A 71,848-nucleotide genomic window follows, 5' to 3' on the forward strand; every position below is an offset into this window, starting at 1 on the left:
AATGCAGATTCTGATGAAGAAATCTGGGTGGACCTGAGACTACATTTCTAACAAGTGCCCAGGTGAAGTGGGGGCTGCTGGGCCTGGGGGCCCAGGAGTGAGGAACCTTCTAGAACTTTCCAGAGCTAATGTCCCACAAGAGGCAAGATAAAGTTAAGGCCAAGGTCTGCTGAGGCCTGGACTTAAGAGTTTGTACCCCAGCTCTCAACCTGGTGACCTTGGCCAGGCCCCTTTGCACCCTTAAACCGTCCCTCCTGGAAACAGGGACTGAGGCCCGTGGCTGCTGCAACAGTTACAGAAACAATTCACACAGAGGTTCACCCCGTGCTTGGCTGGTGAGGCTTCCAGATACCAGTTCCTACCTTGATTTTGGGATTCCCCACCCTGGCAGCCTCTTTAGGGCCCCAGGGCCCCGGGGTGCCGAGAAAGGCACCTTCCACCCCAGAGCCAGGTCCCCAGGGCTTCCAGCAGGCTGCCCCTCCAACCAGCAGGGCGTCGGGAGGGTCCCTCTTTCCTCCAGCCCCTCTGAGGGCCTCCCTGCCCTCGGCATCACTGTCCTGGGCAAGAGGCCATGAGCTGCAGGAACAGGACGTGGAGGAGAAAATCTTCTGTTGTGTAAACACGGGCCCAGGTTTGAGGTGGATGAACTCAACCCGAGCCAGTGCTGCGGTCGGCGGCTTTTAGGGCAGGGCAGAGAGCTTCCACAGCCAGGCGTCCGTCCGGAGACGGCGTCCGACACCGCAGGAAAGGGAATGGGGGTGTGCTTCTGACGCAGCACCCACACAGGAGGAGGCTCAGAGCACAACGCCAGCAGCTCGACGCACACGGCTCACCTGGCCCTCCGGGGAGCCCAGGCCTCTGCAGGGTGCCTTGCGGAGGGCAGCACGTCAGCTTTCCCAACAGCTGTGTGTACCTGCCCCACACATCCTATAGGATGGGGAGTGCAGACACGGCTAACAAGGCCTGAGTAGAACAGGTGCTCAATAACAGGATCGTGAAGGACGTGGTCTGCACAGTGTCCAGTAACATCACTGAGCGCCTTCTGCCTACACTGGTGCTGGCACAGTCCACACCGCAGGTCAGCTCTACTTAAGAAGACATGGTAGAGTGAGGCTGTGCAAGCTTCCCAGGTGGCACTAGTGGTGAAGGACCTGCCTGCCAATGCAGGAGACATTAAGTGATGCGGGTTGCATCCCAGGGTGGGGAAGATCCCCTGAAAGAGGGCATGGCAACCCACTCCAGTATTCTTGCCTGGAGAATCCCATGGACAGAGGAGCTTGGTGAGCTACAGTCCACGGGGTCGCAGAGTCGGACACAACTAAATCAACTGAGCACACGCATGTTCAAGGGCACAGAGCGCCTTGCTCCTGACGAGCAGGAAGCTGCAGACTTCCGCCCGGCTCCCAGCCTCTCCACGCCCCCCCTGGGGTGTCGGCAACGCTGGGGACCATCCTTTGCTCTACAGGTAGTGGCTGTGCTCAGGCAAGGCCACCAGACCAGATCAGCCGGGCTGGGCAGAGACCGGCCCAGCAGGAGAGTTGCGGCTCTGAGGAAGGGGGCTGCCCAGCCCCAATGCCCCCGATGCCAACACAGTGACAGCCTCCGGGGAGCCCTGTGTGCTGAAAGGCCTGGACTCCTGAGAACAGAGGTGCCCTCGAGGGGCCACATTGGAGAAGTGCTGCTCTTGGCTGTGGCCTCTGTTTTCCACTGACTGTTCGCTTCCCAAGCATTTTCCACCCACACCCCCTCAAAGTATGATATTTCTGTCAAATGAACCAAACACTTCCCCCAGTTAACAGTTCAGAATGAGGGGCCCCCACCCCCAGCTGCAGCCCGGGGCTTTCCAGGGTGCAGGACCCTGATGTCGGGCAGACACTGGGCTGCCTCCCAGCCTGCCTCCCACAAGATGCGGGTGCCTGCTTCCCATCAACAAGAGTGCGGTCAGGGGGGCTGGAGCCATGGGAACCAGCTGCTGGAGGCACCCCAGCCCCATGTGACAGCCCCACAGGCCCCGCTGGGCAGATCTCACCAAGATCTCACCTTGGCTTCCTGGCATGCTCTCCTTGGAGCACCCCCGTGGTGGTCCCCAGCTGGGGCTTTCGGTCTGACACTGGGCACTCCTACAGCACCATGCAGGTGTGTGGTTGATGTTTTGAGTAACAGATGACAGAACTGACCTTCCAACAGTGGGCGTGTCTAGGAAATTTAACGCGTGTGTAGATTTGAGTAATCGCCACAATCCGGATCCAAACTCCCAATGGAACCCCCCTGCAGCCACACTCCACCTCCTCCAAAGCTGCATGCACTGACCTTCCCCCTAGTTCCATCGTGCTTACTTTCGTCACACATGGAAGGATACAGCAGGTAACCTCCAAATCTGGATTTTTTCACTCAGCAGAACAACTCTGCAAGGTATCCTCATTGCTTTGTGGGTTGGCCTTGTCAGTTGAAAGAAAAACACAACGTGGGGGTTTAAGTTTTACTTGGGGCAAGATGAGGACTATAGCCTGGGAGACAGCATTTCAGATAGCTCTAAGGATCTTCTCTGAGGAGCTTCTCTGAAGAGCTGGGGGGAAGTTCAGCATGTATGATTTTGGTGAAAGAGGGGTACATGCAATCAAGCACACATTTTTGCAGAATGTTGCTGCTAGTCACAAGGAGCAGTTGTCATCATTCATAATTTAGTGCTTTTCTAAACATTAGCAGATGCGAGAATTGAGCTCATAAATCTTGTCCTGAAAATATCTAACTATCTGAAGGGCCTGTTCCGCCAGTTTTTCCCAGAGCACAGAGTGCCTTACTCCACACTGAACTTCTTTCAGCGGGTGTTGAAGGTCCGTAGCGGCAGCATCTTATGACTTAATCCTTATAGAAGCAGACGCAAGGGACAGCTTTTAGTTGGCAGCATCATCGTTCCTCACTGCCCAGTGGTGTTCATGGTGTGGATGGATCAGTTTGTTATCTCTTTACACAATGAAGAAAATTTGAGTTGTTTTGAATTTTTGTTAGTTATGAGTACAACTCTGTAAATGTTCATGTAGGCTTGAGGGTGACCATAAGTTTTCATTTCCCCATGTAGATTGAGTGGAATGGCCATGTTAAACCCTAAGAAACCACCGCACATGTTCAGAGTGGGGGTCCGTCCTGCAGCCCAGCGGAGATGTGAGTGATGCAGACACAACCTCCTCTGTACTGAGTGTTGCCATCATCTCTCACTTCAGTCATTTAGATGCACGATGGAACCTCTCGGGGTTTTAATCTGCATTCCCAACTCTATGTCCCCTCAGTGACCCATCCACTCATGTATTATTGGGTTATCTTCTCACTGTTGAGTTTTGAGTGCTATTTGTTGGATATAAACCCTTTGTTGGATTCGTAATTTGAAAATATTTTCTGCCACTCTACAGCTTGTCTTTTCATTCTCTTAACATACCAAAAGTTTTTCATTTCAATAAAGCCCAATCTATCCATTTTTTAAAAGGATTGTGCTTTTGGTGTCGTGTTTGTTCAAAAGGCTAGCCTTTCTCCACTGAATTGCCTTTGAATTTCTGCCAAAAATCACTTGGCCTTGACTGTTTGGGTCTATTTCCAGACTATCTATTCTGTTCTGTTCTGTTGATCCACACATCTATCTTTGCCAATCGCCTACTGTCTTAGTTGCAAAATTGGATAGTATGGTACCCTCAGCTTTATTATTCTTTTTCAAAAATCATTTTGGCTACTCATCCATTAAAAAGAATGAAATAATGCCATTTGCAGCAATATGGATGGACCTAAAGATTGTCATACTGGGTGAAGTAAGTCAGACAAAGGAGAAATATCATATGAGATCCTTTATATGTGGACTCTAAAAAGAAAGGATACAAATGAACTTATTTATAAAATAGAAACAGACTCACAGACTTAGAGAAGGAATGTGTGGTTGCCAGGAGGAAGGATGGAGGGGAGGGATGGTCAGGGAGTCTGGGATGGACAGGTGCACACTGCTGTGTTTAAAATGGACCACCACGTGGCAGCCCGGATGGGGGAGGGGTTTGGAGAAGAGTGGACACACGTATGTGTGTGGTTGAGTCCCTTTGCTGTCAACCTGCAACTATCACACCTTTAATCTGCTAAACTCCAATATGAAATAAAAAGTTTAAAACAGAAAGCAAAAAGAAATCATTTAGGCTATTCTAGTTTTCCTGTTCCCATGTAAGTTTTTTAATTTATGTATATTATATACTTATATATGCTCACACACAAAATACATCTGGGATTTATATTGGAATTGCATTAAATGTGTAGGTTAACCTGGGAAGAACAGATAAGCTCACTACATTGAGTTTTCCAATTGATGAATACAGTATGTCTCTTCATTTATTTAGTCCTTTGATTGATTTCAATGGCATCTTGGGTTTTCAATATGCTTGTCCTACACATATTTTGTTAAATTTACAACTAAATAGTTCATGTTTTGCTGCTTTTACAAATGGTATTCTTATTTTTATTTCAGTTGCTGTTATTGATTTCTACTCTAGGATTGATTTTTATATATTGATTTTGTATCTTACAAACTTGCTAAACTCACATGTCAGTTCTATGAGATTGTTTTTCTGTGTATTTCTTGGGGTTTTATGTGTAGACAGTCATGTTCTCTATGAATACGAAGAGCTTTATTTTTTCTTTCTCGGTCTGCGTGCTGGTTCCTGCCCTGACTAGAGCTTCCAGTACAGTGTTTAACAGGAGACAGGAGAGTGGACATCCTTATCTTCTTCTCCAAGGGAATCTTGGGGTAAAAGCAATAGCTTCACCATTAAGTGTAAAGTTAGTGATAGGACTGTTTTCTTTTTTTATCTGACCTTTGTCAGGGTGAGGAAATCCCCTACTGACCCTGGCTTATTGGGAGTTTGTCATGGAAGAATGCTAAATGTTTTTAAATGCTTTTTTATGTATCAGCTGATAAGATTTTTGTGTAGTTCTTCTTCTTTAAGCTGTTAATATTATGAATTATGTTGATTGATTTTTGACTATTGAACCATCCTAGAATTCCAGGAATAAACTTCATTTGGTTGTGATATATCTATATCTAAATATGGATTCATTCACTAATATTTTGTTAAGGATTTTTGGACATATATTCATATGGGATTTTGATCTGTAGTTTTCTAGTACTGTCTTTGTCTGGATTTGAGTATCAGTGTAACGTTGGCTTCATGAAAGAAGTTGAGTGATTTTTTTCTTCTATTTTCTGAAAGTTATTTTTGTAGAATAGAAGCTATTTTTTCTTTAAATTTTTGGTAGAATTTGCCAATGAAATCATCTGGGTCCAGAGTTCAGAGCATTCCCTTTACTATCCATTTAATGTTTGCAAGTATTGACACCCCTCTTTTGTTTCTGATATCAGAATTGTGCATTCTCTCTTTTTTGTCTCTGCCTTTGTTCTTGTCAGAATTGCAAGAATTCTGATCAATTCATCATTTCAAAGGACCAGCTTATGGGATTATTTGTTCTTCTAAATTGTTTCTATGTTTTCAATATTATTTTTGCTCCTATATTAACTCTTTACATTTATTTTGGTCTTTTTTTAGTTTGTTAGATTTGAAGCTTAACAATAATCTTTTGTCTTGAAAATAGAAAATCTTTTTCTATTATAAACATTCAGTGTTCTACTTTCCCCTCTAATCCTTGAGAGCAACCCACACATTTTGATATATTATATTCTCATTTACATAGTTTTCTAATATTTCCTAATTTCTTGATATTTTATAATTTCTCTTGAGACTTCTCTTTGATCAAAGGATTACTTGGGATTGCTTTGTTTGATTTTAAAGTATTTAGAGATTTTCATGTTGTCCTTTTTTTTATTGACTTCTAGTTTAATTCTTTTAGGGTCAGAGAACAATATAATTTCAATTCTGTTCAATGTCTTAAGGTTTGTTTTTTGACTCAGAGTACAATCTATCTTGGTTGATGCTTCATGTGCACTTGAATATAATGTGTCTGCTATTGTTCAGTTATGCTACATAAATATCAATTCTACACTGTTGGTTGATGCTGCTGTTCAGATCTTCTGTATCTTTGCAGATTTTTGTCCACTAGTTATTCCAATTATTGAAAGGATAGTACTGAAGTCTTCAATTACAACTGTCAATTTGTATATTTCTCTTTCAGTTCTGTCATTTTTACTTAATGTATTTTGAAACTCTGTAGTTAGGTGCACACTCATTTAGGACTGTTGTGTCCTCTTGGTGAATTGTCTGTTTTATTATTGCATAATGTTCCTCTTTGCCTCTGGAAATTTTCTTAGCTCTGAAATCTACTTTGTCTCATGTTGGTATGTGCTATGTTGTGCTAAGTCACTTCAGTCGTGCCCGACTCTTTGTGACCCCGTGGAGTGTAGCGCTCCAGGCTCCTCTGTCCATAGGATTATCCAGGCAAGAATGCTGGAGTGGGTTGCCACTCCCTTCTCCAAGGGATCTTCCCAACCCAGGGATTGAACCCAGGTCTCCTGCACTGGCTGGCAGCTTCCTTGCCGCTAACGCCACCTGGGAAGTCATAGCCACCGTTTAACTAATGTTTATATTGTATACGTTTCTATCCCGTTACTTTTCACCTCTATGTATCATTTATTTGAAGAGAGTTTCCTGTAGATGACACATAGTTAGGTCCTGTTTTTCAGTCTTTCTAACAATCTGCCTTTTAACTGATATGCTTAGATTATTAACATTTAGTGTAACTATTATGTTTGGACTTAGAACTACCAGTTTCTAAGGTGTCTTCTGTTTCCTGTGTTTTGCATTCTTCTGCTTCCCCTGTCCTGCGTTCTTGTGAGCTATCTGAACTTTTTATAACTCCATTTTAACTTACCTGGTGAGTGTTTGCTATGTCTCTTTGACTAATGTTATTAGTATTTACTCCGGGGTCACTTTGTACATGCTTTTCACAGTCCTCTTAGAATCGGTATTTTGCCGTTTTGAATGTGAAATGGAAATCCCGCCTCATGTCTGCTCCTTTGCTCTCTCTTCTCTAGGTTGTATTTCACTTGGGTGCACTGGAAACCCCATGAGGTGCTGTTGTGTTTTGCTTTCATGAGGTGCATCTTGAAGAACTGCAGAGGGGAGGAATAACCCAGTGTTTGGCTCAGGCCCTCGCCGTCTCTGCTGCTCTTCCTCATGAACTGAGCTCCGCTCTCCTCCAGGGGCTGCTTCCCTTCCATCCAGAGCACTTCCTTCAGCAATTCTTCTGAAGTAGTTCTAACGGCAAAGTTCTCTTACTTTTGTTTGATTGAAATATGCCTGTACTTTTACTTTCATTCCTGAAGAACACAGAATTCTGTGTTGACAGTATTTTCCTTTTAGCACTTGAAGAGTTTAAAATGTGTATTAAAAAGCAGAACTATCAGTTTCTAATTTCAGATCTTCTGTATCTTTGCAGATTTTTTATTCACTAGTTATTCCAATTATTGAAAGGGTAGTACTGAAGTCTTCTATTACAACTGTAGATCTGTGTATTTCTCTTTCAGTTGTTATTTTTACTTCATGTATTTTGAAACTCTGTAGTTAGGTGCACACACAACTAGGATTGTTATGTCTTCTTGGTGAAATGGCTCTTTGCTGACAAAGGTCCGTACAATCAAAGCTATGGTTTTTCCAGATGTCATGTATGGATGTGAGACTTGGACCATAAAGAAGGCTGAGCACCAAAGAATTGATTCTTTTGAACTGTGGTGCTGGAGCAGACTCTTGAGTCCCTTGAGCAGCAAGGAGATCCAACTAGTCAATCCTAAAGGAAATCAGTCCTGAGTACTGATTCAATACTGATACAAACTCCAATACTTTGGCCACCTGATGCAAAGAACTGACTCATTGGAAAAGACTCTGATGTTGGGTAAGATTGAGGGCAGGAGGAGAAGGGGGTGACAGAGGGTGAGATGATTTGATGGCATCATTCACTCAATGGACATGAGTTTGAGTGAGTTCCGGGACATAGTGAAGGACAAGGAAGCCTGGCATGCTGCAGTCCATGGGGCCACAAAGAGTCAGACATGACTTAGAAACTGAACAACCTGAAGAATTTTATGCTGCTTCCTCCTTTTCCTCAAAGCTCCTGATAAAAAACCCACTGTTATTCCAATTCCTTTTCCCTGCAGGTGATGTGCTGCGCCAAGTTGCTTCAGTCGTGTCCAGCTTTTGGCATCTGGTCCCACCACTCCATGGCAAATCGATGGGGAAACAATGGAAACAGTGACAGACTTGATTTTCTTGGGCTCCAAGATCACTGCAGTTGGTGACTGCAGCCATGAAATTAAAAGACGCTTGCTCCTTGGAACAAAATCTATGACCAACCCAGACAACTTATTAAAATGCAGAGACATTACTTTGCTGACAAAGGTCCGTATAATCAAAGCTATAGTTTCTCCAGTGGTCATGTACAGATATGAGAGTTGGACCATAAAGAAAGCTGAGCACCAAAGAATTGATGCTTTTGAACTGTGGTGTTGGAGAATACTCTTGAGAGTCCCTTGGATTGCAATGAGATCAAACCAGTCCATCCTAAAGGAAATCAACCCTAAATATTCATTGGAAGGACTGATGTTGAAGCTGAAACTCCAATACTTTGGCCACCTAATGCGAAGAACTGACCCATTTGAGAAGACCCTGATGCTGGGAAAGATTGAAGGCAGGAGGAGAAGGGGACAACAGATGATGAGATGGTTGGATGGCATCACTGACTCAATGGACATGGGTTTGAGTAAACTCCAGGAGTTGTGATGGACAGGGAGGTCTGGCATGCTGCAGTCCATGGGGTCACAAAGAGTCAGACACGACTGAGCAACTGAATTGAACTGAACTTGCTAAGATCATTCAAAATTAAGAATATAAAATTACCAAAGGGCCTTAGAAGAGCCTGTGCAATAAGGGGCTGGGAAGTTTAAACTTCACTGGCTTCATGATAAATCTGCTTTGTTAGGCTTTGAATATCTCAAATGCTTGGCTCTACCCCAAAACTGCTAAGCCAGCTTTGAGGTGTATGGTCACCAGCCTCATGTGTTGCTTTAAACATTTTCTGGCTGGTTCTGATGCACATGTAGGAACAAGAACCTCATATGTGAAACAAGCAGGATCCACCCCACTTGGAATATGGCACCTAGGAATACAGTCCTCTAAATGCAGGCTTCCAGCTGAAACAAGTATAGGTGTATGTGTGTGTGCAAGACCCAAAAACACTCAGACATGCACATTCTGGCTGCACAGAGGCTGCAGTGATGCAGAGATGGGCAGAGACAACATTCTCTTGGGTCAGAATCTTAGCAGTCTCGAAGGTGGAACTCAGTCCTGAGCTGATAAGGCTCTGGGGGCCAGTCCCAGCCAGAGGTCCTGGGTGCCCATCCTTCTGGGGAACAGGCGGTAGAGGCACCCTGCCGGAAGGAGAGCCCAGGTCGACTCAGCACATAAACCTGTAATTAGAAACTGGTGGATTAACAATTTTGCCTCTAACTAATTTTATGACCTCAGGTAAATCAGTGTATCACCCTGAGCCTCAGTTTCTGTAAATGTGAACTGGGAATAATAAAAATATTTTGCCTCTGGGTTTGTTCCAGGATAAAATAAAATTGCGGACCTGAGGATCTAAAAATCACTATTTGGATGCAAACAAGGAAAGATTATAAATGATGCTTTTCTCAACTATTGCCTGGAATTTTTATAATCTTGAAGTGAAAAAGGTCTTTCTTAGCATACCAACTGAGAATTCACAAATGAAAATATGACAGATCTGTTGACAGTGACCTTTGTTGAAAGAGAAAGAATAAAAAAGGGAAGCTATTCACTGTTTGCAACTTAGATGGTGTGGTAGCCAACCTCAGGGATGGCCTCAAGGACCCACCGGATCTCCCCTGAGTAGCCCCTGCCCACACTGGAAGGGTTGGCCTAGGTAACGGGGATGACAGCAGAAAGGATACAGGGAGAATTCCAAGGCGCATCCTCCGTGTGCCCAGGAAATGCCTGGGGTACTCGGAGTCCACCCAACAGCAACTACACCCAAGCCTGAGGTCCGAGTCCCGCCGCAGAGCCTGGAGGTCCTCCTGGTAGGAACGCCCAGTGCAGCGACCCCCTGCCGCAGGTGGTCACCTCTGTGGGTAGAGGCCAGGCTGGGTGGGGCGGCGGGGAGCAGGTCCAGCCTGGAGGGCTTGGACCCTTGGACAGAGATCCCTCCTCTTGAGGCAATGCTGAGGCCTCAGGTCCCAGGGGCCCCTCCCACCCGCTGCTCAGAGAAAGCGCGGGCAGACCCCTTGGGGCTCTGGCCTCCCCTCTCACCTGTGCGGGTGGGGGGTCTCTCCATTCCTGCCCACCTGCTTCTAGCTTCACACCGAGCCCGGGCCCCTGCCACCCCAGATCGGACCTGACGAGGCCGGACGAGGCTCCTCCGCCCCTGGAGGCCATACAAGGTGGACACTCTGGCTTCACACCCAGGGCAGGAGCCCAAGGCTCTAGAGATTGCAAGAGGGCAAGCCTCAGCGGGAGAGAAGGCAGTGCTGCAAGCCCCCCGGTGAGGTGTTCCGGGGGGTGTAGACAGAGGAGGGGCCGGGGAGGCACGGGGGGTGGGGGGTGCGGGGGCCACCGCCCTTGGGGAGCTGCGAGGAAAAGGCTGCTGGCCCCCTCTCCTCCGGAGGCTTGAGGTCAGACCCGAGCCCCTGCCTGACCCACAGCGTCTGAGTCCCCCGCGGGTCTCCATGCTGGACTTGGAGGAAGATGGACCAGAAAGCCTGTCTCCATCTCCCCATCCACCTCGCAAACCCATCTCTTTCAAGCTCCCGTGGAGGACCCCGCTCCGAACCCCACAAAGCCTTCTCTGGCAGGAGCCACGCAGCCCTCAGCCCCGCCTCCCTCTGTCTTTGGTGGGCTCCCGGCTCGCTGTGCTTTTACCCTGGAGGCCAGTGGCTCTGACCCCTTCCACCTACTTAGGCAGGACTGAGCATCCACCAGCACAGCCCACCCTTCGGGCTGCAAACTCCACGAGGGCTGAGAGCGCGTCTGTCTCTTGTGGTTTTATCTCTGACGCTGTGCAGAACACTTGACGAAGGAGGCTCTCGACATGCTCCCAAGTGAACTGACCTGCCCACTCGTCTGTCTTGTGTCCGCGACCCCTGCACTCTCCCTGGAGAAGGGATGCGTGCGCCCCAAGCTGCATCAAGGTGCCTCCCCAACCCGGACACCCAGGTGCAGTCCCTTACAAAGCATCCCGCCGCCTGGGGGTCTGAAGCACAGTGCTCCCCAACCTGCCATCAGGATCTAACTGTAGCGGGATTGTGGGGGACGCACGTGCCCCCCGACTGCTGCGCCGCCTGTGGGGCTCACCCAACACTGTTGGGGAGGACGTCGATTTCCTCCCTGCATGAGCAGCAGCGCTCACACAGGCTCAGTGTTCACTGACTCAGGGGAAGGGCTCGGGGACCCTGCTCCAGGCAGGATGCCCACGGCCCCCTGCAGAGCCAAGTCCATGCTTCTGGGTTCTGGGCAGGAAAGACTAAAGTCATGGTTGAAACTGGAGTTGCTTGTGGCTTAGAACCAGCAGAAAGGCCACAGTCTCTCTCTTGTGTGGCCTCGGTTCCCACCTCTGTGGCCTGGAGCCTGTGGGGGGGGGGGCGCCCCTCACGCCCCAGGACCGTGTGCCTCAGGGGGGCCAGCCTGGCGTCCTAGGCCATTGCTCTGATGAATAGTCCTGCCCCACAGTCGCTTGTTGTGCCTGAAATTCCTCCCAACCCAAGCCTCCTGGTCCTGGATGAGGCTGACTTGGACCACACATCCTCAAGCACCTTAGCACAGCAGAGGTGCTAAGCCGGTGCTCCCACTTGAGTGCACAAGCTCCATGTTTTTAATTCTCCTGAGATTCTTTGGACTGTTTTCTAGTTTTGTCAAATAATATTGCTAATATCCAGGACTGTGGGTGAGAAATCATAAGATAACAGGATAATAAATCCATCCTCCAGGGAGAAAGGGAACTTCAGGAAGACAAAGAACACCCCCAGGGCACTCTCACCCCAGGACACTTGATTCTAGATGATGGTTCTTGCTCCCTGTGACCTGACCGAACCTGCCTTTGAGGACAATAGGAAACTAGCAGGCCATAAAAATGCACAAGTTCAGCCCCAAGCCCTTCCTGCTCCTAAAAATACAGCCAATTCCTGCAGCAGCTATTTTGGACAACAAACTGCTTCCTCAACATGAAAAGGCCCCGTGGCCATAAACAGGATTTCAGACCCAGACTCCGTCAGAGGGGTCAGGGCCCAGGTCCACTCCATCCCCTGGGAGCCGTGGTTTTCCGGGGCCAGGGGCGGGGGAGGAGCGGTATCTCTGTTTTTCTTAGTTGTATTTTGTTTTTAAATATAAACTAACTCAGAAAAGGTGGGGCTTGGAGAAGGATGTGGAGCGGGGCTAGGAGGACTTGGCGAGACTCTAGGATCTGAGCGCCTGTTTGGACGCATAGCCGCTCCATCAGCAAACACCGTCAGCTTTGCCCTAGGAAGCCGGCCTGGTCTGTTCGATCCAGAAACCCTCTGACTTCAACACAGGGACTCGGGACCCCAAGCAGGTCAACATCACGGTACTCTTCCCAGGGGATTTCCCAAGACCTTCCTGTTTTTCCACAGACATGACCCCTGATGAGAGGCTTGACTGAGCAAAGGTTGGGCCTGTTTCTCTTCACCGTGACATCCCTCTTTTGATGTTGCTCCAGGGCCCCTGGCTCCTGGCAGGCCTTCTCCTGGCTCCTGAGAGAGGCAGACACGGAGGGACGTGAGTCCATCCACAGGCAACCCAGGCCGTCCATGTGGTACAGGCTAAGGTGGGGGGTCACCCTTGCTTCCCAGCTTCCCCGTGGGTCCTGCCCCCTGAAAAACGGGCTTCACTTTTCCGTTCCTTTCTCGCCATCAGTAGAGCAAAACTGCGACCTTGACCCCAGACCTCCTCATGCACGCAGAGCGCTACAGCCCCCTCCCCCCGAGAGCGGCAGTGTCTGCTCTCCTATGCAGACCTGGGCCCCCTTCCGTCTCCAAAACAAGTCCCGGCCTCCCCTCACGAGCCCTGCCCTCTCTTCCTCCAGGAAGCCTGGGCAGACCTGGTTTATTCCAAGAACTCCTCTGGGTCCTCCTGCTTATGACCAACGCTTGGGGGTTGAGTTCTGTCTGCTTAGAGAAATGTTAGATCACGAGGCTGCAGCTCTCCAGCGGTTTAGAATGAGTTCAATTTTCACTTTGCTGTGCTTAGCCTAAGGCAGTAACCTCCCCCACCCACAAAGAGAAAAGTAAGTAGAAAGATGTCCATTAGAACTGTAACAGTAGTGACCCTTTAAAAAGAAAAAACATTCTAAATGTCACACAGGAGTTTGGCAATGCCAATTATCATTGTAAAAATATTAGGACTCAAAACTGGGTTTTCCAGAGACAAAAGCAAACAGGTAGTTCAATCTAAAAAACCTGAAATGAAGATAGATTTGGCCCTACACACTTGGCCAGGCGATCAAAATTTACATCACAGGTGGAAGCTCTCGTTAACTGGGTGTGATAAGAAGGGTGCTTCTCTGTGACTTTCTTCCCTAGAACTCATGACCCCAGTATAACCATGAGGAAAACATCAGACACATTTACAAACATTCTACAAAAACCCTCAAGCAGAACTCCTCAGGACTACCCAAGTCATTGAAAAAAAAAGACTGAGAGCTGCCCCAACTCAGAGGAGCTGAGGGAGCCGTGACTGTGCACCATGGCCCCTGGATGAGATTGGGGAAGAAAGAAAGAACTTGAAGGGGAAAAAGGTGAAATCCCAGTAAAGTCAGGAGTAGAGTTCATGTGCCAGGCAGTTTCCTTAGAGTTGACAAATGCTTTCTGGTCATCGTCTAATATGTTGAGAAAAGGAGGCTGAGGGAAGGGTGTAGGAAAACTTATACTATCTTTGCAACTGTTCTGTATATCTAAAATTATTCCAAAATGACTATTATTTTAGTGGTGTTGGCCTTATCAAGAGCAATACTAGATACCTAAGATAATACCTAAAAGTTATGTGAACGAATCATTTCCACCAAGAACTTCATGCCAAGCTATGGTTTTTCCAGTAGTCATGTACAAATGTGAGATTCGGACCATAAAGAAGGCTGCACGCCAAAGAATTGATGCTTTCGAACTATGGTGTTGGAGAAGACTCTTGAGAGTCCTTTGAACAACAGGAGATCAAACCAGTCAATCCTAAAGGAAATCAACCCTGAATATTCATTGGAAGAAATGATGCTGAAGCTGAAACTCCAATACTTGGGCACCTGATGGGAAGAACTGGCTCATTGGAAAAGACCCTGATGCTGGGAAAGGTTGAAGGTGGGAGGAGAAGGGGATGACAGAGGATGAGATGGTTGGATGGCATCACCGACTCAATGGACATGAATTTGAACTCCTGGAGAAAGAAATGGCAACCCACCCCAATATTCTTGTCTGGGAAACCCCATAGACAGAAGCCTGGTGGGCTATAGTCCACGGGGTCATGAAGAACTGGACACGACTAAAGTGGCTGGGCACAGCTGAGCACGGCACATCCTACCACAGAGACCTGTTTCATGAGTTGATTTTAAAGTAGTGGCCGTTGTTTATTTTTTATTTAAGGTGCATTTCATGCAGTAGAAAAAAATTCCCGAATCCCTGACCATAAACCTGGCCACCTAAGTGGCCCCCTCTTCTTCACCCAAAATGCCACCCTACCCCGCCCCTTCCTGCGGCACCGGGACGTGCCTTCCCTGCAGGACCGGTTCCGGCGGGCATTCCCAGCAGGGCCTGTCGCTGCTGCAGCCGCACTCCCGGTTCCTGAACAAGCTCAGCTGCCGGAAAACACGCGGGCTTCTGTCTGCGTGCTGAGGATGGCCACACGGGACAAGCCCTGTCCCGGGTCTGCCTTTCCCTTCAGCCCCCGCGGCCGCCCCAGCTCGTCTTTTCCGCAGAGCCCTGGCGGGAACGGGCCACTGTGTCCCCATCCTGCCTGTCCCCTGCTCTGTTTCGAATCGGCTCTCCTCAGGCGTAAGCCCTTGGCTCCCCTGGGCAGGCCTCAGGCCTGACCCTTGTCCCAACACCTGCAATCGGCGCTCGGTCCTGGGCCTGCAGCTCTGGCCCCCAGCCACGTGGCCTCAGCTCCGGGCCCTGCCCCCCATCCTCCTCCCCAGACCATCTCCCTTCACCCTCAGCACCCCAACCCCGCATCTTGTCCACTGAGGAGCCCACATTTCGCATAGAGCTCAGGCCCTCCCCACCCAGACCAGACCCTCCCGGGCACCTGTGTGTTCACACTGAGCTTGCCACCCACTGCTCCCAACCCCCTTCTGTGGGGTGCTGACCACACCTCCCCTCTGCATCACCCACACCCTCCCAAACCCCCACACCCGCCCTTGGCCTCCAGGACACGTTCACTTGTCTACTTTCTGTCTTCCCTCTGGGATGCCAGCCCCAGGTGGATTCAAAACATTTTCAGCTTCATTCATGGTGTGTCCCCAGTGCTGGGGAGTAACACCTGGAGAGAGACCACCCAGCGAGGGCCCAGTGAACACCTAGTAAGGGCCCTTGAGCACCCAGCCAGGGCCCATGAACACCCAGCTAGGTCCCATGAGCACCCAGCCAGGGTCCAGTGAGCACCCAGAGAGGGTCCATGAGTACCCAGTGAGGGCCCTTGAGCACCTATGGAGGGCCCATGAGCACCCAGTGAGGGCTCACAAGCACCCAGCAAGGGCCCTTGAGCACACAGTGAGGGGCCATGAGCACCCAGACAGGGTCCAGTGAGCACCCAACGAGGTCCCATAAGCACCCAGCCAGGGTCCAATGAGCACCCAGCGAGGGACCATGAGCACCCAATGAGGGCCCATGAGCATCCATCCAGGGCCCAGTGAGCACCCAGAGAGGGTCCATGAGCGCCCAACAAGGGCCTTGAGTACCCATGGAGGGCCCACGAGCACCCAGCAAGGGTCCACAAGCACCCAGCGAGGGCCCATAAGCACCCAGCGAGGGCCCATAAGCACCCAGCCAGGGTCCAATGAGCCCCCAGAGAGGGTCCACGAGTACCCAGCGAGAGCCCTTGAGCACCCATGGAGGGCCCATGAGCACCCAGCGAGGGCCCATGAGCACCCAGCCAGGGTCCAGTGAGCACCCAGCAAGGGCCCATGAGCACCCAGCGAGGGCCCATGAGCACCCAGCCAGGTCCCAGTGAGCACCCAGTGAGGGCCCAGTGAGCACCCAGGGAGGGATCATGAGCACCCAGCCAAGGCCCAGTGAGGGCCCATGAGCAACCAGCCAGGGTCCAGTGAGCACCCAGCGAGGGAACATGAGCACCCAGTGAGGGCCCATGAGCACCCAGCCAGGTCCCAGTGAGTGCTCATGTGAGTCAGGGGCGGGAGGGGAGAGAAAAGCCCTCTTTTTTTCTCAGAAGTGTTTGAGGTCCCATGACCCCCCGCCTTAGTACTGTAGGTCCTGTCATCTGTTTTCATTTTTCTTAGAATCCACATCCCTGCCATCTTGACAAAGGACTTCTAGGTACATTTTTCTCTCTCTTTTTGCAGTTACCGCACTCTGACAACACGCGTGAGAACACACAGGTCTCCTCGGGAAGGAGGAAGCGACACCATGTCAGAACAGCGGGTCCTGTTTTCCTATTAAAGGCCCGTCTTGCCTCTTCTGTCTTGGTGGTTTGGTCAGTCTGCCCCATGCTGACCGCAAGGGGAAGCCCTCTCAGAGATATGGAGCCCATCTCCCTTCCCTTTTAGAAAGCAAAGCCATCTGCTGCTGCATGTGGCAGGGTCATGGTGTAACGGGGGGATTTGCTGCTTACCCAGCAAAGCCTCGGGGTAGGGAGTCCACCTCCATCCCCAAGCTGCAGCAGCCATAACGAGCAGCAGAGGTGCCTCCTGGGAGCGGACCCCCACTAGTCAGCTCAGGCTGTGGGTCGGTGTGCCGTTCTTTAAGAGTAAAACAGCGGGGCTCATGAGAAGTGCCTAGAAGTCAGGTGTGTCGTTTAGGAAACAAACTATGAAAAGGGAAGCTCTCTGAGAACCACAGCCCCTCAACGCCCTGCCAAGGCTGGAGGGTCCCTGTGGCCTGGGCCCAGCAGGGCGGGAGTCTGTCTGGCAGCAGCAGCGGGTGGGGGCCCCTGCAGGTTTAGTGTGAAGGTTGGCTCCAGACTCCCAAGCTCCCGGCAGGACGATGGCGCCCTGCCAGATGCAGACTGGATGGGTCAGGTGTGGGCCCGAGAGGCATCTGGGTTTAACTTAGGGAGTGTGCGGTCAAGGACACTCCCCTGGGACAGGGAGAGGGCCCTGGTTGGGCGGGAGCGGGGGGACACCTCGGTGGGAGCTGCTGGGACCCAGGTCCACCACTCCAGCCCCCGCCAAGTTGGACTCTCTCCTGCAAATTCATACCCAATTGAGACCAAGCTTCTTAAAACTTCCTGCCCAGATTTTCCCAAGTGCCTCAGTGTAAGTCAGAATATCTGGGTGTTTTTTAAACGTTAGCATCTTCCTCTGAGTATCAGGGTGCAGCTGAGATGCAGTGGGATTGTATCCAGCTACTCGGCTGCAGGAGGCCTTCCCTGGGCTTGTGTGAGAGGGCGGGCCAGGCCAGCAGCTGTTGGACGAGAAGGAAGCACTGCAATAAACACACCCAGATTCCAGAATGTTCCGTGACATCATCTGCACAATCCTGGGTGTGCAGTGATCAGCCGGCTCAGCTTGACCAGGGGCAGTGGGTGTGACAGTGACAGCACGGTCCTAGTGCTGAGAGGAGGGGCTCAGATGACACCCCCTCTCCTGGGATTCACCGCGGAGCCAGGTGGAGCTGGAGGGCAGGGGCTCGCGTGGAGGTGGGGGACTGCCGGACCCCGAGGGCACCTCACAGACGCGGACGTCCCTCCCTGAGCTCTGCTGCCACGTTCGGAAATGCTGTGAGCAAAGCACAGGCCGGTGAAAGAAGGGAGACGGATGGACAGCAGAACCTGGGTGGCACCAGCACCCCTCAGCCAGCACAGCCCCAGAGTCAGAAACGGACAGCTTGCCAAAATGCACCTCATATCTGCCACTGGACAATTTGTTCCTGATCAGACTCGAATTGTAAAATTAGAAATGCCTGGATTCTTTTTTTTTTTATTGAGGTATAGTTTAAAAGCTGGCTTAAAACGTAACATTTGAAAAACTAAGATCATGGCATCCGGTCCCACCACTTCACACAAATAGATGGGGAAACAATGGAAACAGTGGTCAGACTTAATTTTCTTGGGCTCCAAAATCACTTCAGATGGTGACTGCAGCCATGAACTTAAAAGACACTTGCTCCTTGGAACAAAAGCTATGACCAACTGAGACAGGATATTAAAAAGCAGAGACATTACTTTGCTGACAAAGGTCCATCTTGTCAAAGCTATGGTTTTCCCAGTCGTCATGTATGAATGTGAGAACTGGACAAAAAAGAAGGCTGAGCATCGAAGAATTGAGGCTTTTGAACTGTTGTGTTGGAGGAGACTCTTGAGAGTCCCTTAGACTGCAAGGAGATCCAACCAGTCAATTCTAAAGGAAATCAGTCCTGAATATTCATTGGAAGGACTGATGCTGAAGCTGAAATTCCAATAGTTTGGCCATCTGATTCGAAGAATTGACTCATTTGAAAAGACCCTGATGCTGGGAAAGATTGAAGGTGGGAGGAGAAGGGGGTGACAGAGGATGAGATGGTTGGATGGCGTCACCGACTCAATGGACATGAGTTTGAACAAGCTGCAGGAGTTGGTGATGGACAGGGAGGCCTGGGGTGCTGCAGTCCATGGGGTCACTGAGAGTCAGACATGACTGAGTGACTGAACTGAACTAAGCAGTTTAGATGGTTCCCTTCTCTCTGCGTCATCCCCAGCTTCTGTTGTCTGTGGTCTTTTGATGATGACCATCCCGACAGGTGTGAGGTGATATCTCATTGTGTGATTTTTTTTTTTTTTTTGTATTTCCCTGATGATTAGCACCTGTTGGCCATCTGCATGTCTTCTTTGGGAAAATGTCTATTCAGGTCTTCTGCCCATTTTTTTAATAACATTGTTTGTTTTTGATATTGAGTTGTGGTATAAGCTATTTATATAATTTGCATACGATTCTTATTTGATTGTATCATATTAAAATATTTTTTCCCCATTCAGTATGTTGTCTTTTCATTTTGTGAGTGGTTTTCTTTGTTGTACCAAAGATTTTAAGTCTAATTAGGTCCCATTTGTTTATTTTTGCTTTTGTTTTCTTTGCTTTTTAGGATTTTTTTTTTTAAAGAAGACATATATTTGTATGAAGTGAAGTGAAATTTGCTCAGTCATGTCTGACTCGTTGCAACCTCATGAACATCCATGGAATTCTCCAGGCCAGAATACTGGCGTGGGTAGCCTTTCCCTTCTCCAGGGGATTGTCCCAACCCAGGGATCGAACCCAGGTCTCCAGCATTGCAGGTGGATTCCTTACCAGCTGAGCTACAAGGGAATCCCATATTTTTGTATATTTTTCTTAAAACTATATGAGTGGTAAATTCCCCTGAGGAAGAGAGGGCCATGAATATGGTAAGTGGATGTACAATCCAGCCTCGCCATGGACGTGGACAGCCTGGCAGCCTCCTGAAAGGTGGAAGTATGCAGGACTCGTGGGGGCCCAGGAAAGAGCTATGTCTGCCTTTGGTGATTGAGTTTGGGAGCTGGGAGCCCACGCACTTGAGGACTGGCCCAGAGACCAAGGCGCCCAGCCTAGTGGCGGCACAGATAAGCCAGCACTTCCCGGGCAACGCCTGGTACTTAGACACCTTGGAGAAGGAGCGAAGACAGGCATCTGCAAGAGGAACGCACGCGGTTCTGTCTGTCTTGGTTTCTGTGGCTCTTTGTCACTGGGTCAGAAGGACGCAGGCCTGCCTCCCCTCCTGGCCCTGTGACCCTGCGGCTCCGTCAGCGCTTCTGGCCAGAAGGGCCAGCAAAGCACACTCGAGTGACCAGCCCTGCCTGTACCAGCTGCCCCCCACCAGCCCTGACCCTCAGCCCTGCTGAAACAGAAGTCGACTTTACCCCGCTCACCAGGGAGATCTGGATGATCTTCATTTTTGAGGTGAGAATGGGGACTTTTCTCACTTATCTGAATTATTTACATGAAAACTTACTTTAAAAAGCTCAGTTGGTCTTCAGCTGGTCTCGTGCACTGGGCAAGGCTAGGTGCAGAAGAAGCCCCTAGAGGCCAAGACCCCTCCCTTAGGAAACATGCCATGCAGACTGAGTCCTGGTCGCTGCGGTCCTTGGAGCCGGTGTCTAGCCCGTGTCTGCCCTCTGGTGCTATGATGGGCCTGAGGGTCTGTGTTTGGTTGGTTCCTCTGGCCAAACCTCGGGCAGATTGGCTGAAAGAGGCCTGGCTGGAGTTTGGGTGTTGCCAGAGTGCTGGCCTGCAGCAAGGCAGCTGCGTATTTCCTGAAAGCTGTACTTTACACCTTCAGGCCCAGGGGGTCCCCTCTTTATGAAGCCCCTTCTCCTTCCAAGGCCGGCAGGCCATCTGGGCTTGGGCAGAGCCCATCCACTCAGTGGGTGCCCCCGGTACCTCTCCCTCGCAGGTCCAGCGCAGCCAGCTCCTCCATCCTTCTGGATGATGTGGTCGGCAGCCTGTGGGTGCCCGGGGAGCCTCAGCCAGCCCTGGCGGGGCCCACAGGCCCCTGGTGAAACGGTTAGAAGACAGGGTGGGGCTCCAGGGACCCGCCAGCCAGGGTGCAGCCATTCCCACGGGGTTTCCACCCACCTGTGCACCAGGCCCCATGCTCAGAGAGTCACTTGTACAGGACCAGACTCGGGCTACTGTTCAGCACACTGCCCCCAGCCTGTCCGCGGCCCCTCCCCTGAGCCTGGAGACCGGCCCCCATCACCTCCTGCTCTGCCCTTCCCGGAGAGCTCCGACCTTGGCGGGCTGCACTCTGGCTGGCCCGGCGGACGCTGGGCACTGACCCCACGGGTGACTTGCTCTTCTGTGTTTCTTTGTGACCTGCTGCACCATTAGGAAAAGAGGAGCTCAGCCTGAGGGCAGGATCCCTGAGGAGCCCTAATTACCCAGGATGAGTCAGCAGCTCTGCTCGGCGGGATGTGGGGTGGCGCCTGGCCATGGCCCAGGCTCAGGGCTCCAGCAAGAGCTGCCTCTGACTCAGGAGGCCCAGAGACCCCTTCCATCCATCTTACCTGAGTCCCTGGGAGCTGGAGGACAGAGGGAAGCGGGCTGAGAGATTTTCGAAAAAGGCTTGTATTCCTGTCCCCTAAAGTCAGGCCTCCGGATGACCTCCACTGTGACCTTGAATGCCCTGGGATTGCCTGCCCTCAGGACAGCATCTGCAGAAGCTAAACCCCCAGCACTGGGATCTTCTCGGTCTTTGCTGCTCCTCCCTTTCCTGCCACAGTGTCCTCCACGGGTGGGAGTCTTACAACCAAAACCAGAAAGAAGAAGGTCAGGGACACTGCCCAGGTGTGACACACAGGTGTGCCAGGAGCACTGCCAGAGGGCGCTCACACCCTCCGTAGGTCAAGGGCAGAGGAGGAGGGGCCAGTCCATGTCCCCAAGTCCTGAGGGCCCACCTCTCCCTCCTCACCCCCCTGAACCCGCTTTCCTGTATCAGAGGGGATGCTGTGATCAACTCCCACCCCTGTTCCTTTGAGGCCCCACTAGCAGAAGACGCAGGTCCCATCCCTGGGACAGAAACATCCCCTGGAGGAGGGCATGGCAGCCCACTCCAGTATTCTTGCCTGGAGAATCCCATGGACAGAGGAGCCTGATGGGCTACAGTCCATAGGGGTCACAAAGAGATGGGCACGACTGAGTGACTAAACAACAGCAAGTCTCCCCTTTCATCCCAAAAGCCCCTGTACGGGCATCTGAACCCCTGAAGGCGCTAGCCGTGAGGGACCTGCTGCTCTCTGTCTGTCTGTCTGGCCTTGCCTTGTTCCCCTCCCCGTTGTCCATCCTGTGAAGTCAGACTTTCTCCATCTCCTCTGACCCTGTGGCCATGCAAGCAGGCCAGGCCTTTGAGGAGGAGGAGATGCTGCCCAAGCCTCCTAAGGGCTGGGGCTTGGTGCCCCGCGTGTGTTCTGGAAAGCAGCCTGCCCTGAGTGCGCAAGACAGCGGGGGGGGGGGGGTCCCCATGAAAGCGCGAGAGCCCTGGGCTCCCCCTCGTGCCTGCAGGGTCCTCTGGGACCTCCGAGCCAGGGGCGTCTCTCCGCTGGGGAAGCAGGCTCCCTCCCCAGCACTCAGAGCCCACAGGATCCAGGCCCGCCTTCCTCCCAGCCCCGTGGGGAGCCCGGCTCCAGCCCCCATGAGTGTGGACCGCAAGGCCCCACACACCTTGGCGGGAGCACCACACCTCTTCGGGTTTGTGTCCAATCCTGGGAATCAAGGAAACTGAACTGGCCAGTTGTTCATGCATCTCTCCATCACAGATGTCTTCACTTACTCACACAGGGTCACATCTGGAGCCCAGCACAGGAAAGCAGTGGCGGGGTCTGTCTCACCCTCTGGGGGGTGACGGGACAGGCGCCCCCACAGAACCCGGGCTGTGAGCCTATCTCTGTGTCCTGCCAGGACCTTCCAAAGAAGCCAGCTCCCCTCCAGAGGAGGCCTGCTGGCCCTAAGGGCCAGCAGACCTCATGCTCCTTCTACAAACGGGCGTGAGGACACCTGAAACCGGGGGTGCCATGGAAACGGGACTTCTTTCCTGTTGGCTTGACTCCGACGGTGAGCATGCCTCATCCTTCCGACCTTCCCAAACCAGACTCATGGCTGGGCTTCCGCATCCAGAGACAAGCTGTGGGACCAGCAGGGAGGAGGGGCATGCTCAGTTCTGCAACTCGATACGGGGCCCGCTGATACTGGACTTGGCAGCCACGTGGGTGACTGTTTCAGGAATGGAAGGGCTTATGACCACAACTGCTGTGTTCAGACGGAAGATTCAGCAGGTGAGGGACTGGCTGGCAAATGTACTAAAATATGGGGTCCATTTCTAATCAAGATAAAGGAGCAGGGACACGATGCCTGGCCATTTAGGATGCAAAAGCCTATTCAGAGAAGTAAATATGGGCTTCACATGGAATCTTAAAGGATGAGAAATCAACTTACAGCCATGATGAAGCTAGGGCCAATTTCGTTCCACCTTCTGAGAACCTGAATGTTTGTTTCAGAAGAAGAATCTTCCCACCAATGTTGCTCCAGGAGCCCAGCCTTCCATCCGTCCATCCATCCCCCCTGGTTAACAGTCATTGTTCTGAACCAGGGGGAGGCTGAGCCCCTAAGGGCAGAGGAGCCATTCCAGGAGGCAGCAGAGGGTTCGCCTCCAAGGTCCTGAGCCCTGTGACCTTCCCCGGAGGTGAGGCCTAGTGCGGTCGGTGTGTGGTCAACCGCTGGGTTGGATGTGGGCGCCTCACCCACCTGGTGTGGTCTTGTCCCCTTAGCTGTGCCTGAGGACAAGCAAAGAAAGAATTTCCCAAGGTCTTCTCTGTTCAGCCCTCCACCAGCACACTGCCCTCACACAGCCAAGCCCTGCTTAACTCTAGGGCGTGTGTCCCCCGAGAGAAGGTGCAGGGAGGGGGTCCCCTCAGTTTTTCAGGCCCTCCCCAGAGCCCATCAACAGGGGCCCCGCCCTCTCCTGTGCCATCAGAAGAGGGCTGAGTGAAGCCAAGAGGGCCTGATGCTGGGCCTGTGACAAGAGGGGCCTCTCTGGATTCAAGGGCCCCACAAGATCCTCACATCCAGGACAAGTAGAGGTAGCCTTCGTCCATGGCAGGAAAGGAGGGGTGCAGGGTGTAGAATTGAAAACAGAAGGCGGGAGAAGATGCCACGTGGGTGGAGAGGAGGCCCTGATTCCTGCCACCTTGACTCTCAGGAGGGATCTGGTCAGTCAGATTGAAATCAAGTCAGCTCACACATGGAAAGGATCAAGCGGTCAATAATTTGACTTAATTTTTTGAGTTAGAAGTGAGTGAGGGCCATTATCGTCTCTCTCTAAGCCATTGCAAGCCCTAACCACCCCTGTTTCTGCCCCTCCCCGTCTGCCAGCATCCACCTGGCCAGCTGGACCCCAGCCTCTGGAGCCCTGCTGCCCACCCACTGACCCTTCAGATTCACCCAACCTCTGACTCCTATAGCAGGTATTCCCAGACGTGCTGGGCCCCACAGCCCCGGGCATGCGTGGAAGAAAGCCCAGGTGTGAGCCCCCCGACAGCCGTCCCACTTCCTGCTGCCCTGTTACAAGTCATTGCGCTGAGCAGCTCAGCACTGCTGAGGCCAGAGGTCTGGGAAGGGCCTCCCTGGGCTGGAGATGAAGGTGTCGGCAGGGCTGGCCCTTGTGGAGTCTCCTGGGGAGAATCTGGGCTTTTTCCAGCACACAGAGGCTCCTCCGTCTGCAAAGGTCCTCTGTACTGAGTCAGGATCCCGCTAGCCCCCACGCCCCCACTGGGTGACAAGATCCTCACCTCTGTCCTGCTCCCCCAGGGTTCCCAGCTCCATCAGCGGCTCTTGGGTGGCACTGAAGGCAACTTTTGCATCAAGACTCAAAGCAAAGCTCCACTGGTAGGTTTGTTGGGTGACCACAAACCTGGACCCTGTGTAGGCTCACCTGGCGTCCCCAGGCAGTCCTCCCAGAAACCCTCCTCTTTCGCAGGCAGAGATGCGACTGACACCTGCCAGCCCCTCTGAGCAAGTGGAAGAAGCTAACTGCAGCTAGTGTTCAGGAGCTCCGGGGCCCAGGCTCCATGGCCCACCAAGGGCTGTGCCTCAAGCCCTCTTCCAGGGCTGCAGATGAATGCCCCTCGAGTCCATGTCCTGATGCCAGGAGCCCAGGAATGTGGAATCCAGGGTGCTGGTCCAGTGACCCTGAAGTGGACAGTGTCCCAGACTATCCGGGGCCCCGGTGTGATCACAGGTGTAAGGCTCCACCTAAAAGTAAGTGAGGGGCAGCCGAAGAGGTCAGTGCGGTGTGTGGGAAAGACTCGGTCTGACCTGCTGGCCTCAGAGATGGAGGGAGGGACCATGAGCCGAGGAAAGTGGCCAGAGAAGTTGGAGACAGACCCACTGTCGAGACAAATTCCCCCTGGAGCCTTTAGAAAACGGGCATACTGACCCGGGAGGAGCAGCACGGAGCCTCTAAGCAAATTCTGGGAGGAGGGGCTTCCTGCTGATTGAGCTTATGAGACAGAGCAGAGTCTGCAAAAAGCGTGTTTACATTTTTTCAAATGTAAACTGGACTAATTGTCAGTAATGATAACCTGCATTTGTAACTGGATTTAGCATCTGCAACGCACGCACATCAGCATGCATTAACCTCTGAGAATGTGGAGACTGCAGATGGGACTTGACTGGGCAAGGTCAAGGCACTCACTCAAGGTCACCTGGCTATGCTACAAGTGATGCTGCAGAGAGGCGGCACCGCTTCCGACACTGCCCAGTGCAGACAGACGCTGGAAGACTCACCTTTGATGATAAAAGGCAAGGGCTGCTTTCAAAATTAAACTCACTTGCCACATCTTAGCAATAAGAACAGTGAGAATACAAGTGATTTCCGAAACTCTTTTTCCAAAGATTTACCTGAGTGAAAACCCCATAACAGAAGGCCTATTTGGGACTAGTCTCCAGAAATCCTTCTGGGGGAGGCAGTGTGCTAGCTAGGACATGAACCCCTGAAGCCTGTCCCCTCGCTCATCCTGCTCCGTCCCGCACATCCCGCCGCAGGGCCCACGCTCTGGACAGACCTCCACGCCGACGGGCTGGCTGCACTGCCCGCCTCGTCACCTGCTCTCTAATTGGGGAGCCCAGCGTCCAGGCCCGCAGCACTGCCCCACCGCCACGCCCCATCGCCCCAGCCCTGCTTCATTAGCACAGCCTCCTAATTGATTAAACGGATGATTGATTATCTGGCCTGAGCCATGTGTTCTCCAGACGCCCATTTGCTTGGAATTGAAGGAGTGTGGCCACATCCATCACCGCTCGCTGCCCGCAGACACAGAGCCAGAGCTGCCGTGGGCCGCCGCTGTAATTGCTGCCAGGCCCCCCTGAAGCAGGTGCATACGCACCATCAGTTCTGCTGTCTTGATGTGCGCGTCCTGCCAGCAGGCCATTGTGAGATGCTGCTGAAGCGGGGCATAGTGTCCCAGGCCCCACAGCCAGCCACACTGGGGTGGGAACACAGTCCCAAGATGGGAACTCGGCCCGGATATGGGAACTCGGTCCCGTGATAGGAGCACTGTCCAGAGATGGGAACTCGACCCAGAGATGGGAACTTGGTCCCGAGATGAGAACTGGGTCCCAAGATGAGAACTTGGTCCCACCATGACGCCCAGTGATGTTCCATCAAAGAGCAGGGTGTGAGGAATTCAGGTGATGCCTGCTGTGAGTGGGCACTTTCCCCCTGTCTGACGAGACAGTGATCCCAGATTGGTCCCTGGAGTCAGAGACTCGGTTTCCTTCCTCCTGGACTTCCGCCCTCAGGCAAGCTCTGAGGAGGCAGCCCTCCTCACCAGGCAGCACTCCGAAGCCCAGGTATCACATCACCCCCATCTGGACACGAGAAAGTGGGGGAGAAGCGAGAATCACTCTGCCAGCCTAGCCGCACGAGGTCCTTTGTCTCAGGCAACCTGGGAGGCAGGCACAGCATCAAAGGGAGGCAGGACAGGTGCATGACGGTCACACGGGGACCTGAGACCCCAGGCCTGAGCTCCTTTCTTCAGGGGTGCATCCATGAACTTTCTTGATTAAGCCATGAACCTCCATGACTTTTGTGCTTCTTTACAGTGAAGGGGTAATTGGAAGGCAAGTATAAAGCTGTGTGACTGCAGAGCGCTTGTGTGTCAGTGATTATCTCTTCAAACAGTGACTGGTCTCACCCATGGCAAAATTGGGAGCAGTGCTTATGCTACTCACCTTTACTCAGTCTTTCAGAATCATGAGCCTCCATTTTCATAAATCATCAGCTCCTTCTCTTCTCCGTCAGCCTCCATGAATACGCATCCCAGTAAGTAATACTCATCAGTGCAATAAAATGGTCCCAGACAGGTTGATTGAAGACAAAAAGAGAAGAGGGCATCAGCGAGCCTGCACTGAGGGATGCTGTGATGATGGAGCCTGTGCTGAGGGAGCCTGTGCTGAGGGAGTCTCTGATGAGGGAGCCTGTGCTGAGGGAGTCTCTGATGAGGGAGCCTGTGCTGAGGGAGTCTGACCATGAGGGAGCCTGTGCTGAGGGAGCCTGTGCTGAAGGAGTCTGTGCTGAGGGAGCCTGTGCTGAGGGAGTCTGTCCAGAGGGAGCCTGTGCTGAGGGAGTCTGTCCTGAGGAAGTCTGTGCTGAGGGAGTCTGTGTGAGGGAGTCTGTGCTGAGGGAGCCTGTGCTGAGGGAGCTTGTGATGAAGGAGTCTGTCCTGAGGAAGTCTGTGCTGAGGGAGTCTGTGCTGAGGGAGCCTGTGCTGAGGGAGTCTGTCCAGAGGGAGCCTGTGCTGAGGGAGTCTGTCCTGAGGAAGTCTGTGCTGAGGGAGTCTGTGCTGAGGGAGTCTGTCCAGAGGGAGCCTGTGCTGAAGGAGTCTGTGCTGAGGGAGCCTGTGCTGAGGGAGTCTGTCCAGAGGGAGCCTGTGCTGAGGGAGTCTGTCCTGAGGAAGTCTGTGCTGAGGGAGTCTGTGTGAGGGAGTCTGTGCTGAGGGAGTCTGCGCTGAGCTGAGCGACAGATGGGGGTGTTCAGGGTGCCCCCCCACAGCAGGCTCTGTGGACTCAGCATGCTCTCCTGGGGTCTTCTCTTCCGCCTCCTCCAGGAGCAGTTTTTGTGCATGGGTTTTCTGGAAAGAAATCAAAGCTGGGGACAGTTCTTCTGGTCACCTTCCCAGTCTCACCACTGGAGTGGAGGAGGGGAGACTCACTGGTTAGTGCTGTCCTCTGCAAGGAGAGGGCAGACTCCCCGGAGCAGGCGGCCGTCAGCCTGGCCGGGAGGGGCAGGGAGTCGAAGGTTGGGTCTCATTAGCCCCCTGTGGGGAGCCAAGCTACTGCCTCCTACTGCCTGACCCCTGCCTCCAGCTCATTCTTCCACAGATTAATTCCCCAAACTGACAGCTTTCAGTGCCCGGTGTGCCCAGGGTCACTCAGTCACACTGGGTTCTGGTCAGTGTCAACCAGGGCTTTACCCAGAGCCGGGGTGCGGCGGGAGCAGAGGGTCCAGAAGCACAGCAGGTGTGAGCTCAGCCCAAGGGGCAGGGAGGACACTCTCAGGACTGACGACCCAGTCCCTCAGCAACGTGAAGGCTCCGAGCTCAGCTGGACCCCTGAACACGGAGGAAGTCTCCCACGAGAAGTGGCTTCAGATGAGGGCGTTGTGCCTGGAACAGCAGCTCATGTGTGCGTGTAACACATATTTTGCAGAAATATCTTTTATGTCCATGAGCCTATCATCTGATGCTCCCAAATCTTCGCATCATTGTCGGTCTTCAGTGGATACATGCGGCTGAGTCACCACAAGCCCAGGTGGGGTGAGGGTGCCGTTCACACCTCTTCATCAGCCCCACCTCCTGTTGGAGGCCCTGCACCAGGACACCAGGGCTAAGGTCAGAGGCTCCATTTCGGTACCAACAGTACCTCAGTTAAAGGCGTTACACCAAGTATTTCTCTGCCCCAAGGGCTGGGACAGGGTAAGGCCAGGAGACAGCACTCCTCGAAGCTGGGATCTGGGACACGGGTCCAGACACGCCACAGGTCCCCAGAGGGAAGGACCCTGATGGGCAGCAGCTCTAGGCCGGACCCTTGGAGCCATCTTGGAGAGGGTGACAGAGGGTCCTGAGCCAAATTCATTGCACTCCACGGTGCCTCAACCAGCAGCCCCTGCTGCTGCCAGAGAAGCAAAACCACAGAAAACCAGGATTGGCAGGACCCAAAAGCCAGGCCCCACATGTGGAAGGCAGCAATGGTCACCTGGTCCCTCTCAGTCATTTGTCTAACTGAGCAGCACCCCTGAGCTCAGCACACAGGTGGGGGCCCAGCTAGACTCCAGGACTGGGGTGCAGGCGGCCTAGGGTGTCAGCCTGGGCACCTGAATTTTGAATGTTCCTCAGTGGTCCCAGGCTGATCACCCCTGGCCACACAGACCAAGTGTCCGCACAGCAGGGCATGTCGTGTGTACCTGAGAAGTGATAGCTATGAGTGGCAATGGTTTTAGATTCAGGTGCACTCAAGCCATGTGGTGTTGTATACCAGACACCATAATGAGGACGTTAAATCCAGATGGCTCAGGACAAGCCTGGGTCTTCCCTGGTGGCTCAGATGGTAAAGAATCTTCCCGAAATGCAGGAGACCCAGGTGCAATCCCTGGGTCAGGAAGATCCCTGGAGAAGGAAATGACAATCCACTCCAGTAATCTTGCCTGGAGAATTCCATGGACAGAGGAGACTGGCAGGCTGCAGTCCACAGGGTTGCAAACAGTCAGATACGACTTAGCAACTAACACTTCAGGACAAGCCTGGAGGCGCCACTACCATCCCCTATCAGAGATGCAAATGCTGAGGCCCAGGGGTGCAGGAGAGGCCACCCAGCAGTCAATAGTCCAGCCAGGTTTGAGCTTCATGACTCCAAGCCCAGGCTTCTCCCCTTAGGCTGCAGCATTCTCACAAATACTCTCTACTCACAAGCCTGCTCAGTCGTTTCCTTCTGCACTAATTCCGGTCCAATAGGTAAATTACATTTTGCATAATCTCTATTTTCTTATGAACCTAACAATTTTAACTTCCATGATGTTGTTATTGTTCAGCTGCTAAGTCAAATCCAACTCTTTGAGACCCCACAAACTGCAGCATGCCAGGCTTCCCTGTCCTTCACTATCTCCCAGAGTTTGCTCAAATTCATGTCCTTTGAGTTGGTAATGCCATCCAACCATCCCATCTTCTGTGATCCCCTTTTCGTCCTGCCCTCAATCTTTCCCAGCATCAGGATCTTTTCCAATGAGTTGGCTTTTCACATTAGATGGCCAAAGTATTGGAGATTGAGCTTCAGCATCAGTCCTTCCAATGAATATTCAGGGTTGATTTTATTCAGAATTGGTTTGATCTCCTTGCTGTCCAAGGGATCTCAATAGTCTTCTCCAGCACCAAAACTCAAAAGCTTCAATTTTTCAGTGCTCAGTCTTCTTTATGGTCCAAGTCTCACATCTTTACATGACTAGTGGAAAAACCATAGCTTTGTCTATATTAACCTTGTTGGCAAAGTGACATCTCTGCTTTTTAATACACTGTCTAGGTTGTCATAGCTTTGAGTATTCCATAAGTTTTGTTGCACATATAAATCTGTACATGTAGACATACAGACACATGTATGCATATTTCTGGTGTGGTCTGTCATAAAACGTGTGTCTCCAGGCAACAGAAAGATCAAGTCAGCACAAAGATGTCTTCATGCTGCTTTGAGGGCTCTAACTGAGTCTGCTGCCTGCATATCCACTTGCAAGGCCCCCCGACTCGGAACTGAGCCCACAAATGCCACGACACCAGCTGCCTTAAGCCCTGAATTGACTCCACCAGAAGGGTGGTATTAGATGTCCTCTCCCTTCACATGTTTTCATTTTTGTAACAGTGTTCCTTGGCTCAAAACTGCCCTAAGTGGGTGAGGAAGGAGCCATGAGGAGCAGGCCTGAAGGATGCAAAGATTGATGTCACCTGTGGGCAGGGAGCTCCGAGTCCCAACTCAGGCAGAGATGTGAGAAGTAGTCCTGTCATCTGAGGCTGCCACCCCTGGGGCAGGACCAGAACACTGCCCCTCCATCCCTTCTGGATGGATTCATGCACACACACGACAGGTACACCCTTCCCATGAGTGAGGGCCAAACTGCCAGCACTCCAGGAGAAGGCCCTGGCAGATGCCCTGCCTCCTGGTGGGAGCCCAGTGCCACCAGGCTCACATCATTGCTTGATCAGATGGATGTTTCTCCTTCCTGCTGGGAGGTGGTCTCCACACTTACCACACGGCTTTCAAAGGATGGCCGTGTCCCAAGCTCTGGAACCTGTGTGTCGTGTTCCCTGGAAAGGGAGAATTTAGGTTTCTAGTCAGCTGACCTGAGACATAGAGAACTGGAGAGCCCTGATGCTACTGACCCTGAAGATGGAGCAAGGGGTCACGGGCCCAGGAATGCGGTGCCCCTAGAGGCTGGAAACGGCCCAGGAACAAATGCAGATTCTCAGAGGCTCCAGAGAGAACCAGTCCTCTGACCCCTTGTTTTAGCCCAGCGAGACCCATGTCGGAATTCTACCCTAGAGAATTGTGAGTAGATTTGTGATGGTTTGTTACAGTGGCAACAGTTCTCTAATTCAGTCCCACTCTGGGAACAAGTTCAGAGTCCAAGGGAGGATTGTAAAGGAAGGTTTGTGAACCAAGGATGTGATGAGTGGGTTACAGCCATCCCTTCCAGAGCTTCCTCTCTCATGCCAACTCCACAGAATGATTTGCTCTGAGGTCGACCCTCAGGACAGCCCCTCGGCCCCCAGAGGGGTCGGAGTCACCAGGGGAGATCCCAAGGACCTGACCTGGCACCAGCAACCCTGCAGGGTCAAGAAAGTGGGGTTTGCAAACTTGCCACCTCAGTTCTGCTGCTCATGGGACACTGGGAGAGGTCAGAGAGGACACTTCAGGCCTGCTTGACACCCTGCTGTGTGTTACCAGAGTCAGTGTCCCGGCAATCATGACAAGACTGGCTCATGTCCCTTCACGGGCAGGAACTCACGGCTGCCTTCCTGCTCCAGCTCCACAGCTGCCCTCGTGGGGTCGTGAAGAGCTTCTGGAAACTTCGGTGAAGGGCCTGTGAAACAGACTCCCTCCTCGCCATCTCTCCATGTGCACAACCAGACAGGAACTTCTGCCAGCCTGAGGTTGGCCATCCAGCCTAGACCCTCAGGCTGGGCATCACTCAGCCTCCCTTGACCAGAACTTTGCACACATAGACACACACACACACACACTGATGGGTGTGTGCACACACTGAGATGCACCAGACACATACCCATGCACACACACATGTAAGCACACACACAGACACATGTCCACCCCACCTGGCAGGCTCAGTGGCTGGGCCCCAGCACAGGGTTTGGACCACAAGCATGAGAACCCCACTTCCTCCCGTGTTTATGCTCCCACCTGCCACTAATCCCACTTGCTGCAAACTCCAAGTTCATTTCCCTAGAAGGAAGGAAAGTCTCAAGCTCACGGCAGCTGCTGTGGGGGAGGGAGCTGGGTGCTTTCACTTCCCCAGACGGAGGGCTGAGGACACCACTGACCGCCCTGGGCAGAGTTCAGGGCCCCTGGACGTGTCTGCCCCCAGAGCACACGCCAGACACTGCGGCAGGCCTCACTGACAGGCAGCCTTGTGGGAGGGTGGGGGGGGTGGGTGTCTGCTTGGTGGTCCCCAGGCAAATAGCGGGCTCCCTCATGTTCCCCAAGCACAGCCCGCACCCACCCGGAGGCACCCAGCTGCACCCTGGCCTCTTCTGTCCTCACTGGAAACCTGAGCGCAGAAGAGTACGAGCTGCGTTCCCTTGAAAGGAGCCTGGCACAGACGACCCGAGCCTGGAGCTGGCGTGGGAGGTGCCACCCCTCCCCAAGCCCCCTGACCATACGAAGCCACCCGCTCTGAGAACCCAGAGGCAGACAACAGGCCCAGCAGCTCCTGCCACTGAGGCCTGGGCCCCCGGCCGCGGTCACAGAGCTGCTGCGGCCAAGGTCAAGAGGGCACTGTGTCTCTGAGGTCGGTCTATGCTGACCACACAACTGGTCTCCTCAGTACAGGGGTCCTCAGGAAAGTGCCACTCGGTTTCTGCATGGGGCCCCGTCCCCTCAGGAGCTGAGCATCCTTCCTGGCCCCACATGACAACCATGGAGACTGCATGACTCAGTCCTCTGGGGCACAGCCATCCAGTGTGCACTGTCACAGAAACGGGGGGACTCTGATGCTTGGACACACCTCGCATGTAAGGAAGGCAGGACACACGGACAGGAGAGGAGCCCCCGCCCCCGACTGCAGCTCAGACCCCTCTGCACCTCAGGGCAGCACCCTCATTGTCAGGGAGTTGGCACCATCATGAGCAGGAACCCAGTGTACTCCAGGGGTGGGCCAGCCAGAGCGCGGCCCACTTGCTGTCACCGGCACTGCTGCTGTGCATGCCTGCCAGGACCCGCCCGGCCACTCTGCAGGGAGAGAACTGGGGTGAAGGGCTGGCCTCCCGCCTCCCGGGTTCCCACCCTCCTTTGGGAAACCTGAACCCGTCAGACTCTGTTCTGTCTGCCATCTCACCAGGAGACTCCAAGGCCGGGTACCTGTCAGCTCCGTGCTGCAGGAGGGAGGCTGGTCTGCTCCGGCCCCCTGCAGCTGCTTTTCTGCTGTTGACTGTGTTCTGGGTGCGGGACTGTCACCTAAACCCTCCCCGGGGACTGCCACCGGAAGCTCCAGCATCCGGCGAGGTTTCCGCACACACTTCCCGGCGCCTGCTCCCGGGACACTGGTGTGGCTGAGAGAGGAGAGAAGTGAGGTCATTTCAGTCATCCCCCTGCTGTCCTGTGACACTTATTTGTGAAAGTACTTGTCAGGTAGCCCGCAGCCTCTGGCATAATGTAATTGCTCATTTACAATCATGTTACTACTTTCAAATTTTTTTCCCTTGGGGAAATTATCAGAAAGTAATAAAGCACTTTGTTAGTTTTTAGAGAAGAATTGGGAAATCTGGCAGTGAATGCCAGGAGAGGAGACTTGGAACGTCCAAGTACAGCAGTCCTCGGGCTCTAAGACAGTTCGCAGGGAGGCAGTTGTCACGGTCAGGGGACTCACCGTAGGACTCTGGGCAGCAGCCAGTCAGGGTGGTCCTGGGGGGTCTCTGACCGTGCCCTGCACCCATGGTGGCCGTGGGCACTGCAGTCTCGGAGCTCGGAGTTAATCATGCATGGAGCAGCCTGTGCCGTCTGGACTCTGTCCTCAGGCGGGGCGAAGTACACCCACCCCTCTGCCACGTGGCTCACACTCGGGGGAGACCAGGTGGCCCTTGGAGGGCGTCCGGGCCCTCACTTGGGCCTTTGCTGCCTTTGTGGGATGGCAGAGTTGACACCCTTCGGGACGGACCACACTGCCCGGCCCACATGCCTGCACCTCAGTCTGCGAGGAGCATTGGCAGGATTGCCTCCACGTGGTCTCCTCTGGGCCGTCGTAACAGGAAGGAGGTGGTCTAGCCCCGGACGGCCCTGCCAGCCTCCTCTGGGGGAGGGCGGTCCCGCCCCGCCCATTCTGTGTCTGCTTTCTTTCCCCTCACTTCAGAGACCCAGGAAACACCAGCTGGCGGGAGTTTAGTGAGGAAACAAGTATGTAAAACACCAGCTGATGTGAATTTAGTGAGGAAATGAGTTTGTAAAGCCTCAGTCCCCTCTGGATGGACGACATGCTCCAAGGGATAAAGGTCCGGCCATGTGCAGGTCCTGTCGGGTCAGGATCAGGGTGTCCAGCCTCCTCGGGGCAGAGTCACCTCCTGGTGCCCCGACAACCACTTCCCCCACAGTCCTGACATGACTCTTCCTTACTGGTTTTGCCGTAAGCATTCACTGCCAGATTTCCCAATTCTTCTCTAAAAACTAACAAAGTGCTTTATTACTTTCTGATAATTTCCCCAAGGGAAAAAAATTTGAAAGTAGTAACATGATTGTAAATGAGCAATTACATTATGCCAGAGGCTGCGGGCTACCTGACAAGTACTTTCACAAATAAGTGTCACAGGACAGCAGGGGGATGACTGAAATGACCTCACTTCTCTCCTCTCTCAGCCACACCAGTGTCCCGGGAGCAGGCGCCTGGAGGGAGGTCTCACACTCCCCCCACATCTCGGGCCAGGGTGGTGCTGTGCTGCCCTCCGGTTCCCCCGCTTCCCCCTCCCAGGGGTGGTCTCACGCAACATCACATCCCCCGAGCCCAGTTTCCAAGGCACTGTCCATCGGAACACACCAGCTGACTCGTGGAATCAGACGGTCCTTTCTTCTCTCCAAGGATGTGGCACTCCTAATCTTTCTCTGACCAGTTCTGCCTCCTCATGAAATATTCATCACCTGGGAGCATCCCCCCGGGAAAGCGGCCCAGCCTCCCCGACCCGAGATGAGAGAAAGTCAGGGGGCAGGGGGAGCTGTGCTTGTTCAGGGGCTGGTGCCATGTTCAGCAAGTGGGGGCCGGGCCCTTCTCGGGCTGTGCCCTCCCCGTCCTTCAGCTGCCTCTGCACAGGCAGCGGATGAGTCATGGTGACCATGGACGCTTTAAGGAGGTCTTTTCAATGTTGCTGGATGGATTGCAGCTGTAATGCTATCTCCATCCTCACCACCACTGCTTCCCGGGAACTGGCGAGAGATGGCAGCTGTGGGGCCAGGTCTGGAGGGGGCGGAGGGCCAGAGGGCGGCCGGGCGGCTTGGGTGCGGGGTAGGCTGCAGGCCCTCGAGCCGCCCCAGCTGGAGGTAGACACACACAACCAGTCTCTCTGTGGTTCCTCGCCAGCCCCTAGCCCCTGGTGGGCCCAGGAAGTCAGCTGTAAGTGCTTCAGAAATGAACATGTGAGAGAGAGAGAGAAAGAAGAACCAGCATTAAAACTAGCTTCTTCTGAAGTTCAGAGACCTTGGTTCGAGGAATCTCCACCCACCCCTGGGTTCCGCCTCCCTCTTCCTGGCAGTTCTCAGTTTCTGTTTCCACTGGAAGAGAAAACGCTGCCCCACACCAACCGTGGGAAGGTCCAGCTCCTCAGTTCCCATGTGATTTGCACCCAGATGGGTTCCAGTGCAACTAAGGCCTGAGGTCTCCTGGCTCCGAGGGTCCTGGGCCGCCACCTCTGCCCCAGCACCGGCCTCCTCCCAAGCTCAGCCCTGAACCCTTATGTGGATGTCATCCAGCGGCTGCAAGGGGCCACTCCTGCCCAATCTCCTGCGTGGGGGGCAGCACTCCTGGAATGGCATCTCCGCAAATGTCTCTGAAGCCTGAGCTTCGGTGAGCCTCTGAAATACAGTGGTTAAGTCCTGAAGAGCCTTGTGATCAGAAGGACACCCTTGGTTCATGCGGCTGTTTGTCTTTTCAGAGGCCAAGCAGAGCCGGCGCTGCCCGTGTGTCTCCCCGGGTGGTGTTACACAATCACAGTCGGGCTGACACAGAAAAGACCTGCAGCTTACACTTCTGGAGGCTGGGTACCGCCGCGTCCATGGCCTGCCCCAAGGCCCCAGGGACGACCTCCCTGCCTCCAGAGGGCCGTCTTCTCCCCGGGCCCGCCGCCCATCTTCCTCTGTGTCCAAACCCCCCTCTCAACAAGGACAGTAGGCCCTGGGCGAGGGTCCACACGCCTCCAGTGGGCACACCATTTCCAAATAAGGTACCACTCTGAAGGGCTGCGGTCAAGACCTCAGCATGCGGATGGCAGGTACACAGTTCAGCCCATAACAGACTCCAGGTTTGTTCACCAACTGTGGGTGATGGGCTTTCTGTCGGCAGGGCACGGGGCTGGAAATCTCACGGGTCCCGTGCCTGCTCAGCACGGGACGTGCCTGCCACGTTTCTTGTGGCTCAGGAGTGGGGCCAGCCCTCTGCTGAGCCTGGTGCCCTGCCACCCTGAGGCCCCCCAAAAGCGGCAGCTGGAGGGGCACCAGGGCATCCACAGCCCTCGCCCCCACCCAGCAGGAGCACGTGAACAGGGCTGGGCTGCAGCGTGGGGTCCTCCACCTGCTCTGAGCGGCCCCAGGGTCCGCTTTCCTCCACTGGAGCCCTGCTCTGCCCCCGAGCGCGTCTCAGAAACAGGGCAGGGGCCAGGGACGTGGGGAAGAGCTCGCAGGCCCTCTCAGGAGGCCTAGCAGCCAGTCTGGGCCGAGGCTGCCACCCTCAGGGCTGGGGACACAGCTTGTGAACAAGCCATGACACTTCCGCCGGAGATAGTAAAGTGGGAGGGGGGCTGGGGTGCTGGGGCCTCTCTGACCTGAGGCGTTTGAGGGGGTCTGAACGTGTTCAGGGAACAGCCCTGCCAAGGCCCGGGGGTGAGAACAGGGAGCCAGAGGAGGCAGAGGACCGAGGGTCGGGTTGAGGGGCCACAGAGCGTTTCATGGTGGAGGAGGCCCAGCAGCGGCTCTGTGAGTGCTGGGGGCCAGGGGTCGGGGAGGGCGCAGAGGCAGAGACAGCAGGAGGCCTCTCAGGGACCCAGGGAGCGTGGGGTCAGGTAACCCTGCCCAGCCAGTCCTGGCTGGGGCTGGAGGATGCTTAGAAGAGGGCCCTGGTCTTTGCTGACAGCTGGATGTTTGCAGCAGACAAGAAGCACCGAGGTTACCCAGCCCTCAGCTCAGGCAGCACCGGCCAGGGCCTCGAGGAAGACTGCAGGACAGAGGGGAGGCAGGCTGGGGACGTGGACGCTGAGACTTGACCTGGACCGGCTTAGTGCTGTGCAGACACTTGGTGGGCTGAGAGGGGAGGCCTGGGCTGGGAGACAAATTTGGTAAATTTGGTCGTTGTCAGCCTGGACGGCCACTGGGCTGAAAGAGATGCCCCTGGGATGAGCCTGGTAGGGAAAGGAAGACGCCTCAGACAGAGGCAGGGAGGCCGCCTGAGACAGACGAGACCCCAGGTGGGGGCTGTGAGTGTGTGGTGGGCTCCAGACCCAACCCAAGTGGTGCCCCCGATGTCCTGGAGCACGAGGGGTGCTGATGGCCCTATTGGGTGTCCGTGCTGAAGAAAGCTGGCCACGATCCTTCCCTCTGAAGAAGGCTCTTTTCTTCCTCCTCTTTACATTCAAGTATAAATATCCACTGTGTTTGCACTTAGAATGTGGCAGCTGGCCCACCAGCCTTGCTAACTAACTCACCCACTCTCCCCAAGCCCAGCTCGTGCGGTCGGGCGGCCCAGCTGTGAGTACACACACCCTCGCCTAAAGCGGCTTTGCCCCTGGAGCCCAAGTGACAGTGACTGGCCTCTGCCTCCAGAGCCCAGGCTCCTCCCAGACCTGCACATCCTCTGACGGGGGCAGGAACGCATGTGAAAACAGCAGATGCTCTCTGGCCATCACGCCAGCACCCGCTGGTCCACACAGGGCCGAGCACGCAAACCTCGGGCTCCTCAGGACCAGGGGCCGGAAAGCTGCCGTCCACAGGGTAGGGACAGACGGTTCACAGGAATGCAGGAGGCCGCCAGCTGTCCCATCAGTGCAGATGACACCCAGACCCCAGCTGTGAGCCTCTGGATGCCACTCGCAAGACGCTGTGTGGCCTCTCAGGCTGAAGGAGCACCCCCATCTCAGCATCCCGGCCTCCGGGACAGGACCCCCACACTCCCCTCCATGAGTCACTCCAGCCTCCTGTCCGCACAGCAAGAGCACTCTCAGCAACAACTGGGAGACAAGCAATAACAGTGACTGGGAAAGAGAGAAATCTTCTGTCATGAAATTTCATGTAGGAAAACCTTAAAAATTAAAAACTGATAAACAGTAAAACAGGTATTATATTCCTAAGAAAGGAAAGGAGTCATAGATTAGCACTTCTTGATTTTACAAATGTCTCTTCACCAAAGAGGGCCAAATCGCAGGGATTTGCTGTTTTAGCTCCCAGGGGCCACACTGGAGTGGTGTTGGAGTGACCAGGCGCCCCTGCTCCATGACTTCAGTCGCCGTTAGTCCTAACAGGATTGTGAATTTAAAACTACCGGTTTGTGGTGATAATAAAACAAGCCACGATCTCTCTGGTTGAATTGCTTTTAAATTCTCTGCTGACAGCCCCCACCTTGCACCGAGGCCACGGAGCTTCGCTGGACAGGACGGCCAGTCCTGGGCAGACCTGCCAGACGCCAGTGCCACTGGTCAGGGCGGAGCCCTTCTTACAGAAGCCAGGGCTCCAGACAGGCTGTCGATCACACCACAGCACGTCTGCCCTCGAGCGGGATCCGGTCCTGCTGGGACCAAGGCACTGCCCACGGCCAGGTCCATCTGGCCAAGTTCAAGCCATCTCCAGGTGGGTCCAGTGCCCCACGACCGGTCAGTTCCGTGAGAAAGGCAGCTTCAGGTGGCCACAGGCCACGGGAACCAGGCCTCGCTGTCCGGAGGCTGTGGGCCTGACTGCACAGGAACCAGCTTGTCAAGAGTTCGGATCTTCTGGCCACAAGACGGGGGCTGCTGAGGGCTCTCCAGGCCGCCAGTGTTCCACCACCCGGAGCGGGCCTGCCCTGCAGACCAGGGGGGGCGAGAATGCAGGCGATGGTCTGTGGTGTTGGTGCTGCAGGAAGGCCAAGGGTCCCCACAGGGCCTCCCGAGGGGAGCCGCAATTGCAAGCATGAGGCTTTAATAAGATGGATTTTCTTCTCCTCGGTGAGGCAGCGGGCGCAGCCTGGGGGCCCCTGGGAGGAGGAGGTGGTGCTGGGCCTTACCCCGGCTGTAAACAGCTATTATGCTGATCAAAGGAACTGTGTGCGCCTAATTACAGAGCTTAAAAATGAAGGAAGTGCAAGGCTTTTGCCCACGATAGGGATAAACTTGGAGTTAAGGTAATCCATCGTGACAACATGGCGGGGGAGGGGGGAGGGGGGCGGAGTTTCATGGCCTCAGGCCTCCTGTCCACCCTTGTCAGCAAGGCAGGACCAGCAGTGGACTTTCCACATTTGGATGACCAAGTGTTTGCTGCGTGAAACATGGACTTCATGTGAGAAGTGAGATTTTTCAAGATTCAAGGGAAAGGCAGTCTTGCTTCATTGCCGGAGATGCTGCCATTGGACCAAAGGTAAAACAGCTGGAGCCCATGTCCAGGTGATGAGGGAGCAGCTGGGATGCAGACTCCCTGTATCCACGGCCTGTCCAGGCAGGACCTCCCCCTGGGTGCCTTCCGAGCCCACCTCCTAAGGGGCCCTGGAGCTGAGGGGGAGCAGAGATCACACTGGATTTGACAAGGCAAAAAGCACGTCCCCTAGACCCTCACCTGCAGAGACAGAGCGGAGGGGCCAGCAGCTCCTCTGGAGCCACCATCTTGTTTACGATTCATCCGCTCCCAAGAGGTGCCTCTGGTCAGGGGCCGGGATGGGGGGCAGTGCAGGCCCCCAGCGCCCCATGCCATCCCTTCTCCCGCCACCTTGTCACAGGGACTCTCAGTCAGCCTGGCCACATTCTCTTGGCCAGTGCTACCGGCCGTCTGCCTCCCAGAGGCCCTGCCCTGGCCACACGCACCTGCAGATTGCAGGAGCCGCGGACAGAGCTAGAGTTGGCCGTGCCTGTCTGCGCGGAGGACCCCGCCCCAGGCGAGCACGGGGACAGCGGCACAGGGCCCAGAGGTAGAGTGCCTTGGCACGGAATCAGTGTATCAGCCAAGGTTCTCCAAAGAAACCCTCGGGACGTGGGTGTGTATATCAGAGAGAGCTGTGAAGAGCCGACTCAGCCGCCGTGGAGGCTGATGCCTGAGAAGGTTGCGGGCAGCCCAGCAGCCTGGAAGCACAGACATGAAGTCTTGAGATGGAAGCACTTCTTTTCTGGAACAACTCTTTTTCCCTCTACTGTCTTCAACTGCTCAGATGCAACTCACCCATACGTGGACGATCATCTGCTTGACTCAAAGTCGACTGATAATGAAAGTTAATCTCACCTGAAAGTAACTTCACTGCAGCTACACTGCTGTTTGGCTAAGCACTGTGCACCGTTCCCGGGTGGACTGGTGAACTGGCCGCCCTGGGACTTCACAGCACTTACCTGGCAGCTGACCTTGCCAGGAGCCCCTTTGGCAGCTGCCTCAGTGCCGGCTGCTCCTCCCCGACTCCTCACAGGCCTGGCTCCTCCTTGGGGGTCCTGACCAATGCTGGCTGTTTTCCTTATCAGCACCTCATCAGCAGAATCGGATTCTTATTGTCCTCTCAGACCTGAGGCTCTCTATACTGTCCCCATGCTGGACACACTGCAGCTGGCCCAGGCTGCCCTGGGGGGTCAGGCCGAGCAGCCCCACCACACACCTGCAGCCGGCTTCTCTTGAGCACATTTCGGGACTGACCCTGACGTCATCACTGCTTCCTCACCAGCAAGCGCCTGCTCAGGTGCCGCGCCCCGGCAGGGCCTGGACCCAAGGCTGCGGATGCTGTGTGGCCAACAGCTGGTCCCCAGGCCTCTCTGGGCCCTGTGGCTTCTTCTCTGCTAAGCACACCTTCCTAAGAAAGGGCCTGCATTCAGCAGAGACTGGCACGTGTAGGACAGGGCCTTGGCAGTGGCCCGGCCACTGAGTGCCCAGTGTATCACTGGCCAGCAAGAAGCCCTCCCAGGCAGACACCCAGAAGCTAGGGGTGGGGATGCCCAGCCCAAAGGACCCCCTGTCGGGAATGGCTGGGAGTCAGGCCCGAGCGGCTGGTGGGCTGTTCTCACACTCTGAGGCGAGCACCTCCTTCAAGAAACAGTCCACACCCACAGCCCCTGCGCCCCACCAGGCCAGGCCCTTGTGGTCTAGGCTCTCGCCGTGGGGGCAGCGGTGGGGAGCTTGGTCAGCTCAGCCGTCCTTGTCAGGGCAGGAGCGGGGCCAGGCTCTCCCTGTGACCCCACCGCCAGCACAGTGAGCGCATGCGGCAGACGCACAGTACACGTGCATAGTGATGAGGCAAGGCAAGCGACCGTCTCCAACACTGAGCTTCCTGAGACTAATAGCCTGTGAGAGCTGGCGCCACGCTGGAGTTGTGAGCCCTGGCCAGTGCACCTCACCCACTCACAGCACCAGGTAAGACGCCCAGCCTAGTGCTTCATTCACTCATTCCTATTTAACTGTTTTCACTAAACCCATTAAGAAAAACAATTGCCAGAATTGCTAGATTAAAATGTGTAACATGCAATCAGAGCAGAAGGTCAAGAAATGAAAACCCAGGCAGGACTCCTCATGATTATTTCACCGTCATGAATCACTCATTAGCAGATCTTTCTTGTCCTCCAAAGGAAGACCATACACAACTTCAAGAAGAGATTTTCACAGTCAATTTATATAACATAAATGTGTAAATTTGTTGTCTTCTGAGGACATCTGTAAACACGTAATTTTTCTCTTTATCAGTGCCTCTAAGAAACAATTCCTCCAGAATAGGCAGAATGAGCCTTATAGCAAAGCCATTTTTAAAAGAGGACATGTTGCTATTTAGGATTATAACTTATTAATTATATTTTAAATGAGTAGAAATGCTTTCAACATTAAGATTGCAAGTCAAGTATATGCTGAGTCTCTCCTCATTTGTGTATCAAACCCTGAAAGGATGGGGGAAACAGCAAATGTGAGAAGCAGCATGGCCTGTCCATGCCCTCACCACTGCTGACCTCGGAATCAAACCTGGAAGAGAAGGCTCCGCAGCCCCCTACACAGCCTGGGCCCAGGGAAGCGGCCTTGTGGGACCGTGAGAGAGCTGACGGCTTCACCTGAGGAGGTCTTCAACACCGCAGGAGGCGGGCGTCCAAGGAGGCAGCTAGGAGAGAGGACAAAGCAGGAACTCTGAAAATTGAGGCTGTAATTGTAAAAATGTAAAAGTTCACGTTATGTGTTGAATTTTAAAGTAGACACAACAAAACTGTGAATAATGAGCCATAAAAAGAGGCTGAGGGATTTTTCCTGAATGTCTGAAATCTAGATAGTGTAACAGTTAAAAGATATGAAAGGGAGATGAGATGTATGTTCACTCAGGCTCTCAAAGGAAAGAATGGAGAAATTACAGAGAAATCATTGGATAAAGAAGTAATTCTTGGGACTTCCCTGACAATAAATTAGTCCTCGGTGCCTTCCAAATGCTGAGCAGCATAAACAGGTCTCACTTAGGCACTAGTTGTAAAGAACGCGCCTGCCAATGCAGGTGAGTTCTATCCCTGGGTTCAGAAGATCCCCTGGAGGAGGGATAGGGAACCCACTCCAGTAATCTTGGGCTTCCCTGGTGGCTCAGATGATAAAGAATCTGCCTGCAATGCAAGAGACCTGGGTTTAATCCCTGAGTTGGGAAGATCGCCTGGAGAAGGGAAAGGCTACCCACTCCACTATTCTTGCCTGGAGAAACCCATGGACAGAGAAGCCTGGCAGACTACGTCTATGGGGTCACAAATAGTCAAACACAACTGAAGTGACTTAGCACCACACACACCTACCCCTAGACACTCTGGAGAGAAGTATCATAACATGAAACATAAGAGAAATCCTCAAAGCTACAGGAAAAAAATCCTATTTTCCACAAGAAGCAAAATCATGTAAAATCAGATTATTCTCATTGCTGGATACATGAAGAAAAGTGGGATAACATTTTTAAAGTGCCAAAAGAAGAGAATTTGGAATCCCAAATTGTAAATCTAGCCAATCTGTCATCCAGTGAAGGTTCAGACTCACTAGGAATCAGAAGTTCACTGCTCACTAGGTCTTTTTCACCAATTCTAGAGAACACACTCCAATAAAAAGAAAACGGAGTCCAACAGAAGCAATGAGATACGAAGTTATAGTAACAAATACATTAATAAAATGCTTCATTGCCTAAGTATATTACCTTTAAAAACTTTTAAAAACACATTTAGTATAAAATAAGATGATTTTTACAAACTTTTAAAAGCAAAAATCCCAGACAGTGGACAGGGCAGTAACAGATTGATGAGAGTGGAGGGAATTATGATTATGCTAATTTTATCTTCTATCTGTGGAGAATTTAAATACTTATTACTTTAGAAATTTTAGAAAAAGATATGTATTTGTATTAATAATATTAATATAAAGGCAAACACTAAAAGAATAGAAATACACTATGACTTTAAAACCTACAGAAGAATAAAGTTAAAAAGGAAACTAGATCAATATACAAAAAGGAGAGAAAAAACAAAGAAAAAAGTAAATAAAAAACATACTAGAAAATATAATAATATGGCTGAATTAAGTGCAAATATTTCTGAAATCATAAAAATTGTACACTGGACCAACCAATCAATTAAGAAACATTCCTCAGTGTAAACAAGAAAAAGGCAATATATGCATTCATTATAACACATTAAGCTCAAACAAAAGTGAAAAATTAAAAATAAAGGAATGGGCAAATATTACAAAAATGGAATCTGTCAGCACCATTAATACCAGGCAAAATTGCATTTAAGATAAAAAGTATTAAAAGGTATAAAAAAAATACTTCTGAAAGATTGAAGGAAGAGACACCCAAAAGATACGATTGTGAGCGTGTTGGAGGCCACATTGAAAAACACACAGTAAAACCTAAACTAAGGATGGAGATCCCTCACAATCACCATCACGGGTGGTGTGGGGGTGGTCCACAGACCTCTTGGGAACTGAGAGATGAGTCAGGGAAATACCAGAAGATGCCTGAAGTTTGAAGCACTTGGTTGATCAGCTTGATCTAAAAAATGACGCCTACACATAGAGATAGAGAACACTACACCCCAGAACACAGATGGCAAGAACCTCTCTACAGGACATGAAGCGCACGTGATCACAGAGGCTGTCTGGACACACCCCATGCAGCTCACTTTATAAACACTATGTCCCCTGACCTCCACCACTGACTCTGGAAATCAACAGCAAAAAGACATCTTCAAATGCTGCTCATCTAGAATGTCAGGCCACAGGTCAGGGAGGCCAGGTCCCACCCTCGTGCGGTTCCTGGTGCTGAGATAGGTGTGGGGTGTGGGACACCTACCTGGGTCAGTCCAGCAGAGAATGAAATGGGGGCAAAGCTGGGTGGCCACTGCTCAGGAGCCCACACACCCTCGCAGGCATCCATGGGCGGCTCAAGTGCTCCCACGTGCTGAGAGCACACCTGGTGGGGGGAGGTTCTGGGCGGCATCTCCCTAGGCCCACCAGATCCCACAAGCCCAGGAGGGTGCAGGAGCAGGGGTATGGCCCCCTCTCAAGCCTGCAGCCCCTCAGGGATCCCCCGTCACTGCATGCCTGAGGCAGTGAGAGACATAGCTGGGGTGTCCAGGCTGCTCTGCCTGGGGAAAAGCCCCCCCGAGAGAAGCACTCTTGCCTGGACACGAGAAGAGCCTCTGGGTGGTGTTCACGCCCCCTGAGGCCACGCCCATCCTGGGCAGTCACACTTAATGAGCAAGGGAGGATGGCAGCTAGGCCAGTTCAGCCCCCAAAGAGCAGCCTTCCCAGGGCACTGACCCAGGTGGCCTTGGGCCCACACTGCAGGTGGCATGTCCTTCTGTCCTGCTCTGCTTCCCTCCTCCTTCCACAGGTGTTACCCCAAATAACCAGCCTGCACCCAAAACATCATGGTCTCAGCCCAGCGGACCACAGGCTTCCAGGTGCTGGCTGGGAGCCGGAGCAAATGGCATCCTGCCGGTGGGACCCTGTGTCCAGCTACAGAAGCAAGGGGATGGTGAGTATGGTTAACTCCTCCTTGTTGGCATATAAATTTATCTCCATATGTGTTTGCCATTTCTTCCTTTCTTTCCCCCATCTCTTACTATCCATTGTAAGCAGTTTTCATAGTGATTAAGGCAACATCTCGATACTCAAGTCCCAGGCTGTCAAACGGGACTGTGGCTGCAGAGGAGGGGAGAGGACAGTCCGCTGGATGGACCCCCCAGGCACTGGGCCCCCTCCCCACGCTGGGCCCCTGCCCCCCACCCCCCGGCACTGCGCCATCCCTGGGACAGAGAGTCAACACGTTTATGGCTGAACACTCCTGATTCAGAAGAGAAACACACTCCAAGAGGCCTGTGTGGATGCCAGATCCACACTGAGCGGACTTCGGCAGTTTACCCAGGGTCAGCAGAGGGCTGACAGAGAGGAACTTGCTGGGGCTGTGGAGGCAGAAGTGGAGTAGCTGCGTGGCCCGGAGGTCGTCGGGTCAGAGGCAGAGGAGGGCACAGCAAAGGCGCTGGAGGCTCCAGTTGTCCTCACGCTTCCTCTCGACGTCCTGCAAATCTTCCCAGCTGCTGACCCCAAGGCCAGTGCCAGACGCTTGGCTGCCAACCACACAGAAGCTCAGCCTCCTCGGGTCTCCTTGGGTGTCCCCCTGATCCACAGCAGCCAGACATGTTCAGCTTCTCAGACAGACTGCCAGTGTTGTCCTCTGACCCCCGTTTCCTTCCCAGACTGGCTCCCTCAGCTCTGCCACACAGCCACAGCACATGCCTCACCCCAGGACACTGCCCCTCGGCCAGACCCCTCACTGAGGGGTCAGTCAGATAGTTATTGATATGGACACATAAACACAGACTGGATGACACTGTGCTAGGTGTCCACAGCCACAACACAGCCAGATGATATACTATTCAAGTGTTGTCATTTACTATGTTCATGGTCCAAAGAGTCTGCCATCACTATTTCTCCAAAACACCCCTTTTGATTTTATTGTAACCATCTACATATTATTGTTGCCCTATCTTTAAAAAGTTACTCAGATAAGCAAGTGTGGGTGAGGATGTAGAAAGACTGACACTCAGTCATCAATGTGAGAGTGTAAATTAGTACAATCCTGTGGAACCACCTGGTATTATCCAGGAAAATAAAACCTTTAGTAGGTGCCTATCTGATGATCCAGCAACTCTGCCCTGAGGTGTATACCCGTCAGATACCATGACGTGGGAGTGCTATTTTAATAGCCCAAAACTGGGAACCACACAGATGTTCATCATCAGCAAAGGGATAATTTGTGGTGTATATTCAGCAGTAAAGATCTACAACAGCAAGCACCAACAAGCGTAACTCTTACAAATATAATGGGGAAGAAGCCAGATATACATATTGTCTGACTCCAGTCATATAAAGTTCAAAATCAGGAAAAGCTAATCTATGGCTATTCAAGGTTGAGGGGGCAGGACATAGTGACAACGTGGAGAAGGGCAGGCTCCCTGAAACCAGGCGCTGATGACCCCACTGTTCTCACTGTAGAACTTCACTGAGTTTTGCACTTAGGATTTTGTATTCTTTTCTCCTCAAAACAAGTTGTTTTTTTTTCCTCAGAGTTACTCTATCCATATTTCATTTTTTCATTACATTTATCTTCATGTCCTAAAATATATGAGCTACATGTGTCTTATCATCCTTCTAGTAGTGTTTAGTCATAGCGGGCAACTACATCTGTGCAATCTCTTTATATCTTTCAGGCCAAAGGACACTGTGTTCTCAGGTTCTTATAGAAGTCTTTTGATGATGTTGGTGATGATGATGGTGGTGGTGGTGGTGAAGATAGTGATGGTGGTGATGGTGATTGATTGTAGCGAAGGTGATGGTGGTGATGATAGGATGATAATGATGATGGTGGTGGTGGTGATGATGGTGATAATGGTGGGATGATGTGATGATGGTGGTGGTAGTGAAGGTGGTGATGGTGATGATGATGAAGGTGGTGGTGGTGACAGTGACGATGATGGTAATAGTAGTGATGGTGGAGATGGTGATGATGGTGAAGGTGATGGTGGTGATGGTGGGATGATGTGATGATGGTGGTGATGCCAGTGATGATGGTGATAGTGGTGGTGAAAGTGATGATGTTGGTGGTGATGGTGGTGGTGATAATGATGGCAGGATGATGGTGATGGTGGTAGTGATAGTGGTGATGAAGGTAATGGTGGTGGTGAAGGTGATGGTGAAGATGGTGGGATGATGTGATGATGATGGTGGTGGTAGTGAAGGTGGTGACAGTGATGATGGTGATGGTGATGATCGTGGTGACGATGATGGTAATAGTAGTGATGGTGGAGATGGTGGTGATGGTGGTGGTGAAGGTGATGGTGGTGATGGTGATGATGGTGATGATGACAGTGATAGTGGTGGTGAAGGTGATGATGGTGGTGATGACAGGATGATGATGGTGATGGTGGTGGTGGTGATGATGGTGGTGATGGTGTGATGGTTGGTGTATGGTAGTGATGTGATGGTGGGTGGTGAAGTGATGGTGGTGATGGTGATGATGACAGTGATAGTGGTGGTGAAGGTGATGATGGTGGTGATGACAGGATGATGATGGTGATGGTGGTGGTGGTGATGATGGTGGGTGATGGTGGTGATGGTGGTGATGGTAGTGATGGTGATGGTGGTGGTTGAAGGTGATGGTGGTGATGGTGATGATGACAGTGATAGTGTGGTGAAGGTTGATGATGGTGGTGATGACAGGATGATGATGGTGATGGTGGTGGTGGTGATGATGGTGGTGATGGTGGTGATGGTGGTGATGGTAGTGATGGTGATGGTGGTGGTGGTGAAGGTGATGGTGGTGATGGTGATGATGACAGTGATAGTGGTGGTGAAGGTGATGATGGTGGTGATGACAGGATGATGATGGTGATGGTGGTGGTGGTGATGATGGTGGTGATGGTGGTGATGGTGATGATGACAGTGATAGTGGTGGTGAAGGTGATGATGGTGGTGATGGTGGTGATGGTGATGATGACAGTGATAGTGGTGGTGAAGGTGATGGTGGTGATGGTGATGATGACAGTGATAGTGGTGGTGAAGGTGATGATGGTGGTGATGACAGGATGATGGTGATGATGGTGGTGACATTGGTGATGGCAATGATGATATTTATCTCAGAAAATGTGACAAAAACAAATGAATTATATTAAAGCATGGATGATCAGATAAAAGATGTAATTAAAATCCAAAATATTAGTAATTTATGCCACAGTCCCAGTCCCAGATGGATTTCTGAAGTACGGTTTACACAAGTGACCCAAGGAGACCGGGGCACCCTCTTGGGCACCGTAGCATGCCCCTTGCCTGCTCTCAACCCTGTTTGTCAGAAGGACAGAGGGCTGGACAGAGCTTAAATGGTGCACCCTCTTGTTGTAAGTACATGAGAACTCATCCCTGGGGGTGGCTCTGTCAAACAGACGAGCGCACACCCACTTCGACAGCCAAGGTATGCCCCCTCACTTCCATCTCCCACTTGATCACCCAACGGCTGGGAAGGAAAGGTGAGGACAAGTCCAGAGTGATGGCCCCCAAAGCCCCCTGCTGCCTGCACTTCCCAGAGAGCAACAGGCCCCATTGTGGGGCCAGGCTCATTTACACGAGGAAGCGAGGCAGGTTTTGTCTGCAGTAAACACAAAGGGGAATGATCCGAGCCAGACCACAGACCACAGCGGCAGGGAACGCCTGCCGGAGCCACTGAGGAGCCACTGGTTCAGGACTACAGATGGGGTCTGCCACCTTCCTGAGGCTGGGTGCTGTCCTGACTCTGGCTGATTTCTCTGCTGTTTTGATCTTTGTCTGTGGGCAGGGATGCACCCATAGGTAGAGCACATGGCAGAAAGGAGGGCAATTGTTCTCACTCCCAGGATGTACTGAAGCGGGACTTACTGCAGTCAGGACAGCGGCCCACTTGCCCCTGCTCTCCAGGTCTTTGTCTTCCTCTATGAACCAAAAAAGTTAAGTAATTGATGATTTTTTTCTCCAGTTATCATGGAGGATCTCAGCAATGTTTCTGGTGATTTCAGAAATTTAGGGAAGGTAACTATCATTACTCGCTTGCTGCAAATCAGGGGAAATGGGTGTGTCACCTCCTTTAAAACAGAGCCATGGGACTTCCCATGGCTTCCTCTGGGAGGTCCAGAGGTTAAGACTTTGCCTTCCATTTCAGGGGGCGCAGGTTCGATTCCTGGTCAGGGAGCTAAGATCCCACATGCCTCCCAGCCAAAAAACCAAAACATAAATAGGAGCAATAAGCAACAAATTCAATAAAGACTTTAAAATGAAAAAGAAATTTAAAAGAAACGAAAAGAACAGACCCCAGCCAGCCATCAGAGCACCTCCTCCATGAAGCCTCCTGGCTGAGTCCATGCTGCCGCCTCTCTCGGGGACTCCATACAGAGACCACAGTCCCTCCCACAAGCACTGGGTCCACATGCCCATGGCCTGCAGGGATTCCATCGAGTCACAGCTCGGGGTTCCCACGGCTCCCCTCAGCAGTGACCCCGGGAGCCTGGGCCACCAACTGACCTCTCCCAGCCCAAAGCCACACAGGCCAGACATCTGTTTCTGGGAGAACGGGAGCAGCAACCTGAGCCTCCAGAGAAGCCAGAAGAGCTCCGGGAAGCAGCAAGTCTGGAGTCTGAGGACCAGGCCTGACTCACTGTGGCCTGGACCCAATAGCAGCCACGCTGGCTGTGGACATGGGCCACACCAGGCGCTGAAGCCACCATCACAGCAAGGTCAGCAGCGTGCCACGCCGCCCCGCAGAGCACGCAGACCACGACCTGGCCCGAAGTCCAAGACGGGGCCCAGGTGGACCCCAGTGGGGCCTAGGAGCAGGATGAGCACCCCCATGAGGGGCGGGATGTTGTCACTGCATCTAAGGGGATGCCGCTCTCTGGGGGTAACAAACTCCAGTGAGGGGCAGCCTGCTAAAAAGGCTAGCAGAGAGCATCCTGGGGGATGCTGTGGATGGGGGAGGGGATGGGACCCACCCCACCCTTCCTGTGGTGAGGGCGCGCGGACTGTCCTATCTGAGGACAGTCCTCCAATGTTGGGCCTCCACTGTCTGGGTCTCCTCGGCAGGAGAGTCTCCCCAGGAGGCGAGTACTTGTTCTGGGCACCCCCCCGGCCAGGACACACTCCCTCTCCCTCAGCCCTCCAGACTCCCCGCCCCACGCACCTTCCTTTCGCGTTTCTCCTCTCCCTGTAGCAACTGAACTCAGGGTCTGTGTGATTTACTTGAGGCACGTGGCAGCGTGGGGTCCGTGAGGACAGAGCTGAGCGGCTGGAGGGGACCCAGGGTCTGACTGTCACATCAGGACCAACACACAGCAGCCCTAACTCCGAGTCCCCTCCAGGGTGACAGTCTCAACACTGCCCCCGAAGCCACAATCTCCTCCCACATCCTCAAGAGCCGAACGCAAGGAAGCGCCTCAGCAGCTCTCACACCCCCAGGAATGACGCAGGAATGACGTGCCGCCTTGGTTCCCCTGGGCAGCACCGCCCATTTAGTAAGGCACAGACGGGGTGGGCCTCCCTGGGAGCTGCGCTGGGCAGATGCTGGTGGACAGCCATTCTCTGGACACCTGGTTACTTATTCTCTGAATGGCTGGAGGTTAGAGGAACGAGAGGCTGACAGGGTACATGGGCAGAAGCTCATGCCCTTGGCTTTGCAGTCCCCAAGGTCCCTGACCACCTATTCTCACCTGGTGCCTGCAGCTCCCGGCCCCCCATGGACCCTCACCGACCTCAACCCCTCCCGTATCCAAGGCCTACCACCAGGACGGGATCCACTCTCCATCTCCGTGGCTCCCTCCTGTCTTCCGTGCTGGCTCTCAAGTTCCCAGGAGCCCCTCCTGCCTCCTTTCTGAGGCCCTAACCCTCCTTTCTTCATAGTCCAGCATGACTGGGCTTGGCCCTAGACTCTCCTCAGGAGGATACTTTGGGGTTGATAATGAGGCTGCATGTCCAGCTGTGGTCCCGGGGCCGCCGGAGGCCCCTGCGTCCTCACCTCATGCGGCCCCGGGGCCGCCGGAAGCCCTCGCGCCCTCAGCTGCCTCCCAGGTCATGCCTCGAAGAGCCTGAGCACAGTCTCTGGGCTCTGTCTCCCGTCTCCTCCAGTGAAGCAGGGCAAGTATCCGCTCCCGGGAATCCTCCTTGGAGGCTTGGTGGTGGCTGCTCAGATGTGCCGACCCAGCTGCTCTGAACACAGACAGCACTGCTGCAGCTGGACTCGGGCCTGCCGTGTGAGCGCTGCACGGACTGCCGGGCCTCGCCCCTGCCCAGCCACGCCCGGGGGCGGGTTGTTTCTGTGCTGCCCTTGTGGCCACAGGCCCCACAGGCCCCACAGGCCAAGTGGGCCCCACAGGGCAGAGAGCCCCTTCCGCCCTCCTTCGTGTGAGCTGCTGGCTCCTCCATGGCCGGGAGTGGGGCACGCTGGCCTGTTGAGGGCTCCCTCCTCCACAGTGGCTGCACCACCCCTTGGGGACTGGGAGGGTTGAAATCCCCAGGTGGGAAAGGGAGCGTGGAGCTGCGTAGACCACGGAGGGTGTTGAGGACTTTGTGAGGAGGACTCGCGAGCCAGAGGGAGGCCCAGCGAGGCCACTGCCCAGACTGCAGCTACAGTGTAATTCACCAGGACCTTGGGCTGAACCCAACCACGTGCCCAAGTGTGAAAGGCCCAGCCTTATCGTTAAGCCACCTGGCCCACTGGAAAATCTCTTCTGCATTAATGCTGAGGAAAGACAAAACCAACTTGCTTTGGGAGCCGAGCCAGAGTCGAGCATACCGCCTGCCCCACTCCGGCAGACAGCTGCGTTCGTGAAGGATGCAGGCGATCTGAGCTCCACCCTTCCAGCCAAGACCCCTGCACCCACCAGGTAACAGTGAGACCTACACCCAAGGTGAGAAGAGCAGGAAACCTGACTCCCACCCCAGCCTGGCTGCCCCACACCAATCCCAGCCCTGAAAGCAAGTCAGGACCGCTGGCTGATTTCCCAGCCTCTGTGAGCAAAGGCTTGGATTTACTTTCCAATGAATTTCAAGGTATTTGCACAGACGTTGTATGTACACAGGTTCCAGAAGCAGTGGTGGAGCCCACTGGCCTCCAGGACTTGGTGTCTGTGAGGAGGCAAGGAGCCCACAGGTGAGCAGGAAGCATACCAACTTCTGCATAGGGGTGGGGTGGGAGCACCAGGATTCAGGGGCTGTGACCAGGATGATAACATGGGGGATGGGAGGATCCAGGGATTGAGGGAGGGGGCGACCAGGGTGACCTTGGAGCAGACAGATGCTTGTCACCCCCACCACCACCACCAGGCCCAGAGAGATGTGTGTGGCTGCCGTGGAGCGAGCTCTGAGGAAGCAGACAGCCCACAAAAATGTCTTTGTCCCTGAAGGCAAAGTTCCAAAGTTGACTGGGGTTGAAAATACAGATTAAAAACAGAAACCGTACCTGAAATCTATTAAGATTTAAAAAGCAATCACTTTATCTGCTCCCATTTTAATATGAGAAACACAGGTTTAACTCTGCAGGTTCATGCTCTCTGGAATGTGAGGACAGGACTAAGTCCTGACTCTCCACCCTGGTACCCCCTCTTCCCACTCATGTGTACATACAACCTGGGAGATCCCTCCTGCTCCAGAAAACTGACCACATCCTCTGAAGACCCCTCCACTACACAACTACTCTAGAGTATTGCAGCACAAGAATAACTCCTCCATTTTTTTTTTTTATCAGAAAACAAGAGAGGAAAAAATCAGTCAACTAAAATGTTTTATAGGACTTGTGCAATTTCAGTGAAATCTCGTGCAGAATTCTTCAATTCAGGGCCTTTTGCTAAATTCTGCTCAGCGTGAAGGAAAATAATTTCTCATTTGTGAAATCTTTGTCATTTCACTTTGTATTTCTTCATACTCCTCCTCCCACCTCCCCCTTAAAGCTACAAACTTGCTGTTTTCTTACAGGCAAAAGAGAAAAAAATACTACTTCATGAGCTTTTTAAAAGTCTTTTCTTTGTATATTCTTGCCTTCTTTGTCAAAGATAAGGTGTCCATAGGTGTATGGGTTTATCTCTGGGCTTTCTATCTTGTTCCACTGGTCTATATTTCTGGGTTTTTTTTAACCAGTACCATACTGTCTTGATGACTATAGCTTTGTAGTATAGTTTGAATTCAAGAAGGTTGATTCCTTCAGCTTAATTTTTCTTTCTCAAAATTGCTTTGGCTATTTTGGGCCTTTTGTGTTTCCATTATGTGAAAAATGCCATTGGTGATTTGATAAGGATTGCATTGAATCTGTAGATTGCTTTGGGTAGAGAAAAGACAGTCTCTTCAATAAGTGGTGCTGGGAAAAACTGGACAAATACATGTAAAAGGATGAAATTAGAACCCTTCCTAATACCATACACACACAAAAAAACCTCAAAATGGATTAAAGACTTAAATGTAAGGCCAGAAACTGTGAAACTCTTATAGGAAAACATAGGTAAAACACTCTGACATAAATTATAGCAATATCCTCCTTGACTCTAGAGTAATGGAAATAAAAACAAAAATAAATAAATGGGACCTAAATAAACTTAAAAACTTTTGCACAGCAAAGGAGACTATAAACAACATAAAAAGACAACCCTCAGAATGGGAGACAATAATTGCAAATGAAACAACTGACAAAGGATTAATCTCCAAGTTATGTAAGCGGCTCATGTAGCTCAATACGAGAAAAACAAACAACCCAATCAAAAAGTGGGGGGAAGACTTAGACATTTCTCCAAAGAAGACACACAGATGGCCAATAGACACATGAAAAGATGCTCAACATCACTCATCACTAGAGAAATGCAAATCAAAACTAATGAGTTGTCACCTCACACAGGTCAGAACGGTCATCTACAAACAATAAATGCTGGAGATAGTATGGAGAAAAGGGAACCCTCTTGCACTGTTGGTGGGAATGTAAACTGATACAGCCACTGTGGAGAACAGTACGAGAGCATGTGTGAGTGCTCAGTCACTTCAGTCCTGTCTGACTCTTTGCAGCACTATGAACTGTAGCCCACCAGGCTCTTCTGTCCATGAGATTTTCCTAGCAAGAATACTTGAGTGAGTTGCCATGACCTCCTCCAGGGGATCTTCCCAATCCAGGGATTAAACCCACTTCTTCTGTGCCTCATGCATTGTAAGCAGATTCTTTATAACTTAGCTATCAAGGAAGCCCCATGGAGACCAGTATGGAGATTCCTTTAAAAACTAGGAATAAAACTACCATATGACCCAGCAATCCCACTACTGGGCATATACCCTGAGAAAACCATAATTTAAAAAGACACATGTACACCCAATGCTCATTGCAACACTATTTACAATAGCCAGGACATGGAAGCAACCTAGATGTCCATTGATGAATGAATGGATAAAGCAGTTGTGGTACATATATACAATGGAATATTACTCAGGCATGAAAAGGAGCACAGTTGAGTCAATTCTAGTGAGGTGAATGAACCTAGAGTCTGTTTTACAGAGTGAATTAAGTCAGAAAGAGAAAAAAATTTTTTCATATGTTAACACATATACATGGAATCTAGAAAAATGGTACTGATAAACCTATTTGCAGGGCAGGAATAGAGACGGAGACAGAGAATAGACTTCAGACACAGCAGGGAAAGGAGAGGGTGAGATGAATGGAAACATACAGTGCCATATGCGAAACAGATAGCTAATGGGAAGTTGCTGCATTACACAGGAAGCTCAACACATCACTCCATGACAGTCTGGAATCGGGGTAGGGGGCTACGGAGGGCAGTTCAAGAGAGAGAGAACATATGCATACTTATGGCTGATTCACGTCATTATGTGGAAGAAGCCAACACAATATTGTAAGACAAATATCCTCCAATTAAGAATAAATTCTTTAAAAAGTCCCTCTCACATGGAAAGTATCTTCTCAACAAAGTTGCAAATCTGCATGAGACCATCCTGCTTCAGCCAACCTCTGCCTCCCATGCCTACCCTGTGGGAATGGCCTCCACACTGGTGTTGCCACTTGTCCCAAACACACAAACCCACTGCTTACAAAAGGTCTGCAGGCCACACCTAAAGTCATGAAGAAATTAAAGAACAAGCCTCTGGGTGGCTTGACCTTGGGGGTTTGGGGAGTCACCCGCAAACCATGAGCCATGAAGAAAGAGGGAGTTTTGTTCGATGACACTGACTTCAGACGTTTTCTCACCAGAGACCTTCTGACCCCGGCATGGGGAGACCCAGCATGGGTGTTCCCAGGTAGCTATCCATGTCCTGGCCCATGTGGGTACACAGGTTGGCTGTGTACCCACAGGAGCAGTCAGAGGGGCAGTCAGGGAGCTGCACTCAGCAACTGTGGGGACGGCAGTGTCCGAGATTTACTATGATGATGTCAGTGGCCATCGCGGACCATGAATCAGCATATGGGGATAGGGGAGGTGGACATCACAGAGCCAGCGGATCTGGGTGAGTCTGGGGCCTGGTGAGGAGAGACAGTCTTAGCAGAGCCACATGTGGACTCTTCCATGTACATGTGTGATGTGTGTACACCTGTGCTTAAGTTCTTGTGTGATCTGTACACAGCTTGTTAGTCGACGCTTAGGTCATTCTCAACTGCATTTACAAATCTGACTCATGAGAGAAAGGCCCTCTTCAGGGCTTCAGCCCCACGATGGTCAGGAATCTCTCTGGGGTGTCCTTATAGACAGCACAGAGAGAGAAGGTGTCTCTCTACCAGAACGCCTGTGTTCTGAAGAGAGGACAAACTGGGAATGAGAAGAGAAGGAAGGAAAGAAACACTAATTGAAGGAACAAGGGCTGAAAACCTCTGAAATTTGGCAAGAGGCATAAACCTACAGGGGAGGCCCAGGGGCTCAGGGTTTAAAAAAAATCTGCCTTCAATGAAGGAGACACAGTTTCAATTCCCGCGTCGGGAGGATCCCCTGGAGAAGAAAGTAGCAACCCACTCCAGTATTCGTGCCTGAGACATCCCATGGACAGAGGAGCCTGGTGGGCAATAGTCCACGGGATCACAAAGAGTCAGACACGACTGAGTGACTAACCACCACCAACAAATAAACCTACAGATAATGAAGATGAGCTAACCCAAACAGGACAAACTTAAAATCCACAGCAAAACACCTCATAATTAAACTTCCGAGAGCTAAAGACACAGAAAAAAAAAATCCTGATATCTGCCAGAGAAAAGCTGACATTCTCCTTTAGGGGAAAAATAGTTGGAATAACAGTGTATTTCTCATCTAACACCATGGAGTCTGGAAGGAAAGAGCCCAATATTTTACATGTTAAAAGGAAATGACTGTCAGTTCAGAATCCTATATAACTGAGAAATGTCTGTTAAAAATAAAGGGGAAACCAAGACATTCTCAGATTAAGGAAAACTAAGAGAAGTAGACCTATCCTAAAATAATGACAAAAGGACATTCCCTAAACAAAGTGGAAATGATGAAAAAAGAATTCGTGAACATCAGCAGGAAAGGAAGGACACAGAAAGTAAAAAGAGAGTAAAGTTAATACACTGTTTTTGTTGAAAAGACTGTCCTTTCTCTATTGAATGGTCTTGACACACTTGTCAAAATTCATTTGACCATACGTGTGGAAGTTTGTTTCTGAGCTTTCTATTCTATTCCATTGAGCTATATGTCTGTCCTTATGGGAATATCATGCTATTTTAATTACTATAGCACTGTAGTAAGTTTTGAAATCAAGAAGTATAAGTCCTCCACTTGCATTCTTTTTTAGCATGTTTTGGTTATTTGGGGTCCCCTGAGATGCTACATGAATTTTAGAATGGGCTTTTCTACTGCTTTAAAAAATGTTATTGAAATTTTGATAGGTGTTGCATTGAATCTGTAGATCACTTTAGGTAGTATTGACATTTGAACAGTATTAAGTCTTTCAATCCATGAACATGAAATACTTTTTTTTTTATGTCTTCTTTACCAATGCTTTTGTTTTTCTTTTACCAATGTTTTATAATTTTCATTGTACAAGCCTCTCACCTCTTTGGTTAATTCCTAAGTAGTTTATTCTTTGGATGCTACTGTAAATAGAATTGTTGTTATTTCCTTTACAGATTGTTTATTGCTTGTGTATAGAAATGTGAATGATTTATGTGCTGACTTTGCATCTTGTGACTTTGCTGAGTTTGTCTATTAGTTGTAATAATCTTTTTGTGTAATCTTTAGGGTTTTCTACACATAAAATCATATCATCCACCAACAGATAATTGTACTTCTTCCTTTCCAGTATGGATTCCTTTCATCTCTTTTTCTTGCCTAATTGCTCTGGCTAGAACTTCCAGTACAAAAGCAGGCATCCTTGATTTGTTCCTGGTGTTAGTAGAAATCTTTTCAGGTTTTCACCATGGATGACGTTCACTATGGGGTTTTCATATATGGCTTTTATTATATTGAGGTACTTTTATCTGTCCCCTATGGGCACTGAGTTTTGTCAAATGCTTTTTCTTCATCAAATGTGTTGGATAATGCAGTTTTTTTTATCTTTATTCATATGGAATAGTAAACATTGACCAATTTTTGTATGTTGAACCATTCAGTTCAGTCACTCAGTCGTGTCCGACTCTTTGCGACCCCATGAACTGCAGCATGCCAGGCCTCCCTGTCCATCACCAACTCCTGAAGTTTACCCAAACTCATGTCCATTGAGTCGGTGATGCCATCCAACCATCTCAGCCTCTGTTGTCCCCTTCTCCTCCTGCCTTCAATCTTTCCGAACATCAGGGTCTTTTCAAATGAGTCAGCTCTTCGCATCAGGTGGCCAAAACATTGGAGTTTCAGCTTCAACATCAGTCCTTCCAATGAACACCCAGGACTGATCTCCTTTAGGATGGACTGGTTGGATCTCCTTGCAGTCCAAGGGACTCTCAAGAGTCTTCTCCAACATCACAGTTCAAAAGCATCAATTCTTCAGCTCTCAGCTTTCTTTATGGTCCAATTCTCATGTCCATACATGACTACTGGAAAAACCATAGCCTTCACTAGACGGACCTTTGTTGACAAAGTAATGTCCCTGATTTTTAATATGCTATCTAGGTTGGTCATAACTTGCCTTCCAAGGAGTAAGTGTCTTTTAATTTCATGGCTGCAATCACCATCTGCAGTGATTTTGGAGCCCCAAAAACATAAAATTGAACCATTATTGCATTCCAAAAATATAACCCACTTGATTGTGGTGCATGTTCCTTAGAGTGAAAGTGAAAGCTGCTCAGTTGTGTCTTACTCTTTGTGACCCCATGGATCATACAGTCCATAAAAGTCTCCAGGCCAGAATACTGGAGTGGGTAGCCTTTCTCTTCTCCAGGAGATCTTCCCAACTCAGGGATGGAGCCCGGGTCTCCCGCACTGCAGGCAGATTCTTTACCAGCTGAGCCCACACGTCCCTTATAACATGCTGCAAACTTCTGTCTGTTAGTGTTCTGTTGAGAATGTTCGCATCAATAGTTATAGGGATATTGGTCTGTACTTTTCTTTTCTTGTGGTGTCTTTGTCTTGCTTTGGTGCCAGCAGGCCTCATTGAATGAGTTAAGAAGTGTCCCCACCTCTTCAATATTTTTGAAAAGTTTAAGAAGGATTGAAAGTAGTTCTTTAAATATTCAGTAGAATTCACCAGTGAAGTGGTCAAGTTCATAGTTTTCCTTTGTTGGAAGATATTTTATTACTGATTTAATTTCTTTACTGGTTACAGGTATATTCAGATTTTCTATTTCTTTGTGATTTAGTTTTGGCAGGTTTTTGTACTTCTTGGAATTTGTCCATCTCATCTAGATTATTAGTTTGTTGGTATATGACTATTCCTCGTACTTTCTTACAGTTCTTGTTTATGTAGAATCATTAGTAATGTCTCCACTCTCTTTTTTATTTTAATAATTTGAGTCTTCTCTCCTTTTTTTCTTTGTTCATCCACCTTAAAGTTGTCAATTTTATCTTTTGGAAAAACCAAATTTAGTTTTATTGATCTTCTTTATTGTTTTCCTAATTTGTATTATATTTACCTCTGCTCTAATCTTTATTATTTCTCACCTTCTGCTAACTTTGGATTTTGTTTGTTCCTCTTTTTCTAGATGCTTAATTTGTAAATTTAGGCTAATTGCTTGAGATCTGTTTTGCCTTTCAATAAAACATTCGTGAGCACTACTTTCATTGCCTCCCATGAGTTTGTTGAGTTTTTGTTCTCATTTGTCTCTAAGTACTTTCTATTTCTCTTTTTATTTTATCTGTTGACTCATGGGATGTTTAAAAATGTGTTGTTTACTTTTGTGAATCTTTCAGTTTTCCCTTTGTTATTGATTTTTAATTTTATTCTATTGTGGTCAGAGAATATACTTTGTATGATATCTATCTTTCTAAATCTGTTAAACTGTAGCCTAACATACAGTCTATCCTGGAAAATGTCCATGTGTACTTCAGAACATGTTTTTTTCTGTTTGTTGGGTAGAGTTTCTGTATATGTCTGTTAGATCTAGTTGGTTTATTGTGTTGCTTAAATTTCCTATTTCCTTACTTTCCTTCTATCTGGTTGTTCTATCCACTATTGTTAGTGGGATAGTAAAACTTCCAGTTATTGTTGTAGAACTATTTCTCCTTCAATTCTGTCACTTTTTGCTTCATATATTTTTATTGTTTGTCATTAAGTACATAAATGTTTGTAGTTATTAAACCTTCTGCTATATTGAACATTTAATTAATATATAATACCCATCTTTGTCTCTTTTTTTAAGTCTATTTTGTCTGAGATTAGTAAAGCCACTCCTGCTCTGTTTTTGTTACTGTCTGTATGGAATATCTTTGCCCATCCTTTATATTCAACTTGTGTGTGTCTTTGGTTCTCAAGTGAGTCTATTGTAGACAGCAAACAGTAGATCATATGTGTTTATCTATCCTGCCAATCTCTGTCTTTTCATTTTCATTTCTTTAATCCATTTATGTTTACAGTAATTACTGATAAGGAGGGACTTAGTTTTGTCATTGTATTATTTTTCTCTATATGCCGTATTGCTTTTTGTCCCTTATTTCCTGTATTCCTGTCTTCTTTTGTGTTTAGTTTATCTTTTGTAATAAACATCTAAGATCCTTTCTGATTTCTTTTTGTGTATATGCTAGGGTTATTTTCTTCATGGCCACCACAATGATTTCATTTAATAATCTAAAGTTGTAATACTCTGAATTTGTATAAGCTTAACTTCACTAACATAGAAAAACTACTCCTTTACAGCTCCATCCCACCTATTTTTGTTGTTGATGTTGCAAAATTAGATCTTTATACATTGTGTGTCCCAAAACATAAAGCAATTGTTCTTTTAAAGGCATTAGACTCTTAAATTATGTAAAAAATAAGATTTGGAGTTACAAATGAAAGCTATAGTAATGAAAGCTTTTACACTAATAGTTGGTTTTCTTTAGTCTTTGGTGTTAGTCCTTTACATCAGGTAGAAAACAAAAATGTTCAATTATCGGCCATTGTTTCAATAATATTACCTTTCATAATTGCATATATATATATATATATATATACCTTTATTAGGGCTTCCCTGGTAGCTCAGTTGGTAAAGAAACTGCCTTCAATGCAGGAGGCCCCAATTCGATTCCTGGGTTGGGAAGATCCCCTGGAAAAGGGATAAGGTACCGACTACAGTATTATTGGGCTTCCCTGCTGGGTCAGATAGTAAAGTATCTGCCTGCAATGTGGGAGACCTGGATTCAATCCCTGGGTTGGGAAGATCCTCTGGAGGAGGGCATGGCAACCCACTTCAATATTCTTGCCTGGAGAATCCCCATGGACAGAGGAGACTGGAGGGCTATAGTCCATGGGATAACACGGAGTCAGACATGACTGAATGACTAAGCACAACACAACACAACACAGCATACACCTTTATTAAGGTCATTATTTCTCTGTATGATTTTGAGATCTGGTCTATATCCTTTGTGTCACTCTGTAGGAACCCCTTGAGCATTTCCCACAACAAGCTCCATCGGCTTTTGTTTATCTGGGAATGTCTTAATTTCTCACTCACTTTTGAAGAAGTTTTGCTAGAACATAGAATTCTTGGTCAGCAGGGTTTTTTTCTTTCAGCATTTTGAATGCCTCTGCCCATTGTTTCTGGTCTTCAAAGCTTTGACGAGAAATATGATGAGAATATCTAACTGGGGATCCTTTGTGTGTGGTGATTCGCTTCTCGCTGGCTGTTTTCTAGACTCTGTCTTTGTCTTTTGAAACTGACTATAACATGTCTCACTGTGGGTCTCTTTGAGTTCATTTTACTTGAAGTTCATTGAGCTTCCTGATGTTTATATTCATGTCTTCCATCTAATTTGGGAGATCAGTCATTATTTCTTCAAATCGCTCTTTGCCCCTTTCTTTCTCCCACAAGTCCCTTAGATCTGTTAGCTTTTCTTCAATCTTTTTTCTTTCAGTTCCTCAGACTCAGTAATTTCTATTGTCTATCTTCAAATTTGCTTATTCTTCCTTCCACCTGCTCAGATCTGCCTTTGAATCCCTCTGGTGAATTTTTAATTTCAGTTACTGAACTTTCTAGTCCAGAATTTCTTTAGCAGTTCTCTTTAGATTTTCTATCTCTTTATTGATCATTCCATTTTGTTAACATATTGTTTTCTTGACTTTATCCACATATTTTTTTTTTAGTTCTTTGAGCATATCTAACAGTTGTTTTTTGACAACAGTTGTTTGTCTAATATATCTGCCATTAGATCTTTATCAGGGACAGTTTCTATTGAATTTCTTTTTTCTTTGAATGAGCCATATTTTTTCTTTGTATACCTTTTAGTTTTTTGTTGAAAACTGGAGACTTGAATTTAATAGTGTGGAACATTTGGAAATCGGATTTTCCCCTTTCCCCAAAATTTGCTGGATTCTGTTACTATTTTTGTTGTTTTTGCTTCTCTGTCATATGCTGTCTCTTTGATAAGAATCAGCCTAAGACATAAACTTAATGTGTTTTCTTTTGTGTTTTCTGAACTTTTCCCCGGGCATGCATGGGCACTTTCTATTTTTCCCTGTAAATGCAGTTGTTTTTTTTTTTTAAATGTCCTAGTTTCTAATGGAGGACTCACAAACAAGATGGCAGAGTAGAAGGATGTGGTCTATCTTCTCCTGTGAGAACACTAAAATCTCAACTAGCTGCTGAACAACCATCAGCAGGAGAATATTGGATCCCACCAATAAAAGATACCCCGTGTCCAAGGGCAAAGGTGAAGTCCCAACAAGATGGTAGGAAGGGTGCAATTGTGTTTAGAATCAAACCTCATAATCACCAGAGATGCTCAGAGGGTGCAAACAAAACCTTGTGCACACCAACAAGGTTTTCTATGATCCAACAGATGTATCCAACATTCATTGGATCATAGAAAAAGCAAGAGAATTCCGGAAAAATACCTACTTCTGCTTCATTGACTACACTAAAGTCTTTACATGGATCACAACATATTGTGGGAAATTCTTCAAGAGATGGGAATACCATACCACCCTACCTGCCTCCTCCTGCCTCTAATACCAGACCACCTTACCTGCCTTCTTGACCTGTATGCAGGTCAAGAAGCAACAGTTAGAATCAGACTTGAAACAATGGATTGGTTCCAAGTTGGGAAAGGAGTACCTCAAGGCTGTATATTGTTACCCTGCTTATTTAACTTTTATGCAGAGTACATCATGAGAAATTCTGGGCTGGATGAAGCACAAGCTGGAATCAAGATTGCTGGGAGGAATATCAGTAATCTCAGATATGCAGATGACACCACCCTTATGGCAGAAAGCAAAGAGGAACTAAACAGCCTCTTGATGAAAGTGAAAGAGGAGAATGAAAGGCTGGTTTGAAACTCAGCATTCAAAAAACTAAGATCATGGCAGCCAGTCCCATCACTTCATAGCAAATAGATGGGGAAGCAATGGAAACAGTGACAGACTTGATTTTCTTGGGCTCTAAAATCACTGCAGATGGTAACTGCAGCCATGATATTAAAAGATGCTTGTTCCTTGGAAGAAAAGATCTGACAAATCTAGACAGCATATTAAAAAGCAGAGACATTACTTTGCCAACAAAGGTCCGTCTAGTCAAGGCTATGGTTTTTTCAGTAGTCACGTATGGATGTGAGAGTTGGACTGTAAAGAAAGCTGAGTGCCGAAGAATTGATGCTTTTGAACTGTGATGTTGGAGAAGAGTCTTGAGTCTGCAAAGAGATCAAACATTTATGATTTTCTTTAAGATTGACTGGTTTGATATCCTTGCAGTCCAAGGGACTCTCAAGAATCTTCTCCAATACCACAGTTCAAAAGCATCAATTGTTTGGTGCTCTGCCTTCTTTATTGTCCAGCTCTCACATCCGTACATGACACAGGAAAGATCATAGTCTTGGCTATGTCGACCTTTGTCAGCAAAGTGATGTCTTTGCTTTTTAACATACTGACTAGGTTTGTCATAGCTTTCTTGCCAGGAAGCGATCATTTTCTAATTCCATGACTGCAGGCACCATCCACAGTGATTTTAAAGTCCAAGAAGAGGAAATCTGTCACTGCTTCCTCTTTTTCCCCTTCTATTTGTCATGAAGTGATGGAACTGGCAGCTATGATCTTAGTTTTTAATATTGAGTTTTAAGCTGGCTTATTCACTCTCCTTTACCCTCATCAAGAGGCTCTTTAGTTCAGACTTCCCATCAGCTGTAATAAATGTGAACAGGTAATGGAGTAACATCTAAAACATGATTAGGGAAATATCTGTCAACTGAGAGATTTATACCTATCCCTTAAGAATCAGGGCCAAATGAAGACATCTTACACCTTCAAAGACAAGGAACTGAGCAACCACGATCCTCACTAAACAGAAGTTAAAGGTGTTCTTCAGCCAAATGGTAACTACACTTAGAGAGAATGCACAGGATAGAAGAAACAGAGAAATGCAGGAGATTCATTTCTAAGTCATTTATTTAAGTTTTTTAAAGTATCTAATAAAATAGGTTTTTTTGCTTCCAAAAAAAGACATAAATACGTGGGCAATAATAACAATTTAGAAGGGGAGACCAGTGATAATTTGTCGTTGTTGTTGCTGTTTAGCGACTAAGTCGTATCTGGCTCTTAACCCACCAGGCTCCTTTGTCCATGGGATTTCCCAGGCAAGAATACTGGATTGTGTTGCCATTTCCTTCTCCAGGGCATGTTCCCAACCCAGGAATCAACCCCAAATCTCTGTGTCTCTTGTGTTGGCAGGCAGGTTCTTTACCACTGAGCCACCAGGGAAGCCCCCGGTGATAATTACAACTTGTTATTTGGAAGAAAAGGAGAGAAATACTGAATAATTTTCTATAAATAAGTTCATCAGAAAGACAGAGACTGAAAGGGACTAGTTAATGTTTTTGGTTCAGGAAGATAGAGAATAGAGAAAACCCAAAGAAAGTAGAAAGAAGGAAATGTTAAAGAACATAAAGAAACTGATTAAAAATAAGTGATCAGTAAGACAAGACATTAAGTTCTTCTTTGTAGAAGCATAGATGAGACCCTAGCAAGACTAGGTAAAGATAATGAAGGCATAGATCACATATTTAGAATGAAAAAGGGAGGATGATTACAATATAAAGGACACTTTCCACATTACAAAAGAACTCTATGAACAACTGAGTATTAATAAATTTTAAAACCTCTATAGAATTCACAGTAATTTTAGCAATGTAGATTGTCAAAATTAAACCAAGATGAACTCAAAAACTAAATGAACCTATAGTCATTATAAATAAATAAAAATTCATTCAAAAATCTATCTTGTCAGAAGTTTCCAAGCCGTTTATCATTCCTGTGTTTTCAACTGGAAAATGTGATAAATAAAAGGAAGCTAAAGAAGGCACCATTGTCTTCCTATAAGTTCCCCCACCCACAGCACATGAGCCACGAGCCTCGGGGGCCCTGCCTGCTCCCCCATGAAGACTAATCCCAAAGGCTCCATCTGAACACACGACAGGCTCCTCGTGCTCACAACCTTCACACTTCCCAGGGCCCAAGGCACACAGGCTGCACACAGTGCTCAGCACCCAGCTATGTTTCTGCAGACTTGGAGAGAGCCTCAGTAGGGTTTTGCTGCCTCGGCAGTAGCCATTCCATCTTCCTGGCATGCAGAGGCCAGCTCCCAGGGGGTGGTCTGGGCTGCCGGCGTGGACTCAGCCTGAAGCTCAGAGAAAGTCCTGTGTCAGTAGGCTAGAACCCAGGACTCACTCAGTCTGCTATGGAGCCTCGGGCACATGGCCACACAGAACCAGCGTGTCACTGGGCACACATCTGACAGCTGGGCGTGTCATTTCAAGGGCTTTTGAACTGGCTCCCTGGTGCACTGGACACCAACATCATGCCAAGCAAACGTGGCCTCCGAGACAGATGGCGATGGTGCCGACAAAAGATGGAACAACCCCGAGACCCGGTTCACAAGGAGCTATGCCACGCTCAAGGGTGCTGCTCTGCAGGGAGGATGAGCCTGGCTGTCACCCTCTGGAAGCCCCAGGGAGTGACCCGCAGCCTGGGGTTTGCACTGAGCATTCGTAAAGCCCAGGGCAGCAATCTCCTCCTCCTTTCTGGGGTCCACCCAGGCCACTCTGCCACCCTGATCTTCAGCCATGTCTCCTGCTCACCTCAAGCTACCCTCTTCCAACCTGCAGACAGCTGAGACACCTGGTGCTGGGAGGCTGGGTCACCTCCCAGACTGCTCTTCCTCTCCTCTCAGTGGGTCTCTGCAGTCTCTCTCCCAAACCCCATCAAAGCTCCCCAGACCTGTGTGTGGCTTCCTTCACCAGCGTTGCTTGAGAATATATTATAGCCCTCCTGGGTCTCCCCCTGCAGAGCCTGGAAGCATGGTCCCTGAAGCCAGGAGACCCCCCCACTCAGAAGAGCCCCACCTGTGGGTAGACATCCTCAAACAGAACAAGGGCAAAACCGTCCTTCAAACAAGATTTAGACCAAAAAGAAAAATCGGGGAGATGGTTTAAACTATGACTTTTTCCACCAGCTTAGGGCATTGATTAGAGGCAAGACAAAATCAACTTCAACTTCCACTTGGCTCAGCTGTGCAGAATGGCATCATCCAAGATGGTCACCACTAACTGTATATGAGTGTTTACATTTGAATTCATTAAAATTAAATTAGATCTTAGAAATCAGTTCTCATCCTCACCAGCCACATTTCAAGTGCTCAGTGTCACATGCAGCCCGTGGCTACTGCACTGGACAGTCTAGAAACTCCCACTGGACAGAGTCAGCCTCAGCCGTGGGTGCAGAGAACACAGCCTCGGGAGCTGCTGCCTCCTCATCCCCTCACCCCCGCAGGCACACATGCACACACACGCCTACAGAGCTCTAGCCTCTCACAGCACCTCCTGGGAAACTTGTACACACTCGCACTGTTCCACAAAACGCGGGTTCAGTGACTCAGTGCGCCGCCACCCTGACCTGGTGGCCTCAGGCCAGCTCCTCCCTCCCTGCCCACCAGCGAGGGGTGTTCTCGAGGTGGGGGTGGCAGGAGCATGGAGGAAACCACCCAGGGATGTGACAGGACCACAGGCAGACTCTCCCTCAGTAATGGTAGGAGGCAGCCCTGTCCGTGTTTACTACAGATTCAGGGACAACCAACATGAAGGAACTCTCTATGATGGTCACACTCTTGGGTACAATCTTTGCATTTAAAACTGTCCCTTAGCACCAATCAAGTAGCAAGAAAATGAACTATTTAACTCTCATTTTTAAAGATTTACTTCTGGCACAGTGGTTAGATTTCACCACCCACAAAACCCAACTGCTAAATGCTGCCTGGTGTCCCACAAATCCGAAGTGAAGATGCAGGGGATTTAGCCCTAAGCACACGTAAGTCTCCATGTGTGAGCAGGTATCTAAGCAGGTGTGTGAGCAGATGTGTATGACCAGGTGTGTGACCAGGTGTGTGAGTGCCCATGTGTGAGCACCTGTGTGTGAGCAGGTGTGTGAGCCCTGTGTGAGCAGGTGTGTGAGCAGGTGTGTGAGCACGTGTTTGTGAGTAGGTGTGTAAGCATGTGTGTGTGAGCACTTGTGTGTGAGCCCTGCATGTGAGCAGGTGTGTGAGTGCCTGTGTGTGAGCACTTGTGTGTAAGCATCTCTGTGTGAGCACATGTGTGAGCAGGTGTGTGAGCATGTGCGTGTGAGCAGGTGTGTGAGCACGTGTGTGTGAGCATCTGTATGTGAGCCTTGTGTGTGAGCAGGTGTGTGAGCATGTGTGTGTGAGCACTTGTGTGTAAGCATCTCTGTGTGAGCACATGTGTGAGCAGGTGTGTGAGTACATATGTGTGAGCACGTGCATGTGAGCAGGTGTGTGAGTGCCTGCGTGTGAGCAGGTGTGTGGGCACGTGTGTGTGAGCATCTGTATGTGAGCCTTGTGTGTGACCCTGCGTGTGAGCAGGTGTGTGAGCATGTGCGTGTGAGCATCTGTATGTGAGCCTTGTGTGTGAGCCCTGTGTGTGAGCAGGTGTGTGAGTATGTGTGTGTGAGCACTTGTGTGTAAGCATCTCTGTGTGAGCACATGTGTGAGCAGGTGTGTGAGCAGTGGGGGGCGTGCATGTGCTCTGTCCCCCTGGAGACCTAAGTGTTCCAGGCGGGTCCTCTCCCTCCCCCTCTGCGGACTGCAGACTTCCTGTCTCACCTGGAGGCATGGGTCTGCACCGTCCCTGAGAACAGTGTTCCTGCCACAGTCCCTACAAGCATGGCTGGGGCCAGAGCCAGGAGTGGTTGAAAGGCTGCTGTGACGCTGCCCGCCTGGGCCTCCGAGACTGGCTAACGATCCCTGCAGTGGGGGTCTTGATTTTGGAGATAAACTGATGGGATGGCAGGGCTTCTCGTCCTGCCTTCCTGCTCCCAGTTTGGAAGGAGAACCTGGGACTGAGGGAGCCCCGAGCCAAGCTCCCTCCCTGGGCGCAGGGCCAGGAGCAGAGGGCAGACTGCCTGCGGGCCACCGCGGCCCCAGGAAGGTGCCACCCAGCTCGGAAGGCCACGGGCCCTGGCAGAGAAGGCCCGCGGGACCTGTGCTGTGGCGGGGACCATATGTCACATGGCTCACAGAACAGCCTGGGAAGAAGCAGGGACCAGGAGCTAGAAGATTCTCATCACCGTGGGGACCACCGAGGCACACACACTCACCTGGGAGCTTTAAATATCAACCAGAAGAAGTCCCTGCCTACTTACTGGTATTGTGTGTGGCCAGCTCTCTGCTAGCTGGAAAGTCCCCTCTTGGGACCAGTAGCTGTCCTGGGAGAATTTAGGAATTGGGGTGGGACTCAGAAAACCTAAGGCATCCTATTCCCGCGTCCCCCCTTGGTTTCCTCCAGGGTCAGGAGGCCAACGTTCTCAACCAAATATTTTCAGGTAGATGCTACAGAGGTGGCTCCCAGCTGCCTCCCCAGACACCCTTCTCCAATTCCCTCCACTGGTCTCCCTTCCTCGTGCTGGGGTGGGTGGGCTCAGCTCTCCCTCTGCGTGCCCTTCCCCAGGAGATGTCTGCTTCACACGTCGGTCCCTGGTGGCAGGTCTGGTTCTTGTTTCTGTAACAAGAGCTCAGCTGTTACCACATCAGAACCAAACAGATCACTTCTTCCAGAAAATCTTGGGCCACAATGAAAACAAAGCAAAATAAACCCACAGCCCAGCTCCCACCCAAGAGACATATCATCCTCCATCTGGGTCTCCTTTGGCTTTTGTTCACGGTAGGAATATGGAAACATTGAAATTCGGTCTCTCCCCTAGAGACAGGAGATTTCAGTGTTTGGGAAGATTTGAGACTGAGAATGACTGCTCTGGCATCAGACCCCCGGCGGCCGGCAAGGCCGGGCCCTGGGGCACCAGTGGGGTTGCACGTGCTCGCAGCCTGGACTCTGGGGGAGAGTCTTGACCGAGTGCCCATGGAGACGCCCGGCCGGTCAGCTGGGGAGTCCTGCCTGAGAGCCAGCCCCCTCGATAAAGCCCGCAGCGTCCTGACCTCGGGTTTGACCACCCAGCAGGTCTGCGTTAGCGCCTAAGGGCAGATGGGCACCTGAGCAGGAAAATGTTGTGCCACCTGCTCGCCGAGGCTGCAGAGGGGTCCGGGGCCCATTGTGTGGGGAGTAGAGAGGTCCGGTCTGCAGACGCGGAGCAGGGCTGTGTCCTTCCAGTCGCTGCCCTCATCCCCGCCCTGCCTTCCCTTTGCTTCAGGTTTATAATTATCTGCACTCCACCAGGAGGCTTGGTGCTAGAGAAAGTGATTTTAGTTGGGACATCCTCGCTCTTGCAAAATCCTCAAGCCTGTGATTTTAGGGAGGGAGCTCACGGTGTGATGTTGGCATGGCCTCTGGGTCCCTGAGGACCACGCTCAGGTTCTAGAGTCGACCGTCTGGGTTCCAGTCCCCAGTCTGCGGCAGGCCAGCTCGGTGCCTGAGAGATCTACTCAGACATTTGCACCTTGGCTGCCCCTTGGGATGGGTGGGCTGGCAGCTCCTTGTGTGTGGGGTCTCTGTGAAGACCCCACAAGCACTGCCAGCAAAGACGGGGCAGCACGTGCGGTCCCGCTGGACTCCCGCAGAATTTCTGTCTGCTGAAGCGAGATGCTGCGTGGCCCTGCCTTTCAGGGAGCTGCCATGGGAGGCGTGTGCGTGTGGGGGGGTGCACCTAGGCTGAGGGAGGCTCGGGGCAGGTGGCCGAGGGGGTGCCTCCTCACGGCGCCCTCCACCCCGGGGAAGCATCCCCTAACCCACCTGGAGAGCTACCTGGGGTGACGCAGGGCACTGTGAGCCCAGGCTATTGTTTCAGCTCCAGAGCTTTGTGCTGGAACCCCGGGGCCTGGTGACCCCAGACAGGGCACACAGCTCGGGGATGAGTGTCGGGCAGCATCACGCCAGCTGCTGCTCAGGCCGGGGTCAGTGACTGGCAGCGTGGGTTGTCCGATTCCCTCTCAGATGGAGCAAGCTGGAAACACCACAGTTTGCAGGCATACAACCAGAGGTTCCTGCAGCAGAGCAACAGCAGCCCCCGGGTTGCTGGCACGGTCAGTCCTAGACACTGGATGGTGCGTTCTGGACACAGGCAGCTCCGCCCAGGCGGAGGGCGCTCAGTGAGGTGCTGGGGACAGAGTTCAGAGACGGGGTGCCTCCCCCTCGAGACACCGGTCTCAGGCTGTGGTCCTCTGTCCCCCTCCCCCCAGGGGCTTCTGATGGGGCTAGTATTTTAAAATCAGTGTGAAAGCTACTTTACAAGGCTAAAATAGCATACAGACCCCACCTCTCTCCGCCACAGTTTACCTCTGTCCCCAGGTACGGAACCTCCACCACTGTCCCCAGCCCGTGTTAGCTAGGACATCCCACCTCACACAGGTCAGTGTTATGCTGGGTCCTCTGGCCCCGGCTGTCTGCCTGCGCCCTTGCCTGCCCTTCACAGAGGCAGCCCTTACCAGGTAATGCCAGGGGACACTTGTCACACCGTCACCACCTCAGCCCGCCCTGTGCCCCCCCACATGGACAAAATGGACAGAGGGGGTGCAGGCCCCCATCCAGGTGGGCTCACAGGCTGCCCCAGGCTCGGGCCGGCACTCGGGCGCTGCTGCCCGTGTCTCTAGGCGAGGCCCCGGGAGGAAGAGATGCAGACTTCGGGGTCAGGCTCCCACCTGCCACGCGCTCCTTGAGGCCAGGGCAGAGCCCGTGGCCTGCGGAGGGACCCGGGCAAGGGGGTCAGGGGGGCTTCAAGAGAGAAAGCAGCGCGGCGTGGTCTCAGCTACAAGTCTTTGCTGACGCCGCGGCGCCTGGCACCCCCTCCACGCCCTGGGAGGGCCGCGTCTGCAGGCAGCTCAGGGGGCGGCAGCATAGGCCGCCCGTCCTCCCAGGACAATTGCGGCTGCCCGGGTGGGTGTGGGCCGTGGGGACCCCAGAGCCCCCCTGCCCCCAGCCCTGGGCCGCCCACCAGCTGCCTCCACTCAGGAAGGGCATCCGAGTCCCGGGACCCCGACAGCCGCCCGGCTCGAGGACGGGTCACCGTGCTGGCCGCTCCGCCCTCCGGGTGCTGGGCGGGGGTTGGCAGCAGCCCGCATCTGCCTCTGGGCCGGGTCCAGCCTGCCTCAGAGCCTGCCTGCTGCTCTCTGCCCTGCATTCCTGGCCTCGCCTGCAGCCCCAAATTCCTGCCGTGCTGGAGGCAGGATGTTCCCCCAAAGGTACACAGATCAGGAATTCACCCTCTCACCTGGCCTGTCGCGGCCTGAGCCCTCAGCCCTCGGGGCTAACACAAGTCGCGTCTGCTCCCAGAGGCGGCGGCGACTCAGGGCGGGGAGGTTCCTGGACGGCACACCCCACACGTGGGAGGCTGAGAGCGGCCCTCTCTGGACGTCGGACAAGGGGCAACGAGGTTCCTGCAC

This window comes from Cervus canadensis, chromosome 33 (genome assembly GCF_019320065.1).
Source record: "Cervus canadensis isolate Bull #8, Minnesota chromosome 33, ASM1932006v1, whole genome shotgun sequence".
Lineage (NCBI taxonomy): Eukaryota > Metazoa > Chordata > Mammalia > Artiodactyla > Cervidae > Cervus > Cervus canadensis.